At 48.6% G+C, this 58,711-nt stretch overlaps 4 protein-coding genes across 11 annotated transcripts in view; all 4 read right to left on the bottom strand.

Annotated features, from left to right (window-relative positions):
• The window catches only part of Arhgap4 (Rho GTPase activating protein 4), a 17,033-nt gene extending 14,474 nt beyond the window's left edge, over nucleotides 1–2,559 (bottom strand). Inside the window, exon 1 of the mRNA XM_027432456.2 lies at nucleotides 2,452–2,559. Coding sequence (XP_027288257.2) covers nucleotides 2,452–2,518 — 67 coding nt within the window. The 5' untranslated portion in view covers nucleotides 2,519–2,559. The remainder of the gene's footprint in view (nucleotides 1–2,451) is intronic.
• A 5,940-nt stretch (nucleotides 2,560–8,499) lies between these two features.
• Nucleotides 8,500–13,988, bottom strand: Naa10 (N-alpha-acetyltransferase 10, NatA catalytic subunit). 5 transcript variants are annotated; one of them, XM_027432447.2, is made up of 8 exons: nucleotides 13,830–13,850; nucleotides 13,320–13,418; nucleotides 12,874–12,932; nucleotides 11,950–11,995; nucleotides 11,753–11,868; nucleotides 11,495–11,539; nucleotides 9,485–9,569; nucleotides 8,500–8,900 (listed from the first exon to the last, which is right to left on the bottom strand). In XM_027432447.2, the coding sequence occupies exons 1-8, from the start codon at nucleotides 13,848–13,850 to the stop codon at nucleotides 8,694–8,696; spliced, it is 678 nt and encodes a 225-aa protein (XP_027288248.1). In that variant the 3' UTR covers nucleotides 8,500–8,693. The 5 variants fall into 5 exon arrangements, with proteins under 5 accessions (XP_027288248.1, XP_027288247.1, XP_027288250.1 ...); XM_027432446.2 differs by having other exon boundaries at nucleotides 8,500–8,809; XM_027432449.2 differs by lacking the exon at nucleotides 11,495–11,539 and having other exon boundaries at nucleotides 13,830–13,988.
• Nucleotides 13,989–14,199: 211 nt separating this feature from the next.
• Nucleotides 14,200–24,207, bottom strand: Renbp (renin binding protein). The gene is given in 13 exon segments (XM_027432445.2): nucleotides 14,200–14,323; nucleotides 14,408–14,499; nucleotides 19,578–19,709; nucleotides 20,574–20,648; nucleotides 20,651–20,725; nucleotides 20,853–20,874; nucleotides 21,063–21,112; nucleotides 21,114–21,155; nucleotides 22,127–22,351; nucleotides 22,766–22,938; nucleotides 23,091–23,166; nucleotides 23,479–23,554; nucleotides 23,713–24,207. Coding segments are annotated over 13 exon segments (1,269 nt in total). The 5' UTR covers nucleotides 23,820–24,207.
• A 3,388-nt stretch (nucleotides 24,208–27,595) lies between these two features.
• Nucleotides 27,596–52,463, bottom strand: Hcfc1 (host cell factor C1). 4 transcript variants are annotated; one of them, XM_027432480.2, is made up of 26 exons: nucleotides 50,962–52,463; nucleotides 44,867–45,015; nucleotides 44,401–44,561; nucleotides 43,436–43,644; nucleotides 42,571–42,655; nucleotides 41,957–42,063; nucleotides 40,789–40,968; nucleotides 40,350–40,709; nucleotides 39,900–40,060; nucleotides 38,513–38,710; nucleotides 37,973–38,197; nucleotides 37,709–37,813; nucleotides 37,267–37,486; nucleotides 37,020–37,162; nucleotides 36,748–36,886; nucleotides 36,298–36,518; nucleotides 34,258–35,761; nucleotides 33,958–34,121; nucleotides 32,754–33,327; nucleotides 32,132–32,458; nucleotides 31,866–31,984; nucleotides 31,639–31,776; nucleotides 31,022–31,207; nucleotides 30,024–30,324; nucleotides 29,504–29,567; nucleotides 27,596–29,331 (listed from the first exon to the last, which is right to left on the bottom strand). In XM_027432480.2, the coding sequence occupies exons 1-26, from the start codon at nucleotides 51,152–51,154 to the stop codon at nucleotides 29,292–29,294; spliced, it is 6,273 nt and encodes a 2,090-aa protein (XP_027288281.1). In that variant the 5' UTR covers nucleotides 51,155–52,463; the 3' UTR covers nucleotides 27,596–29,291. The 4 variants fall into 4 exon arrangements, with proteins under 4 accessions (XP_027288281.1, XP_027288282.1, XP_027288283.1 ...); XM_027432481.2 differs by having other exon boundaries at nucleotides 32,132–32,455; nucleotides 50,962–52,462; XM_027432482.2 differs by having other exon boundaries at nucleotides 32,754–33,198; nucleotides 50,962–52,462.
• Between the last annotated feature and the right edge of the window lie 6,248 nt (nucleotides 52,464–58,711).

Here is a 58,711-nt window from a genome sequence, read left to right as displayed (position 1 = left end):
TAGCCTTCCACATCACCCACTGGACTGTCTCTGGTGGGCTTTGGGGCATACCCTTAATGTGGTCACTGGAATTGCTAACTTTCCAACAAAGGGACAAGTTAGGCAGAAGGAAGCGTGCGTGTGTGTGTGTGTGTGTGTGTGTGTGTGTGTGTGTGTGTGTGTATGTGGAAACTCCCAACACTGAAGCTAAAGTAAAGGCCACAATACCAAGTGTCACTGTCACCAGCCCCCTAAGGAAGTAATGTGTGCCAGCCACTGGTAAGGATGAGTGCTAATGCTACTGATGTCAATCAGGGGAGTCCTCACTAAATGACAATAATAGGGTTTCAAGAATGGCAAAAGGAGGGACCTATTATGGCTACACAATGCCAAGTGCAGACCACAGTACCTCGTGGATTCTCCACCAGCAGCAACAGCACCTCTGGTTTAGAACATGTACACCAGCCGGCATCACAGAGCTATAGACTGCAAGCCAGTTGCATCTGAGGTCCACAGAGGGTTGGAAACTGCTGTCCCAAGTCAGTCTCCAGGTTGTGCCATGGCAGAGCTTTCAGATCTCTGCTTTAACAACCCTGATCTCCTACCAAACTAACTCTGGCCCTTGTCTGGCCCCAGTGTGTTCTTGGCACCTTGGCCGTCCTTTGCAGTCCTTTACCATACATGAAATCAGCTGTGTGCAATTTTTCTCTCCTCAGACCTGTGAACCACCAAGGACTGTTTCTCTTCTATAAAATAAGATTGTTTCCAGAATCCACAGCAAACATAGATTTATACATAGATCTGGCACCTGGGTGTGGTAGCAAAGGTTGGCATCCCGGCCCTGGAAGGTTGAGGCAGAGGTTGCTGCAAATTACAGACCAGATTGAGTAAAATAATGAGTTCAAGATTAGCCTGGGCTACATACTAAGCTCCAGTCCCACCTACCCACCCAAACAAACAAAAGAACAGCTGACAAAAAGGTGTAAGAAAGCCTGCATATTTGCATTGCAAAGCTGGGACCCAGGCCCCTCCAGGCTTCCTGTGAGCCAGGCATTCACTCTCACTTCTGCTGACCAGTGGAGTAGACTAGCTGGCCTCCAAACCGCGACTATGCTGACCTTTCAGAATTTAAAGTGTCAAGACAATGCTGCTCTTCCAGGACAATTGGAAGACCTGTTTTTTTTTGTTTGTTTGTTTGTTTGTTTGTTTGGTTGGTTTTTTGTTGTTGTTGTTGTTTTGAGGGAGGACCATGAGAAATAAAAAGTTACAAAAGCTGGACACTCTTGTGCCAAACTCCAGGTTCTTGGTGGGAACTAGCTGGCCTGGGTTTGCTGATTGAAGTGATTGAAGATTTTTCAAGGTCCTTGGGCTTCAGGACAATTTTTGTTTGTTTTGAGACAGGGTTTCTCTGTATTCCTGGCTGTCCTGGAACTTTCTCTGTAGACCAGACTAGCCTCGAACTCAGAGAACTGCCTGCCTGCCTCTGTCTCCCAGTGTGCTGGGTTTAAAGGCGTGCATCACCACCACCCAGCTGCTGGTTGGCATTTTGGGGAAGTAGGATGGGATCATTGTCACCCTCTGCAGTCACCTCAAGCTGGCTCTGGACACCACGATGAGTGTGTCCAGAGGCACCTATGTTCAGCACTACAGCAGCAACACATCACTAAGACATACTTTGGTATAAGTTGCTTGCACCAAGTACGTACACTGGAATTTCAACTACAGGTCGGAAAATTCTAAAGGTCATTTCATTTCTCTTCTCGGGACCTGTTGTGCTATATCACACTGCTTCTCTGAGCTTGTATCCACAATAGGCAAAATATAGAGCCATTGAGAGTGATAATGGGAATCTATATATCTGGAAGCAACAAGAAACTGAGGAGGGGGAGGTGTTAGATGCTGCCTCCTTTCCTGTTAAAGAGTTACTTACCACACCCTGAAGTAATGAAGCTGTCCGCTAAGAACTTACAAAGCTCATTTGCATATGATTTACATGGACTTGTTTGTCAGAACCCAGAGGTCTAATAGCCTAAGGCTGTAAAGTCAGCCCAGTTGAATTTTTCTATCCCACATTGAGTCTGTTAGCCAGGGCCAACAACCCAAACCTGCAAGTTACTTCAGTGCCAAAGGGAGGAGAAGGTACTAAGGCTTCATAGATTGTAGTGGTGTTAACAGTGAGGTGTTAGGCCAACAGCAAAGTCAAGGTGGCTCATTATACTCCAGCTTGAAAGCCACCTTCAGTCTGCCCATCCCTCAGGCTACCAGAGTCATTGCTGTCTGAGTAAGCAGCAGGCGACCCAAGTTGAGCAGAGAAGCAGGAGGTAGGGCATGGACAGGCAGTTGAGGGGCCAAAGAAGCTCCAAGAAGCAGAGCCTTGTGCTTCTGCTCCACCCAGTTCCGGGGGGTTATCTGAGGATCGGCAGCGGACACTCGGGGTCTCCGCAGTACACCAGGCCTGAAGCGCCCTCTCACCTTTGACTTGTGCCTCATACTCAGCCTGCAGCCCCCGCTCCCGCCGCAGCTTCCCGTGCGCCGCCATGGCCGAGGCCTGATCGCGCCTTCGAGTCCCGATGCTCCCACGAGGCTGCGATGAAGCGAGACAACGGAGCACAGGGACTGGGGCGCCAAGGCCAGCACCATCTGCCAGCTCCGCCCCGCCCCGCCCCGTCCCCAGCACGGTCTCTCGTGGGGCGGGGCGACCTGGACCCAGAGCTGCCTGCTGCCTGGGATGGAACTCAGGACAAGACATCCCTTCCCAGGCACAGAGCTCTTCAGGCAGGCTGTCTCCCTTCTTCCTCTTCTCATCTACCTAGATCACCTTGAGCCCTAAGACTCAGCACGAAGCAGCCAATGTAAGAGAGTCACAACATGCCTGGGACCACATGCTTCAGTTTCTCACTGTCTGCAGAAAGCTATCTGTGGTCCCCAATGTCAGACCATACATACCCCTATGGCCACTGACCCTCAACACTTGTGGGCAATGGCACCATAACTGCTCCAAGCCCAAGACGTCCCCTAGGCCGCCTGACTCCCCCAAGCCTCTCTGGACATCAGATGCCACCCTCCTTCCTGTAGTCACAGCCCTGAGTGAGCCCTAAGGGAGTCCAGACAGCTGATTGGAAGTTCCCCAGAAGACTGCAGGCCTGAGTTCCCCCTAGGCCTCCTGAGGGGGAGGGAGCAGGGTTCAGCTACAGTTCCCCTTCTACTCAAGCCAGAAAGGAAACAACTAGCCTCATTTCCCCATAGGTAGTTACCACTTCCTGCTGCCGGAAGAGATTCTTTTTGTCTCTTTTCCCTTACATCTTGCACCTGTACGGACCTATACTGGTGGGGGTTCTGAGACAGCCTGGGAGCAACTCCTATTGCCTTCTTTATCCAGAGATAATGGGGATTTGTTCCACCCCCACCAACTCTAAGCCAGAGGGCAAGATCTATTCATCAATTTGTGATTTTTTGTTTTGAGATAGGGTCTCATTCATAGGGCCTCACTCTGTAGCCGTGGCTGGTCTGGTACTTCTTACACAATCCAGGCTGGCCTCAAACTTGAGGCAATCTTTCTGCTTCTGTCCCAAATGCAGGGTTACAGGTGTGCACAATCACACCAAGCTTCTCTACTAAATTGGCAAGGCAGGAGGCAGGTGATAAACCACCTATCTACAGTTCTATGAAGAGAAAGCCCTGGGGGTATACAGATTGTGAGAGACAGACAAGGAGCTTAGGAGACATGCTAAAAGGTAGTAAAATACAAAAGGAGTCTAGATCTGTATGTGCATGCATGGATGCCAAAGTGCATGTGAGCACATGTGACACTGGCCTGGAGATTTGGCAGGAGAGGGAGACTATTCTGGCCCTTCAATTGTGTGCAATTGATTCTCTTGGCCAGAAAAAAAATACTTAGTCTCTTAGTTGTTGGTCTGTACTTGCTCCCAGTACCAAAGCCCTTCTCTAAGATGCTGCCAGATTCTCGCAGAATCTTGAAGAAAAGGTCTGGAAGCTAGCTTGATGTTCACAGGCCCAGGTCCTGGACTTCCAGAAGCATTCCAGTAGCAATGTTGGAATCCTCCATCAAATCAAGCAAGCCTGTATCTCTTCTCACAGCACATGAATGGGCATCGATCCTTGTGAATTTGCTTTATCAGCAGACACTTATTCCAACAGTGCCTCATACTAAGAGGAACCAGACACCCATGCTCTTATTAGTTAAAGCAACCCACCCTGCCTGCCTTCCATTCTATCTGAGCCTTGACCAATCTGCAGGAGTCTGTCATCCACCCAGCAGAGCTAGGCCAGGGCATGATTCAGGAGTCAGGCAACAAGAAATGGCTGTTGAACTGGCCTTCAAATGTTCTCAGTCCTGAATCCAGGAATCTGAATGCTACCACATTCAGTCTCTTGGCATGAAATGGAGTGAAAAGCAAACAGAAGACTTGAGTGTTTGTTCTTGCTCTTAGGATACTTGTTTGGCATCTAAGCCATGAGTGAAACTGCTTTCTGTATCTTCAGCTCCTGTTCCTGTTTTTGTTTGTTTTGTTTTTTGTTGTTGAGACAGGGTCTATATAGACCAGGCTGGCCTTGAACTCAGGAATTACCCTGCTTCTGCCTCCTGAATGCAGGCATGTTCCTTTTTGGCTTTAAAAAATCTTATTAGATTTATATTCATTTAATTTTATGTGTTCTGCTTCTATATGTGCATGCATGTTCAAATTGTGTGTGTGTGTGTGTGTGTGTGTGTGTGTGTGTGTGTGTGTGTGTGTGTGTGTGTGCTTGATACCCATGGAGAACAGAAGAAAGTCTCAGATCCTAGATACTAGAATTACAGATGAGTATGAACCTCCATGTGGGTGCTGGGAATTGAACTCAGATCTTCTGCAAAAGAAACAAGTGCTCTTAACCACTGAACCTTCTCCTTAGCCCCCTTCTTTTTGTTTTTGTTTTTTGAGACAGGGTTCATTCAGTAGCTCTGGAAAGACTGGAACTTCCTATGTAGACCAGGCTGGCCTTGAATTCATAGAGATCTCCTTGCTCCTGCCTCCCTTGCTCCAGTCTCCTGCTGAGACTGAAGGCGTGCATCATCACCTCACCAGGCTAGCTCCTGTTTTAAGAATACAAAAGCCTGTAGGACAGGGTGAGAGTGGGTGAGTAGTGGCTCAGAGGCAATCTAGGGTTGCAGGGTGACGTCCAGGCCAGCCTAAGCTACAGAGGGAGACCCTGTCTCAAATCAGATAACCTAGGTGAGGTGATGCTCATCCTGAGACAGAGATCGGGACTAATATGGAGACTGTGAAAACAAGCAGAAACAAAACCCAACAAGACAGGCAATGGAGATGGTTCCATAGTGGTTAAGAGCTCTTCCAGAAGACAGAATTCTTAGAATCCAAAGGCAGCTGACAACTATATAATTTCACTTCTAGGGTATCTAACACCCACTTCTGTACTCCGAGGGACCCCCCCCCCACACACACACACAAACACAGGGAGAGAGAGAGAGAGAGAGAGAGAGAGAGAGAGAGAGAGAGAGAGAGAGAGAGGAGAGACAGAGAGATACAAAAATAAAAATAAATATTTACAAAGAGTGATAGAGTTTTAAAGGGGTAGATCTACAGGATTATTTATTTGTGACAGTGTCTCACTGTGCAGGCCAGTCTGGCATCCAGGTGTTTATACTGAACATGAAACCATAATGGTCAATATATTTGACTTTTTGCACTTACCAGAAGCTATAGAAAAGTTAAAACACTCAGAGCTGCCAGTGTTGTCACACACATTAAATCACTGCATTCAGGAGGCAGAGGCAGGCAGATCTCTTGTGAGTTCGAGGCCAGCCTGGTCTACAAGAGCAAGTTCCAGGACAGCCCCCAAGGCTACACAGAGAAACCCTGTCTTAAAAAAAATACAAAGAAACCCAACAACAAACAAACAAACAAAAACACTCCAAGCTGACTGTGTCTGTGTCCGGGGTGATAAAAGAAATTTTTTTAAAGTTTTATCTTAAGTGTATTGATGTTTTCTCTGTGTAAGTTAAGGTGTCGAATCCCCTGGAACAGGAGTTACAGTTGTGGGCAGCCATGTGGTTGCTGGGAATTGAACTCAGGACCTCTGGAAGAATAGTCAGTGCTCTTAACTGACGAGCCATCTCTCCAGCTCCTCAAGACCTTTTTAAATACGTGGAAGAATGTGCACTTGGTCCTGGAGAATGACCACAAGGCTGATGTGATCAGACTAATTGGCTACTCTGGACAGAGGGAGATGAGAGACGTAGGGCTCCTGAGAGAAAAAATCATTAGGCAGTGAGGGTACATCCTGAAGAAGAGTCCCTGGAGTCAAGCCCAGCCACCTTATCCTATGCCTTCCAGCCTCAGCTCACAAGGCACGTAAGGCAGCGCTGAAGCAGGGGAAGTGCTAGGCCCTAGTGTGGGCCTGCGGTTTCCCCCTCCACAGCTCCCACGTCCGTCCAGGAAACCTAGCCAACTAGGGGCGGAGCAGACAGCACAGCTTCAACTGGCCGCCAATCACACCCAAGCAACCAAGGCAGAGGGGTGGGCTTCCGTAAGTGCCTTAGGAACATTCTCGTGCTCCCGCCCACCAACTCTGGGGGCGCAACCAAGCCGGTGCGCATGTCTGCCCTTTCTGTTGCGAGGCGTTTATTCTGGTGCTATAGAACCAATCAGAGCCTGGGAACTAAGAACGTCACCTTGTTTGTGAACCCAGAGTGAAGTCAACACGGTAGGCGAGAGGAAACGCTGACTTGATTCGTACAAAAGGAAGTACGTGACTGTAGCCAATCAGAACTCAGTTTCGCTTGAACTACACAAGGGGGGGGGGGGTAGAGGAACAGCCATATGCAGGCGCAAGTTTCTTCTCAGGTTCTGCTCTCTATCCGCTTTCTCGGTTTTAATGGATCACTTCTACAACCAAATAAAGAACTAAGCTCCAAGACAAACTATCCAACCTAGCGATGGGCGGCTTGAGAAGGGAAATTGTTAGTATAGTGACAGCTCAGTTGTCAGTTAGGTGAGCGGCCCAAGAAGAGCACACCTAGGACCTAGCAGTCATCAGTGATGGTCTAGAATCCAGAAAACACGTTTAGGAGAGTGTTAAAGCAAGGGTGACACTGTGACAAAGCGTTTGAGACGTGGACTCTTTGCCTTTTTAGCTTGAGGGAGGAAGGGAGGGAGGAAGGGAGGGAGGGGGAGGAGGAGGAGGGAGGGGAGGGAAATAGGGAAGGGGGACGGCGGAGGGAGAGAGAGGGAGGGAGGGAGGGAGACAGGGAGAAAAAAAAAAGCCTGGAGTGGTGGCTCACACCTGAAACCCCAGTACTTGGAAGACTAAAACAAGAGACTTACGTTTTGGGTTTTTTTTGTTGTTGTTTTGTTTTTTCGAGACAGGGTTTCTCTGTAGCTTTGGAACCTGTCATGGAACTCAGAAATCCGCCTGCCTCAGCCTCCCGAGGACTGGGATTAAAGGCCAGATTTAGCTACATAGCAAATTCGTTCGTGGCCACCCTGAAATACTTGAGACCTTGTGAAAGAAAAGAGGGGAAAAGCCAAGTGGTGAGGGCACACAGCCTTTAATTCCAGCACTCAGGAGGCAGAGGCAAGCAGATCTCTGTGAGTTCGAGGACAGCCTGGCCTACAGAGTGAGTCCCAGGAGAGTCAGGTCTGTTACACAGAGAAACCCTGTCTCAAAAAACCAAATGGGGGGGGGGGCTGAGGGTTTATATTCAACATAAAAAGATAAATTGCTGTATTAGACTTTATGCACTTACCAGAAGTCACAGAAATGTTAGAAGACATTGAGGCTATCCTAATGGTAGCCAAAGACTAGCTAACAATGTGCAGAAATGTCTCAGCATAGCAACAAATACAAAATATTAATGGGGGAACTGGCTGGATGGCTCGCACTTGTAATCCCAGCACGTTGTAGCCTGAGGCAGGAGGATTACCACAAGTTTGAGGCCAGCTGGGGTATGAGTTCCAGGCCAGTTTGGGCTAAGGACAATTTGTCTCAAGAAGTTGAGTAAACAAAAGAGATTAGCCTGGTAATGGTGAAGGGCAGAATTTGAAGAACCCCTTAAAGGATCAGGACTTTGAGGCCAACAGTTAAGGCTAGGAGTGTGGTTCCGTTCCTAGAGTGCTTGTCTAATGGGCAAGAGGCCCTGAGTTAGATCTCAAGCACTGTATAAACTGGGTGTAGTGGCAAGGAGATACAGCCTCTCTAAAAGTAAGGGCTAAGAGTGGGACCTAAGAGGTCGAAGCAGCACAGCCAAGAGCATCAAGGTGGGAAAGATGCCTCTGAAACCCGAGGCTGACTAGAAAGCCCCAAGGAATCATTTAGTTCAGCCCTGGAAAATTAGTAAGGAAGTCAATGGGGCCTGCAGGCCAGGAAGGTGACAGAATAGGGCACCTAAGCTGAACCCTACTCAGTTGCTGAAGGTAGCCAGATTCGCCAAATGATTTGTGAGCTAAGTGGGCTCTGGTTTGTGAAGATGATATCCCCACCATGAAGGAGCTGGCACATTCACAAATTCCCCAAGGCCACAGGACCACATTTATTGTAAAAGCACATGGGGGGAGGCTTGAACCAGGTGGGGCAGGCTCTAGGAGGCAGAGTCAGAGGCCTCTGAGCTGTCTTTGACATCTGTGCTCTCTGTGGTCTCGCTGACCTCGCTGAGGTCCTTGCTGTCCCCAGCACTGTCCTCAGCAGCCAGACTCTTCTCACGACAGGCCTCTCCCGAGCTCAGAAGCATGTTGCCTTTGCCCTCCGCCTTGTTCTCCGTGGCTGCCAGCACCATGTGTCTGCCCTTTTCTTTCAGCTCCAGGTGCCGCCTCAGCTGCCGACGGGAGCCCAGAGGGAAGCGGGTTGAAAGAGATAGGGCCTAAGTCTCCAGACAGGAGACAAGAGGAGCCAGACCCTGGGGCTGGCTGTGGGGAAGGATACAATGAGAGGCAGTAGGGCCAAGGCAGGAAATAGGACTGGGTAGAGATGCAGTTCAATGGTAGCTCTGCCCCAAGCCTGTTTCCTCATCTGTAAAATGTCAAGGGTCCTGCTGCCCTCAAGTGGGCTTCTGGGGAGCTCCCAAGACACAGCATGAATTGCCCTAGCCCCAGGAGGCTTGGTCAGGAACCCTTTCTTCCCAGCCCAGATTGGTCCTAGATCTGAACAGGCTGGCCATGACTGCCCCTGGCCCTAGTAATCCCAGTCCCGAGATAGAAAGAAAACTCTTCCTACTGTCTCTCCTATTCCACCTGCAGGCTTCTTCCCCCAAGAACATCTCATGGCCTCCTCTATGATCAACCAAGGCCATGCCCCTACTTGTAGGCTTAGGAAGTGAGGGAAAGGGGGACTCTGACTCCTACCACTATAGCTACAAGTGCTGACAATCAACCTTAGTCTTCCCTCCAGCCACCACTGCCCCTGGAGTCACAGCTCTTAAGTAGCCCCCTTTCCCAAGTTTGGAATCCCCTCTACTGCTGGAATTGCTGCCCTGGCCTGGCTGAACTCTTACCTCATCAGCCATCTGTGTAAGGTCCCTCTTCATGGCATACGCATCTTCGCCATCTGCATAGTATTTGGGCTCCACTTCACTGATCCTGGGGGTAGGATGGAGACACACCTGGTTCTTAGGCTACTAGGGTGGTTGTCATCTCCCTCTGCAGAGGGGAGGCAAAAGCCAGCCTGAATTGATTTTTTTAAATTTTTCATTGAATGGACTCTTTTCCAACAGCCATGATGGCTTTCTCTGTTCTCTTCAGTAAAGCCAAGCAGCAATGTAGCATCCAGGATACTTCCCATCCCTAAACTTGCCACTGCTCTCTGTCCCTAGCCTGAATAGCAAGGACTTGTGTCTTTTGAGTGAAGCCCTTAATTCTTAAGACATTAAAGACAAGAGAACTGCTGTGTGTATACACATCCTCATGTGTACATGTGTAGGCCAGAGATATATGTTGGGTATCTTCTTCAATTGCTTCCCACTTTTTTTTTTTGAGACAGGGTTTTTCTGTGTAGCCCTGGCTGTCCTGGCACTCGCTCTGGAGACCAGGCTGGTCTCAAATTCACAGACATCCTCCTGCCTCTGCCTCCTGAGTGCTGGAATTAAAGGCGTGCGGAACCAACGCCTGGCCACTTTATGTTTTTCAAAATAGGGTCTCTCACTGAATCTGGACCTTGAACATTCAATTAGGCTGACTGGTTAGTGTACCCAGGGATTCTCTTGTCTTAACCTCCTCAGCACTAAGATAATAGGTACAGGGCACTGTATGTGGCTTTTATACATGTGTGCCAGGAATCAAACTCAGGTTCTTACAATTAAGCTATCTCCTTAGGACCCCCCTTTTGAGACAGGGTCTGCTGTGTGGCTGAGACTGACTTGGAACTCCCTATGCCAGGCCCTTAACCCACAGTCCTGTGCCTTCTGAATGCGGAGATTAAGAGGCATGTACTACCACACCTAGCTGGGAATTGCTCACTTTGCATGTGAAGCAGTCCCCACCAAAGGCATACTTAACTAGGTCAAAGATCTCCATGAATCTAGGTAGTGAACTCAGAAAAGCCTGAAGGCCACTGTCCTGTCCCAATAGTCCCATCTTCACTCTACCCCATCAAAGCCTAGTGTGACTCAATGGGTCCTCCAATCAGTTCACTCCAGCCCCACTTTCAAGTGGCAGTAGGCACTGCCAGTTCCTTTCTCCAATCCTAGTCTCATGGAGATGCCTGTGTCCTGAGTAGACCTGCCATCAATTATCAGGACATCCAGAGCTATAGGTCCCTCATTACTTTTGTTCATGGCCCTTTTTCTCTGCCATCCCCTTTCATCTCCTCTCACCCAATGCTTCCTGGTGCCAGTCACTTCTCAACCCTTGCTCATGCCCTAATCATCTCTCTTTACTCTTAGACCAGCACTAAGAAGCTTTGTATGTTCTTTTTTTTTCTTTCGAGACAGGGTTTCTCTGTGTAGTTTAGGAGCGTGTCCTGGCACTCACTCTGTAGACCAAGCTGGCTTTGAACTCACAGAGATCCTCCTGCCTCTGCCTCCCGAGTGCTGGGATTAAAGGCGTGCGCCACCAACGCCCAGCTGCCTTGTGTGTTCTTTACTATAATTCCTTTCACCAGCCTCACTAGCACTTAGTAACAAACCATACTTCCTCTATCCAGCAAGATGTGCAGGACACCTCCTCTACCACACACACAGAAACCAGGTGCCTTCTCCATGTTAGCTTGTCAGTGAACAGCCACTGAGTATACAGAAGGACCCCTAGCAATGACTGAAGTTCCTCCACCCCTTTCTTAGCTCACCTTAGCTAAAAGGATGGATCACGCCACTTAAAAAATCTGGATCTGCCAGGAGGTAGTGGCACATGCCTTTAATCCCAGCACTTGGGAGGTAGGCAGATCTTTGTGAGTTCAAGGCCAGCCAGGTCTACAGAGTGAATTACAGGATAGCCAGGACAGTTACACAAAGAAACCCTGTCTCTAAAAACAAAACAACAACAACAACAAAAAATCTTGATCTACTTACTGAAAGTTGAGGGTGTTGGAATAGAGATGCAGGGCAGCCCGGTTACTGCAGGGGAATAAGGCACTACTGAGCTTCAGAAACTTGACCAGGCATGTTGGCAGGCTATATCCAGGCCCTGCCTTTCTTCCCAGTCTTCCTTTCCCACTAATGCTACTTACCATCTTCTTCTGAAGGCAGTAAACCCCAGAACCCCTATCAATGGGGTACCTCTTCCTCCCCACTCCCCAGCATTGTCCTTTCCCCAAGCTTGTCTTTCACCTCTTTCTGACATGTAGGGAGACATATTTGGCATTGAAATTCTCTATCATGGCTCGAGAGGCCTGATCCATCAGCTTCTGAGCCAGCCCAAGGCGCCGGTGGGAACGCTTCACAGCCTGAGAGAAGGATGGGTACTAGTGGGACCTTGGAGGCTACCTCCAGTCCACCTCTGCCAAACCCTCAGTAGCTCTACTCACCAGTGAGGTGATATGTCCATGGGGCACGTCATCTGGGTCCTCTTCCCTAGAGGAGAAAGCTAGAAAGGAGCCTGGTACAGGTCCAGTATGTACCGGACACCTGTACACATCAAGTGCACAGACATCGTGATGGACCCTACAGCACCCCAGATCCAGGCAGAGGAGAACTAGGAACTTCTGAATCAGAATAACCAATCATGCCCTCCTCAAAGCCCCCATGCTACACCCAGTAGATATGTGCAGTGTCAACAGAATATTAGCCTGTGATTGACAACAACAAAAGTCAGCTGCCAAGACACAAAAAGTGTAGCAGTGTATTGCTGAATGCAAAGCATTGAATGAAAGGAGGCAGCTTGAAAGAGCTATAAGTTCCTAGTTCAACTCTGCAGCCTTCTTAAAAGGTGACCAACCTTGTTGTTGGAGGTTGTGGGAAGGATGGAATACTCTAAAGGTGGATAGACACTCTTCATTTGCCCAACTCAGAGGGTGTGTGACACACAGAAGCCCAACAATGAAAACATCAATCTAAACAAAATCTGTGTTGGTTTCTCACTTCTAATAAGTGTACCATACATGGTAGTGAGAGAACAAATGTGGAGGAGGGGGTGTGTGGAAATACTCAGTACTTTCTGCTCAATCTTTCTGTCAATTTAGAAACACCCTACCAACAAGCTGTTAATTAAAAAACAATTCACAGCAAGCTGGGCATAGTTAATCCCAGCATTCAGGAGGCTCAGCATGAAGACTGATGCAAGTTTGAGCCCAATCTGGCAAAAGAGTGAGAACCCCTCTAAAACTAATCCACAGCATGTTCACCAGATGTGGATGGTGTTGGCTTCCCATTCCCTTGTCCAAAGCTTTTCCCTCAGCTCCTCAACCCCCAGTCTTAGAATTAGGCTCTTTTCTTCCTCCTTGGTGACTCACATTTTGGCCAAGACGTACCCCACAATCTTCCCATTCTCATCCTCAGCAATGTAAGAGAGCTGGTAACAGAGAGGAAAAGGATGTCAGGCAGAGCAGGCAACAGGCTAGAGCTCACTGCCAGCCTCCTGCTGTGTGTAGGATAGTGGGAAGCAGCAAAAATTGTCCAGTTGTGACAGCTGGTGGCCTGGAATGCAAGGGTCCCAGATTCCCTACTCCACAGTTGTGCCCTCTCTTGGAAAAGCACAGACACAGGTGGGAATCCCATTTCCCACCTGTGTCTAGCTTACAATCCCTTGCACTGTTTCCTTTGCCAGGCTTCCCCATCAGCCATGGCTTCGCTGTACCAAGGCACTGTATATCTCACTGCCCAGTGCTTTTGGCCCACTCAGATCCATGATTCCCTTCTGTTGTCCCTTACACCCTTACAAAACGCAAAACCTGCCCACCTGGGGCCAAGAGAGGCCATGATAGAAATAGTACTTCATCTGGTAGTTCTCGGGCAGGCAGAGGAGGTTGCAGTGCTGCATGTTCATCAGGTCCTCGGGCTGCATGACAGCGGGACACGGTTAGTCCAGGACTGCAGTGACTAAGAAGGGCCTCACGAATGCGGGGCCCCTGTTCTCTGTTAATCTCTGGGCCTCCCCTTCCCCGGGCAGGTCAGGGTTGTGACTATATGACTTTGCACAAGCCTGGTTTCCATGAGCCATGCAAAACGCGCCAACTCAAGGACCGAGCAGTACCGCCTGGAGGTCGCGAGCCCACTCGATGGAGCCCTGACATTAGGCAAACGCGGGATAGTATAATCGCGAAATGTCCAGGGCAGGTTGCAACAGCCTTAAGGTCCAGCGGCCGCAGACGTGGAGGACCACAGCACCAGGTCCCTCGTTAGCATGTGCACGCGGTCACCCGGCAAGGCGCCCATGGGTTGTGGACAGGCTAGCTCCCCATCACCTCACCCTAGCATTGCGGATATTCATCACGGCGGCGGAGCTCGCAGGTCCTCGTGGGTTATGAACGTGCACGCTCAGCGGCCACTCAGAAGAACCGCACGGACTATAGGGGCTGGGGCCAGGCTCCCAGAGGAAGGTAACGGAAGAGGCGGGCCGGCCCGCCCCACCTGCAGCGGAAGTGTGTGGTACGGGATCCGCTTCCGAACCGCACAGCCAGTGAGCGCACCGAGAGTTAATGGGAGCGGTGGATCAGTGCAAAAATGGCGCCTTCAAGGCCGTTATGAAGGCTGGGTAACGCGGGCATCGTGGGGAGTAGCTGTACCCTCCCGCCCGGCCCACAGAGGTGCGCACACAAGCAGATGGAGCAGGGTTAGATTTATTTTGAGCCTCTGTGGGTGGGGACAGTGAGCGACGACATGACGGGAGCAGGCCGGAGGCGGCAGAGCAGGGCTTCCAGAATCTACTCGCACATGGCCAGGCACTGCGGCACGTGGAAGCAGCTTGTGAGGGGAATGGATGCTGGGGTTAGGAGGTCCTAGGGAGCCAGGTGCCACAAACCTTTGCAGTCTCGTCCCGTTCCTTGCTCACCTTTAAAAGGACCTCTCTTGATGGTGAGGGTCACCTTTCCCTCTCGGTTCAGATAGCCGAACCATTCCCCGAACTCAGGATCACGAAACTAGAATAAGGAGACAATGACAGCTAGTGTCTGGCAGGACACACCAGAGTGTCACGGGCTGAGGAAGGGGCCCTCGCTGTCCCCTTTGTACTACCACCACTGGTCAGAGTTCAAATGCCATGATTTCATTACTTTTTTTTTTTTAGCTCAAGTCAGTAAAACTTTATTTTGATAGTGGTTTTCATTACTTTTAAGAGACCATGTCCTGGGAAAAGATGAAAGCTGAGGATGATAGGCAGTTGGTTTTCTCAGCTTGTAACCCAATGGGAAGATGCTGCAGGCAATGTGCTGAAACGCTGAGAGAACAGGTGCTCTATGTTTGATTGTAGTGTGTTATCTAACACTTTGAATTGAATACTTAAAAACACACGTTTACCTAATCTATATTAAAAGGCAAAAAGAACAAAGAATCCTGGATTGACTTGCCAACAAACTTTGTAACATGTCCTCTACTCCACAGGCCTTATCAAACAGAGACACGTAACTCATGCCCTTGCATGTTGTGGTTTTTATAACAGGGTGTCAGACTTTCCTCTAACCCTGTGTGATGGGGAAAGCTTTTAGTCCCAGCCCTCAGGACGTAGAGGCTGACACATTTCTGTAAGTTTCAGGACAACATCGTCTTCTGCCTATTTTCACCATGGGTTCTGAATGTATCTCTCTCACTTCTGACCCTGTCCAGTGGATCTGATGCTTCAAATAAGGGGGAACAGCAGCTGAGCTGGTTAGATAGGCTAACCCATCCCATACCTGTCTCACTGAGGCTTTTTTTTTTTTTTTAGTTCCCCCAAATGAAGCCCAGGTCCTTATCCTAGGCCCTTTCCATTTTGTTCTCACCGATAAAATAGTTAAGTAGAACCCTTTCTTAGAAGGCATTCTTAGAAGTTTACCTTCAAAATGTTCCCTTTAAATTGTGACATGTAAGTTGTGAAATTTTAATTTATCTTTAGATTTTTTTTTTCGGGTGGGGGTGGTTCAAGACAGGGTTTCTCTGTGGCTTTGGAGACTATTCTGTAACTAGTTCTTGTAGACCAGGCTGGTCTTGAACTCACAGAGATCCACCTGCCTCTGCCTCCCGAGTGCTGGGATTAAAGGTGTGCACTACCGGGCTATTTTAGATTTTTTAAAAATTATTTTATTTTACGTACATGGGTGTTTTGCCTGCAGGGATGAATGTCTTTATAAGGGTATCACATCCCCTGGAACAGGAGTTATGGACAGTTGTGAGCTGCCATGTGGGTGCTGGGAATTGAACCCGGGTCCTCTGAAAGAGCAGTCAGTGCTCTTAACCTCTGAGCCATCTGAAAGGTTCAGGCATTATGCTGGCCTGCCCCTGTTACCTGGTGGAATCCACTCAGGCAATACCCTGGTCAGCCCAAGGTTCCATGGGAAAGAAGTCTGTACGCAGGTGCAGAGGACCCCTTTAAAAGATAGGCCCCTGCCCTCTCTCTCTCTCTCTGCCCTCTCTCTCTCTCTCTCCCCCTGTTCCTGCTCTCTGTCCCCTCTCTCTGTTTCCCCGCTCTGTCTCTCTATGGCGACCGGCCATGGTGGTCAGCCATTACCCTGTTCCTCTTCTTAGTCTCCCCATTCTACCGGGCCTTATAATAAACTTATAGTCAATATGTCTGTCTCAATATTTCTCTTTTCTTCTTTTTAAACAAAAGAATAACACCATCTCTCCAGCCCCTATTTTTAGATTTTTTAAAAATAATTTTTTATTATGTATACATAATACATATATCCAACCCCAGTAATTTATTTACTTTTATCTTATGTTCATTGGTGTTTTGCTTGCATGTATGTTTATGTGAGGGTGTCAGATCTTGGAGTTACAGACAGGTGCAAGTTGCCACGTGGTTGTTGGGAATTGAACTCAGGTCCTCTGGATGAACAGCCAGTGCTCTTAACCTCTGAGCCATCTCTCCAGCCCCATGAGTTGTATGAGTTGTAATTTTTTTTCTTTTTTGGTTTTTCGAGACAGGGTTTCTCTGTGTAGCTTTGGAGCCTATCCTGGCGCTCACTTTGGAGACCAAGCTGGCCTCGAACTCACAGAGATACGCCTGCCTCTGCTCCCGAGTGCTGGGATTAAAGGTGTGTATCACCAACTCTGAGTAGCCCTGGCCGTCCTGGAACTCACAGAGATCGGCGTGCCTCTACCTCCCGAGTGCTGGGATTAAAGGCATGCGCCACCACCCAGCTCTACCTGTTGGTGAGTTGTAAATTTTAATGGTTCATGTGTAATAGTTAATGTCTGTAATCCCAGCAATCAGGAGGCCAAGGCAGGAGAATTGCCCCAAATTCAAGCCAGTCCCGATTCTGTCTTAGAGTAGTGGTGGTGTATTCAAGGGAGGGATAAGCAGCTATGTACCAAATCTTTGTAACTTTTGAGTAGTCTTCTCCTTATTGTGTATTTCCTTTTGAGTAGGAGTCTCACTCACCTTTTCTTCTTACCTCTGCCTCCCCAGTGCTGGAACTAAACTTATGCACCATAACTGGCTCAAGTCTTTTTTGTTTGTTTGTTTTAGTTTTTTGAGACAGGGTTTCTCTGTGTAGCCTTGGCCATCCTGGAACTCACAGAGATCCCACTGCCTCTGCTTCCCAAGTGTTGGGACCACTGGGCTCACGGCCCTATTTTTAATTACTTGATCTAACACAAGATGATAATGTGGGGGGTAGGGAGCAAGGAGAAAGAAAACTAACAAATTCCAAGATTTTTTTTCTGTGACTTGTTCCTTGGCTATCTGTATCTATATTGTTACATGCTTAGTGACTGTCTACCTGTTTTTGTTGTTGTTTGGGATTTTTGGTTTTGGTTTGGTTTGGTTTTTCTTTTTTTCTTTCTTTTTCTTCTTCTTTTTTGTTTTTTTTTGTTTGTTTTGTTTTTGAGACAGGGTTTCTCTGAGTAGCCCTGGCCGTCCTGGAACTCACAGAGATCCGCGTGCCTCTACCTCCCGAGTGCTGGGATTAAAGGCATGCGCCACCACCCAGCTCTACCTGTTGATTAGAACTTTTGCATTTTTTTTGTTCTTATTTGAGACAGTAGCCCAGGAAAGCTTTGAACTCACAGTTCTCCTGCCATGGCCTCCCAAGTGCTACCATTACAAGGATGCACACACCATAATGGGCTCTTGGAATTGTTTAATGTCACCTCTATTTTGTTCGCATTCATTCTTCATTTTATGTTTAAGATTGGTGACTTCTAATTCATTTCCTTAAGGAATATATTCAGTATTCAGGTAGAGATGCAACCTAATGGCTCATGTTGTTTGGAATCAGTGCTGAGTAGCTGAGAGAGCTCTATCTGCCTGTTTAGTTACACTGGAACAGAAACATGGCTTGGATTTTGTTGCCTTTAATCACAATAAAACCAGGCTGGATTTCAGTTACAGTTAGCACAAACCAGCCAGATGAAGTAGCACACACCTGTCATCTCAGCACTCCAGAGTCAAGGTGGAGGCAGGAGGAGCAGAAGTACAAGTTTTGAGGCCAGCTTGGCTTACATGAGACATCTAAAAATATAATCACACATAACTGCCATTTTATTCTAGAACCAAAGCCACAGATCATAGAATGGGGGTGTGGTTCATGCTACAGTAGCAGGGTAACCACTAGAATAGTGACTTTGGAAATATACCACTAGTCTTCAAGAACACTACCTACATTAAGTACACTACCCTCTGGAGGCCCTTGGTTTGATTTCTTTCCTGCTTCATGACTGATTCTGGTCTCCTAGCCCTGATTCTGGTCTCACTAGTCCTGATTCCTTCTTATCTTTACTTTCTGTACTAACAAACTTACCTTGCTCCTGGCTCTCCATAATAACTATTTTTGCTGCTGTTAGTTGTTTGTTTGAGACAAGATTTCCCTATGTAGCTGGTTGGTCTCATAATTTCTGTGAGGATGAGGTTGGTCTCTTCTTTGCTGTGATCCTCTAGTTCCAGCCTTTCAAGGGCTGGGATTACAGGTATGAACCACCTTGCCCAGGTCACCTATATTTCTTACAACAACTAGGCACTTGTAACAGGCCAAATTTCTCTCTGAACTCTAGCCTCAGAAATTGATCTGCTGGGCCAAGAGTCACTAAGGTGCCTTGCAAACTAGCCTGATGGTGGTGACAAACACCTTGAATCCCAGCACTCAGGAGGCAGAGGCAGGCAGATCTCTGAGTTGGACACCAACCTGATCTACAGAGTGAGTTCCAGGACAGCCCAGTTAGGGCTACTCAGAGAAATTCTGTCTTGAAAAACAAAAATAAAGTGCCTTGCAAACATGAGGACCTGAATTTGGTCCCAGAATACAATATGAAAAAAAGACAAGGATAGCATGCTTGTAATCCCACCACTGGAGAGACAGATAGACAGAGATAGGATGATCCCAAGGATCTGCCTGTTAGCCAGCATAGCTAGTGAGTGATCCTGTCTCAACAAAAAGGTATATAGTGTCTGAGGAACACCACCTGAAGTTGTCCTCTGATCTACCTATACCTTCTCTCTTACACACACACACACGCACACACACACACACACACACACACACACACTTACTTGAGGTGGGGGTGTGGTGGGTGGTAGTGTCCAACTGCTGATTTACTAGCCTGACATCCTAGCTGTTGGATTCTCTGTCAAGGCTCAGGCTGCTGGACCTAGCAGATCAAGGATGTTCCTGCTACATGGAGCCCACCTGGCTGGACCCTCCTGGCTTCCCTTGTGTCAAACAGATCCATTGCTTTGGATCATTGCTCACAAGGTCTTCTCTGACCCCTCTGTAAGAAAGTTCTGTATCATTACATCTGCTCTGTTTTGACAGCTCATTGGTCTCTACCTGGGTTTGTTTGTTTACTTGAGTCTGATCACCCAGAAAAGGTGAATTCTTTGAGGCAGCACTTCTTGGTTTACCAAACAAAAGGCACACTTTGAACTCTCAGAGCAGCTGAGAGCAACACCTGATGGATGGGCTGGGAGGGACTGAGGGAAAGCCTACTGGATCCCCCTTACACAGCCCATTTCTCCCTCTCCTGCTGTCTGTCACATCCTTCACACCCAACCTGGACTTCCAGAAAATGAGGAGACCATACTTACATGCTGGGAGGTGTACTCGGCCACCTGGTTGAAGATTTGCAGCAAGGCAGGGTCACCACTGTCACTGTAACCCATGAGGAAGGAAATCACAGCTTCACTATGTGGCCACCACAGCTTCATGTCCCACTCCAGCTGAGGGCAGAGATAGGCAGTTGAGGTCCCTGCTGGCCTTAGGACACTTACTCTTATCCTCCATTCTGGCTCAGTCTGTCTGGCTTAGGACTTGGTTCTTTTTGTTGTTGTTGTTTTTTCAAGACAGGGTTTCTCTGTGGCTTTGGAGGCTGTCCTGGAACTAGCTCTTGTAGACCAGGCTGGTCTCGAACTCACAGAGATCCACCTGCCTCTGCCTCCCGAGTGCTGGGATTAAAGACGTGCACCACCACCACCGCCCAGCAGGACTTGGTTCTTAATCATGAGACATAGGGGATAGAGTTGAATAGTGCTTAAGAGTAGGGCTAGCTTTCTGACATGTATGTACCCCAAGACAGCTCCTTAAAAGGACAAGTACTAGGACCGATTCAGAATGCTGTCTGCCTTGTCACATCATCTTTAAGCCTCTTGGACACTGCTGTTACCCATGGCTAGTATAGTACCCTCTGCAGAAGTCCAGCAGGATCAGGATAAAACTGATCAGATGAATTATTTCACTCCTGTCTAGCATCAAATTCAAGAATGAGAATCACCCAAGAACCCTTCAAGCCACTGGCACCAGACAAAGGGGATATGTGTTTTGGGATCAGCATTGGCACACACTCTTCCTTCACAGAGTATGAGCTGGAAAAAACTGGACTCTAGGTTCAAATTATTTTTTTTTTGCAACAGGGTCTATGTTGTCCTGGTTGTCTAGGTAAGTTACTATACCAGGCTGGCCTCAATCTCCTGCTGCCTCTGCACCCCAAGTGCTAGCATAGAAGGCATGTGCCACCCACCACACCTGGCTCTGAGTTACCTTTACTACATGCCAGACTTCCAGCAAGTTGTTCTGGACATTCCCACCTGAGTGGGGCAGAGACCATCAGCATCCTGGAAGTTGAAGAGGCCTCTGTACTCAACATTGCATCCAGAGGAATGGGGAAAGGCAACAAGAGAAACTTGTCAATGATGTGTGCTTGAAGTTTGGTGTCACTTTTCTTGCGAGCATACTGGAACTTCTAGTGTGTGGCCTAGTGAGGGTTGAAAGAAAGGCAGGCAGGTGTCACATTTCCCATCCCAAGCATCTGAGGGCTTTAGTTCCTGGAACCTCCCTTACTTCTCAAGGGTGAAAGATGCTTAAACTCTGAGAGGATACCCTGCCTTTCTGCCTGGACTCCATTCCCTGAAAAAATATGCCCCCCAAAAGAGACATGTAAGCTCCTGCAGCCAATGCCCAATCCCGGGCAGATGATCCCCTTCCTCTGACTGGTCCTTGGTAGAGGGAGGAAGGCAGCCCACTCCCATGTGAGGTACCAAACTGAAAGCTGAGTTCTTTTTCCTGAAGCTCAGCACATGTCTTCACCTGGGTTCTGGCATCTTCCAAGGCAACCAGGGAGTTCTTTTGCCATCCTCTGATACATTCTCTAGCACAACTTGTCCATCCCTCTGCCAGGAAAGGGACAAAAGACAGATGTTTCCAGTTCCCTATCATCCAACCAGAAAGATCTAACTTCAAAATTCCCTCCAGTGGCCGGGTGGTGGTGGCACACACCTTTAATTCCAGCACTCGGGAGGCAGAGGCAGGTGGATCTCTGAGTTTGAGACAGCCTGGTCTACAAGAGCTAGTTCCAGGACAGCCTCCAAAGCCACAGAGAAACCTTGTGTTGAAAAAACAACACAACACAAAAATTCCTCCCTCCACTCTGGGTACCAGCCATCCACCTAATCAGTAGGCTCAAAGGGGGTATTTTTGTTTGTTGTGTGTTTTGAAACAGTCTTGAGTAGTCCAAGCTGGTCTCAAATTCAGTATATGTGCAAAGTTGACCTTGAACTCTAGATTCTCCCATCCCTACCCCTGGAGGTCTGGAATTACAGAAGAACATTTTTGGATGGCTGATCGTCTCCCATGGGTCTATAGATTCCAATCCTTCCTTTAGGTCTTGGATCTCTCAAGCGGAGAGTGTAAAACACTGAATGAGTAGGCAAGATAGAGTTGAATGCCCACAGAGGCTAGGAAGGAATATAGATCAAAGTCTCAGGATGTGTCTGGGGCTCTGGCCTCTTTCTGCCTTATGACCCATCCATCTCTGTCCCAGCATGCCAGGATCCATCTTCCTGAGGGCTCTGGGATGTATTTCTTTTCCCGAGACAGGGTTTATCTGTAGCTTTGGAGATTGTCCTGGAACTCACTTTGTAGACCAGGCTGGCCTTGAACTTACAGAGATCTGCCTGCCTCTGCCTCCCGAGTGCTGGCATTAAAGGTGTGCGCCACCACTGCCCAGCAACCTGGGCTGTATTTCAAATGAATGTGCTTCCTTAGATCCACCTGTCTAGAAAGCTGAAGAACATATTTCAGGTAGAGGGCCCCTTGTATAGTGGGAGAATGGGAATCACTCTGTCCCTCTTTCTTTGCCTACCAGGACGTGCTGCAGAATCCTGTGGGCACACCAGTCCCCTAGTTCTGCATACTTGCTAGTCAGCGCCTCATCTTCCTCCCCAAGCTGCTCCTCCAGGCTGAGCAGCATCATGGACACAGCCATGGGCTCTGTGGCCAGGGTCCCTGAGAGCTGAGGCCGGCCTAGCCCAGCCAGGTCCTCCCGCACCCAGTGAGTGATCTGGTCCATCATCTCCACAGCTTCATTCTGTGGGGAGACCAGGCAGAGGCTGCATGCCTTGTCCCATCTGTCTCCCCCAGGAAGGACCCAGTCTCAGCTTGTTCTCCAAGGACACCAACTCTTTCTGTAGGTCTCCAGGGCCAGCCCTACAGCCAGGCACCAGAGGCCAAGCAGGTCCAGCCAACACTGCTTGGGGGACTCTGGGATTCAGGTCACTTTCAGACAGAAGGGCCCTGGAAGGAAGGAGAGGACCTCTTCTACTTAGACACAGGGCACTGATCCTTGCTTGCCCAGTGTCACTATGGTGGTACCGGAATTGTAAGAAAGCTTAGAAGAGAAAGTGGTCACAAAATGGTAGGACAGGAGTGAATGGGGGTTGTGGCAGGCTCCCAGGCCAGTCTTCAGAGTGCGCTCATCCCTGTGGTCATTCCTCCCACACACCTGGTCATGTGTTTCCTTTGTTACTCTCCAAAGCTCATTCATGGCTACGGCATAGAAACACTCGCTGAAAATGGTCCTCTGCACCTTCATTGGAAGGCCGTCCCGAGTCAATACAAAGGCACACTTCTTGGCAGGTGGTGCCAGTCATGCAAAATGCAGCAAAAACTCACCACCTGGTGGTTGAGGAGTACGCATGCTAGGTGAGGGCTTGGAATATACTGTCTCTTGGAACATAATCAGTCCCTTTCCTTTTCTAGACTCCTTGATATCCCCTGAATAAGTGACCCATTGAAGCTCCTGAGGAGCTGGGAGTAGAACAGGGTACCTGCTTTTGCGGCATCTAGAAGCTCAGCGAGGCGGAAGTGCTCAAAATTGAGGTACAAGCGACAATACATCCATACCTGTGAGGGAACACAGTTTAAAAGAGAACAGCTGGGGGGTGGGGCTGGAGTGATGACTCAGTGGTTAAGAGCACTGACTACTCTTCCAGAGGTCCTAAATTCAATCCCAGCACCACATGGTGGCTCACAAACATCTGTAATGAGATTTAGTGCCCTCTTCTGGTGCCCTCTTTTGGCCTGCAGGCATACATGCAGAGCATTGTATACATAGTAAGTCAATTTAAAAAGAGAGAGAGAGAGAGAAAACAGCTGGGGTCCTGGGAATCCTAAGTGTCCCTGGGTTTTGTGACAGCCTTAAGTATGAAAACTGACCTGCCTCCCCTGCAGCCAGACATAGTTAAGGTCATCATAGACCTGCCCATTGCAGCCAAGGCATGTGAAGAAGGCCCTGTGAGACACATAGTTAGAAAAAGAGGGAAGCAGACTCGTGCCCTTCTCTATAGCTTCACTACTCTCCTGAAGCCAGTAGATCTGTGAGTCCCCTCAGAGTGAAGTAGGGGGTGGGGGTGGGCAAAAGCCTGGGGGGATCATTGAGAGGCAGCAAACCCATATTCCTGGTCATGGGAGTGTTCTATCCACAAAGCGATGACACTATCAAGCTCTTGTCCCACACGTTCCTTCCAGGCCTGTCGTGTCTCTTGTTCCTTCTCCATGTCCTATGAAGTGATTCAGGTCAGGGCACGAAGGCACAGCTCTTCACAGGGACTTCCTGAACCAGCTCAAGTGGACTCCAGAGCTGCTTGATCACACTCTACCCCCATAGGGCCTTGAGCCAAGGATCCCTCTCGCCTCTGTGATGGGCTTCTGACCCTACCATCGGCTGGGACCCACCAGAACAGCACCTCTCCTGCCAACGCTACCACTGACGTGTAACACTGGGTCCATTCGCTCTCCTCCAGAAAACCAAAGTTGGTCACTCAGCTGACAGAGCAATGCTTCACCCACGTGATCCTCCTCAGAGTTGTGAAGCTGGGGGCAGGACAGAGAGCGGGGTTTGAAACCCCGCCCTCTGCCCATCTAGGCCCGGGCTGAGCACCCTTGCTGTAGATCCCCCTGGTGGGAACTGTATGAGGACAGTCTTGTCCCATGGGGTGGGAGTAGGGAGGATACTGAATTGGGGCTGGCAAGTGAGGCTGGTGATCCCAACAGATGCGTGGGGTGGGGGTGCCCCTGGAAATGCCTGACCCTATGACCCCATATAGTGGGCAAGTCTCTGCCAATTTGGTCCTTTAGCTGTTTCAGCTGTCAGTATCCAGTAATTTACAACCATGGGCCCTGGTTGCCAGTTCCTGGATACTTCACCCCAAAGGATGCTTCTGGGAAAACAGGTGGTAGCCATGCAGAACAGAGTGGACATCCTCTACATCTTTGGACCTGCCTTTGAGCTGCCCAGTATTGGCTGACTCTGAGACAGGCTGGTTCATGCTTTCCCCCATTCTTGTTACCCCCTGAGCACCCTCATCGTTCAGCTAATTGAGTGGAGGGAGAGTTGCAGCCAGAATGCCTGAGGCACTTTGGGGAACTTGAACATGTTCTGAATCTTTTTTATTTCCATTTTATTTTATGTGTCTTGGTGTTTTTTTTTTTTTTTTTGCCTCTGTGTATTTTTGTGCACTACATGCATGCAGTATCCTCACAGACCACACGAGGGCACTGGGATCCTTTGGGGATGGAGTTACAAATGGCTGTGAATGTCCATGTGGGTACTGAGAATCAAACCTGGGCCCTCTGGAAGAAAAGACGGTACACTTAACTGCTGAGTCATTACTTCAGTTTCTTGAACATGTTCTTTTTTTGGGGGGGGGGTTCGAGACAGGGTTTCTCTGTGGCTTTAGAGGCTGTCCAGGTTGGTTTCGAACTCAGAGATGCACCTGCCTCTATGTCCCAAGTGCTGGGATTAAAGGTGTGTGCCACTAACACCCGGCTGAACATGTTCTTAAGGATGGATTGCAACCCAGGAGTGTAAAGTAACTAGACTTTCTACCTCATCAATGCTTTCCGGCCATGGTGATGTTCTTGTGTCACCCCACCTCCCAGCTGTGTGCTGGCCTTTGATTCCATGACTACTACCTTGCTGGCTATGGCTGCTGGCTAGCTTGGCAGGTTGGAGTGGCTCTTTCAGCCTGAAACACTTCACCTTCATGGTGCTTGGAGTAAGCCTGGTCCCTGGTTGGTTAGGTAGGTGTCTACTGCAGCTGCTCATACCTAGGGGACCCTGTATCTGTATTGAGGAAGACTTGTGCAACTTATTTAAACTGTATTCATCCATGACCATCTTCCCCTTCCTCCCTTGCACACATGCCATCACCCTCAAGATCAGCCAAGGATAAGCCTTGGTGTGATACTATAGGTGGTTCCCTGGCCCTGGATTTCATAAGAGCAGGGTGAGGCAAGCCTGTGATGCCTCTTTCTGCCTTCAAGCTCACTTTGCTAGTTTGTTTGTAACATGGTCTCATGTATCCCAGGCTAGCCTTGAACTCTATTAGCCAAGGATGGTCTTGAACTCCTGATCCTTTTGCTATACCTTTTGCTATACCTCTCAAGAACTGGTATTACAGGTGTGTTCCATCACATTCAGCTTCAAGCTCAGAATTTTTGTTGTTTTTCAAGACAGGGTTTCACTGTGTAGTCCTGGCTGTCCTGGAACTCACTCTGTAGACCAGGCTGGCTTCAAACTCAGACTCACCTGCTTCTGCCTCCCCAGTGCTGGGATTGAAGATATGTACCATGACCACCCAGCTCAAGCTCAGTATTTTGAAATCTGCACCAAAGGACTTCTGGTATAAATCCTTTAAAAAAGGATTTATTTTTAATTATGTGTACGTATGTCTACGAGTGAGGTGATCACAGAGGTCTGCTCAATGAAGATGTTGGAAACTGAACTCTGATCCTTTGCAAGAGCAGTATACTCTTAACCACCGAGCCATCTTTCTGACCCTGCATATTAAGTTCCAGAGTGGTATGAGAAGGTCAGTACAGGGAAAGAGAAAGGGTAGACCCATAGGTAATGGCTATAGGAATAGTGTGGGGAAAACCTTTGCACTTCTGTCAGGCTGTGTCCACATGCTTGCACAGGCCTCTCCATTGGACAATTCACCTCTACTGACCCATGCCCTCCTATCCTTGGACATTGCTCCCACAGCTCCTATCTGAAGGACAGTTTATTGTTCCTCTTCTCGGGCCTGAAACAGGTTAGTGGAACTTCCACTTTACTGAGGGGATACCCTCAACAAATCAGAAGCCTTGGAAGTTGTGGATGTGTGAGGCTGTGCTTTTAGCTGGCCTGAGCTAGGCTCCATCTGGGGCAGGGAAGGGTCTGGGTGGGAGGACATAATGGATATCATATGCTAGCAGATGCTGCTGTGGAGATCAATAGTGCTGTGAGCAACAAAGGCTTCTCAGAGATCTTCTACATTGGGCCTGCACTCAAGGCATCAGCATGTACCGAGTGCACACATCTAGTTGCACAGCAGCACTGGGCCCATAGGAGGCAACTTTTGGCACCAAAATGGCCGAGAGGGAGAATAGCAGCACAGAGGGCTGGAGAGATAGCCCAGTGATTAAGAGTGTGTATTGCTCTTACAGAAGACCAAAGTTCAATTCCCAGCACCCAAGTTGGTCAGCTCACAGATGCCTTTAACTCCAGCTCTATAGAGGTCTGTGGAAACCTGTATGTATTTATCCACCCACCCAACATAATTAAAAATAGATGCCGAGGACACATCTCCCCCACATCCCTTCTTTCTCTAGCTCAGCACAAGGGACCTGGAGAAGCATGGAGGTGGTATGCTTGGTACTCTCAGTCTGCTGTCACCTAGACCTGCCATCATTGAGCTCTGGCTATAGGCCAGGGTTGCCTTATCTCCAGGCTTTCTTAGCCTTCTGCCCAGATAACAGTATTCAACCAAATCACAGCTGTACCACCAACTGGCTGCTGGACAGCCAGGGTCAATAATTCTGCCTCTCCCTCTTTGGAGGCTTGGCTTGTGTACAAAGCTAGAGGAGCTGGTCCTGCAACATCCATCTCATGTCAGACACACCTGTCCTGCTATAGCTGACACTCAGGGCCTCCTGAGCTTATGTGGGAAGAATATAGAGGCTGTGGCTTACTTACATGTCTGCCAATGGCCAGGCAGGCCTTTACCTTGGTCTGTCTCTTAGTGGGAGAATACATGACCTGGCTTCCAAATGCAGAATCAGCAACAAGTGCTCAAAGAGCACTTGGGCCTATAAGGTAGCATGGCTCCAGAGGCTCCAGGTCCCAGTGGTACACCTTGCTCTGGAGCCTTCTGAGGGCAGTTGAGAATCTCTCACCTATGGTTCCTGGTAACAAAAGGCCTCCAGTGGCTCAAGTGAACCTTGGGCAGGTCCCAGCTCCCCCTTTCCAAAGGTTGCAAGATACTGATGACACAGGGGTAGACATCACATGGTTATTTCAAAAAAAGTCTTTTAATTGTTCAAAATAGCACAAAACAACATCGCACTATGGTAATATTGAGTCACAGGGATTACTCTACAATAGATGAATGGGGTAGTACTGTTCTCAGAAGAGAAATCAACGGGTGCTTGGGAGAAGGGATAGGGAAAACAAAGGGGCCAGGGCTCCAACTTGACTAAACAAGACATTTTCCACAGAGAAATATGATATAATACACTAGAGGCCCCAGGGGGTATGGGCCTAAGTGGCTGAACACATTGGCTGTCCATTTCTAAATCCTTCAGTAACTTGCTTGCAAGCATTACTCACCACCTAAAACTTGGGTCCTGGAGAGAAAAAATCCAGAGCTTGGGGGCAATGCTATGAAATTAATTACTGAGTTGTTTCATGTACCTACCCACAGCCTCTGTGGGTTATTTGGCATACCCCACCACCTTCCTGGTCTGCTTTCAAGGTGGCCAGATCCCACCTGTTCCCTGCCACTGCTGTATTGTTCAGGGTCAGTTTCTGTAAGTGATGCTGATGAAGGTGGACTCCACCTTCAAGCCCAAGCCTCTACATGTCAAGTGCTAACCCACAAGGAATAAGGTCAATTGTCACACACTGTTCCAAAAGCAGGCAGGGTCTAGCAACAGGAAAATTGAACTAGGCAGTGTCTACCAGGTCCTATCCAGGACACTCTGTTTCTCTCCTGCCCAAGCTGCTCTCTCAGCTTTTTCCCAGAAAGATCCCTGCCAATTATTAGCCAAAGGGGGGGGGGGAATAGAAGAAAGAAAATACGATACACATTCTGTACACAGCTAACAAAAAGGGATAAACCCCCACACACTAAGGCTAAAATTACAATAAAAATGTTAACTTCATTAATTTCAACTTAAAAATACAACAAATGCAGCAGTTGGTGATGTGGCCCCCAGGTTCAAGCAAGGTGGGCCAAAGCCAGGATCACTAGGGGCCACTCTGTGCCCATTGGGAGGATTTCACAGCCACTGCTTAGACCACCCACCACCCAAGGCTCCATCTTTCCCCTCATCTTTTTTGTAAAGAGGAAGGGAGAGGTGTTAAGTGGCAGCACAAAGGCCTCTGAGATATGTTACGCTTCTGGTGGGTTCACTGGGCAAGACAGATCTGACTAAGCTTGAAGAAGGGATAGGAGGTGCCTTGAAAGCAAAAGGGTAGTAACAAAACAAAATAGAACCAGACAGACATCCAGGATGGGGCACTTGCTGGGGAAAGCCTGAGGGAAATTGGAGGATACTCCTCCCCCCCCTCCAGCCCTTGGCTGCCTCTCAGGCCAAGGACGATGAACTACAAACAAGTGCAGGCTTAAGTGTGGGTACTACCTCCTTTGTCTTCAGCTTTAATTTCTCTACCCAAAGTCTCTGAACTGTCTAGTCATACTCCGCTCAGGGAGGGCACCAGGTGGGGAAAAGGAAGGAGCACAACTTGAGCTCATTTGCTTACTTGCCGCTCTTTCCAATCTGCTTTCTGCTTCCTCCCAACAGCAATGATAAAATGTGCTTTCTTTATTGTAAAAACATAGGGAAAGAGGGAGACTGAATGGTAGCCAGCGGCTGGTGAGGGTGAAGTGCAAAGGCTGGGTGGACAGGGTGGGAGGGTGGGCCAGGCCATATAGGGCGTTCCTGAAGCAGAGGGATCTGGAGGATCCAGATGCTGGCCAGATTCCTCACTGACCATCAGCCTTAGACTTCTTTGGAGCAGATTTCCTTATGTAACAAAGAAAGGAGAAACAGTTATAGAGGGTCCCAAGAACATCATAAAAATACTGACTCAGGACCCTATGTGAATATAGTCCCAAGCAGCTTTGATGAGAGGTGAAGCTTATTTCTACTCTAAGTAGCCCCTAAAGAAGATTCCTGAAAGATACCGGCTGCTTACATTTCTGGAGACGACATGGGCCGCTTGCTGGCTGGCTTGGTGCCCGAGCTGTCTTTACTGGTTTCTGAAAGGAATGGGATAGATAGTGAGCAGCCCAGCAAAAGGCAGGGAATACTTGGGTGTACTCTACTTGTCATGGTCCTGATTGCCCATGTCATTCTTCAGGTTCCTGATCTTTCTCTGCAGGACAGGAGTCAGAAATCCTTTTGGCCCAGTTCCTGCCCCCAATGCCCCTCCTGAGACAGATGCTTCTTAGAAGCGGGCCTCAGCCTATGATACCCATTTTAAGGGCCTTGGGTCATGCTGTTCTTGGGCCTAACAGCTTTTGCTTTCAAGCCCTCTAATCTTTCTCACTTTTTAGATACCCCAGGGTATATTCTGCATCCCCCAGAGCTCAAGAGGCTCTTCTATAACACCTTACACCCGTCTATCCCAATTTGTAGCCTCCCTAATCTAGCTAGTTATCTTGGCTCTCTGTGCCTTTCCTAAAAATTGCCTCAAGAGGCTTATGAATACTTACCTTGCAACCACCTCACTTGTGTAGCGGGGCCATAGCCCTTTTCATTTCGGGCAGCAATGCGGAAGATGATGGCAGGCTTGGTGGTGTAGTCAATGTGGGCATTGGAGAGGCTGGAGGACTGCACGAGGCAGGAAGGGCTAGGCCCACAGTACACTCGCATGAAGGCTAGCTGGGCTGGGGTAGAGCTCTTGGGTTCACCACCAGCCTGTGAGCTCTGGATGGCCAGGTACACAGAGTACTCGATGATCTTGCCGGAGGTCACAGACGGTGGCTCCCAGGTGAGGTGAGCACCATCTGGGCTCTAGAACCCAGGAAACAAAATCAAGCTTTGTCTTCTTCAGCCACTGTGGCTTTAGCCCACCCTGTTTGTGCCCACAGAAAGAGGGCCAGAAGTTTCTAGAATTGCTAATACCCCCATAAACAACCTCCCACAACACAATAGATATTCCAGGGGTCGGTGAGATGGCTCAGTGGTAAAGGTGCCTGCTGCCAAGCCTGATGACTGAGTTCGATCTCCGCGACCCACATGACCTCCTCTGACCTTCACATGAGCACCGTGGCACACCTATGCTCCCACACACACAAAATAAAAAAATGTAATACATACAAATTTAACCAAAACAACCCAGATATTCTACATCAAATTTCAAAAGACTTTAAAAAGAGCCTTAATACCCTCAACCCATCACCTAATCCATAACTTGTCACTTAGCTTCTTGGTGCTTTAGTTTCTGCATTTGAGAATAGAATTAATGGGACCCAGACCTCCCTGGGATTTTCAGGATTAGACTAAAGATTTATCAGTGAAGAGCCTGGCATATGACCTCTGTCTTCTAAGAGTGAGTGTGGCTACTTTGCCCTTATCTGGTACACTCTTGGTACAGCCACCCTCTGGCTCTGTTCATATGTACCTCTTTAGGGTAGAAACAGCAGACCAATAGGGGGGTAGAGACAGCAGACCAATAGGGAACAGAAAGGCAGTCCATAGAAAGACTCACCTTGCTGATTTTAATGGCACAAGGAGCCCCTGGGAAACCAGGTAGACATGTCTTAAAGGCTGAGATCTCACTAAAGGGCCCCCGGCCACAAGCATTGATTCCAGCAACACGAAATTTATAGGCAGTGCCTGGCTGTAGCTCCTGCTTCTTCAGTTGGTTATAGTCTGGGACTGTGCCTGAGTCATCCTAGGGTAAGAGGTGAAAAACCAGGAAAGAAAATGGCACAAGGCCTACAGTCAAAAAAGAATGCTTAAAAACTAGGGGGCAATTCAGGGCTAGAGTGCTTATCTAGAATGGCCAACATCCTAGGGGATCATGGGACCAAGACCTCCATTGAGTGATGGCTGCCCCCTTTTAGCAAGGCCCTAGGGATGTGGTGAGGTTAACTTTGTGCTGTTAGGAAAGAACCAAGTTTTTACTTTCTTACTCTCTGGGGGAGAAGGTCTCTACCTGGCTGTCCTCCCATTTCCTAATTGTTCAAGTAGCACAAAGGTAGAAATCTCCCGTGAGCCTCCTTGCAAAGTAGTAAAGCTAAGTTTGTTTATATGATAGTTGTCTCACAGGCAGGGTAGGATCCACCCCACCATCTAAGGGTGCCAATTACTGGGTATACTTACGTCTGACTGAACAGCATCATCTGGTGGCAGAAAATAGTGTGTTACCATTACACTGGTACCCTTAATGACCCCCACATCAAACCACTGGTTCTCCTTTTTCACAGGTGCTTTGCTGGGTGGGGGTGGCAAGTCCGGTTTCTGAAGAACAGGAATGAGATGACATCAAGTTCTTGAGGCCCAAAGGCAGGGTTGCTCCTATCCCTTGGGGCCCACTGCACTGAACTCACCACACCCAGGGACTCGATGCCATTGGCCACTTCAGTTAGGGTAGCTGCAGCCTGCATCTTTGCTGGGCTGGCTACAACAACAGGCTGGGGAGCCACGAATGTGTTAGTTGGAGTCAGGCCTGGGAAGAAACAAAAGTATCAGTGGGGAGGTTCTGTGTTGAGCCAGAACCTCCTGCAACCTCCACACCACCCTTGCCACAGTGTCTATCTCCCACCAGTTCAACTCTACCAACAATTTACCCCTGCCAAAAAGCAGCCCAGCTTACTCTCAGTGGCTGTTGAGGGCAGCAAGGCTACAGTGCTAGGAACAGCACTAGCTAGCTCGTTGAGGCAGTTGCTCTCGATGGATGGGTCATTGAGGCTGTCGGCTGGGGCCAGAGCCTCAGTAGGGAGGTGGTGCTGCTGCTGGGCTTGAGCTTGGACCTCCTGGAGCTGCTGCTGCTGCTGCACCAGAGCTGCAAGCTCCTGCTGTGTCAGTACAATGGGTATGGTGGTGGCCTGACCCTCTTGGCCCTCAGCTGAAAGGTGACCCAGTTCTGCTTGTGTCACTGCTGCTGCTGCTTCAGATGTATCCATGGGCTCCCCAGTGCCTGCTCCAGGACCAAGAAAACTACCATTCAAAATGAATACCAGTGTGCCTGGCCCAATGGACAGCAATGGTGTTCCTGAGACTTTCATTTTCCTTAGCTTTTATCTTGCTTTCACTGTATTACACCCTTACCACTGGGTCCCATGTCTTCTTTCTAGGCCTCCTTTGATATACACTATGTACTCTCACAGGAAGCAGGTCTTCATCTCAAGTTGTCCCCACACAGTGCCTTAGCCCTCCTATTAGGCTGTCAATTATCCCAAAGGGCCTATCCCTCAAAGATCTCGGCTGATACCTACCCATGACAGCCTGCTGTGCAGCCTGGAGCACAGCCTGGATGGCCAAGGCTTGAGCTTCTTCAGTGGCCGCAGCTTGGGCAGCTGCTTCAGCAGCAGCAGTCACAGCCAGCTCCTCTGGGGTGAGCCCTGTTACCATAAGGGTGGTGGTACCCGCCTGGGCCTCAGCCATCAGCTCTTGGGGAAGTGATAACTGATCTACTTCAGACTGTGTGGGTGGGGGTGGCTGGACCACTACAGTGGCCACGACAGCAGAGCTGGCAGGCTCCTGGCCTGAAGATGGGTCCCCAGTGCTGCTCAGATCCACGGCGGCCTGGAGCTCAGGGGTCTGGGAGGCTGACAGGACCTCGGAGGACTCCCCCATCAGGGGGGTGGAGGCAGACTGCAGGAGTTGCCGTGGTGGCAGCTGCTGGCGAGGCCCTGGTGAGACCTGGAGTTCCTCTGGGGGCTGCAGGATGTCAACAGCAGAGAAGGGCATGTCAGAAGTTTCTGTGTTGGCTATGGTCACTGTTATCGTGGCTGGGATGGGGACTTCGGAAGTCAGAGCCCCTGGGGTCTCAGTCAGTGATGAGATGTTCTAGAAAGGGAGAGAAGCCCCCGTCAGAGGGAGAGGGGAGGAGACGGAGGCTAGTACTAAGCAGCAGGGACAAAAAACAAGATGGCCTTTGTTTTTTCCTGTAGGCCTATGGTATCATCCATGACAGGCTGGCCACATTTTTTTTTTTTTTCGAGACAGGGTTTCTCTGTGTAGCTTTTGGAGCCTACCCTGGCACTTGCTCTGTAGACCAGGCTGGCCTTGAACTCACAGAGATCCACCTGCCTCTACCTCCCGAGTACTGGGATTAAAGGCGTGTGCCACCAACACCCGGCTCAGGCTGGCCACCTTTAACCCCATGCTAAATGTAGATGAGGAAGGAGGGTCAAGGAGCAAGGTGTCAAGTTTCAACTCATGCTCAGAGGCTTCACTGTAGAGACAAATGATGGAAAACAGCTAAGATGGAAACCAGCAGCAGAGATAAAGTACTCAGGCATCTCCAAGGAACTGTCTGCCTCCTAAGCACCAAGACTGCCCTTTTATGGTCTGGAAGAACCAAGGAGCAATACCATGTCTGGTACAAGGGTGACATCTGGTGTCCATCTCTGGAACAGCACAAACAAAAGGCATAGTGGTCAAAAGGCCACATAGGGGACCTTCTGGGAAGCTTACCGGAACAGAGGGACCTGGCACTGGTGTAGACTGTGTCACAGTGGTCACTGCTCGTGGCAATGTGGATGACACAGTTGTTGTGATGCCACTGGCGCCAGTGATGTTTGCGCTGTCACCTTGGGTGCTCACCACCTCTCCCTGATCACTGGCAGCTGGTGGAGGGTCTGTGGGTGTCAAAGGGGGGGACTAGTTGATTTCTACTTGCTTTTACCACCACAGGTTTCCTAGAAACTGCCCCCTCCACTATAGTTAATACAGCCAGAATATCTGTACCCTACTATACTGGACACTTTTACTTACCTTGGTTTGAGCTCATGTTAGAGGTGACAGTGGTGGCTGTGTGCGTGGTACCTGTCTCGTGGGTCTCACAAGGAGGGTTGGAGCATACCCTCTGTGTTGGGAAAGAAGCCAGCAATGTGGTACCAGCCTGGGAGGTGACAGTGGACACTGCTACCACCTCTAAGCCAGACTCCAAGGTTCCATGAGAGGGAGTGGCATCAGGAAGCAGGGCACCCACACTGACTGACATAGTGGTACCAGTGGAAGTGGTCTGGTGTGTCTCACAGGGACGGCCACCGGCAGGCTGCTGTCCACCCTCAGGCTGGCCTGCACCTCCATTTGATGTGGCAGTAGTAGCTGTGTGTGTAGTTCCCGTCTCATGAGTCTCACAAGGCGGGTTGGAGCATACCCGCTGGGCACTGCCTGCATTGGAGGTAGTGGCAGTGTTGGTGGTGCCCGTTTCATGGGTCTCACATGGTGGGTTGGAGCAGACTTGGGTCACGGTAGCCGAAGGGCACAGCAGTGCCTCTAGAGCTGTCATAGTCACGGTGCTGCTGGGAGAGCTTGCCTGGAGGCTCTCGTAAGTAGATGTAGGGATCAACCGAGCTGTACCAAGCTCCCCGGCACCCATAATGGAGAGGGCTGTGGTTGGGGTATTGGTTGTATAAGTATGGTATGTCTCCAGCTGGTGCCCTGTGGGCATGTCCTTGCTGCTGGGGACACTCAGCCCTACTCTAACACTTGGAAGAGCTAGCTGTACAAAGGCAGGGCTATGGTTCCCAGCCTCCAGTGCTACACTTGGCCTGAGCAGTGGGCCAGCTGGGCACGGAGCTCCTGTAGCCTGCACAGTCATGGTGGTGTTGGTCATATTGGTCTGCTGTGTTTGGCACTGAGGCTTCACAGTACCCTGGGTTCTCTCCAGTGTCCCAGGAGCCACAGTGATCCGCACTACAGTGGGATTGCTAGAGGTACGACGAGTGTCTCGCTGCTGCCCAGTGCCCATGCTGGACATTGCTGTAGTGGCAGTGCTGGTAGTGCCTGTCTCGTGAGTCTCACAGGGGGGGTTTGAGCAGCCATGCTGCCCAGCCATGTTGGAAGTAGCTGTTGTGGCAGTGTTGGTAGTGCCTGTCTCATGGGTCTCACAAGGGGGGTTTGAACAGACACGAACCACATTACCATTCTGTTGTCCCACAGCTGAGGTCACAAGAGAAGCAGCTGCCTCTTGTCTGTCACAAACAAACTGCACCTGGGTAGGCTGAGGATGTGCCCCAAGATTAGCCACAACAGTGGTAGTAGCTGTATTGGTGGTGCCTGTTTCATGGGTTTCACAGGGTGGGTTGGAGCACACCAGTGTCACAGTGCCAGGTTGTACATCACCCTGGCCCGAGTCAGCGATGGTGACTGTTGCCGTGGGCTGCTCTGTAGTAGGTGAGGCCAAAATGGATACAGGAAGGTCATGTACAGGCTGGGCCTCAACCCCACTGGGTGCTGTGATCAAAGTCACCTGGGTAGGCTGGGAGACAGGCTGGGGGGACACAGTAGAACAGAGGAATTAGTGCCTGAATTATGTGATTTCTCATTTGCCTCCCCTACTATCTTATGCTTAACATGCTGGCTGGGACCACCAATTCTGCTAACTAGCTTAGGCAAATCTAAGATTCACTTGCCCCATGATCTCAAAACAGTGACTTACTGAGAGACTAAGATGGACAGGGTATGAGGCAGAGCTGGGGCAGGAAAGGGAGTTGGCCTATTTGCTGGCACAAATGCCAGCAATAGATTCCTTACACACTTCTTGTCCAGTTTGAGAGAAAAAAACATGTCAAAAGGACAAATACACTATATGCACATACAATACATTACGAGATCCTATTGTCTGCAAACTGGACATAGCTCAAATAAGATATGCCACTGGGAAAGACTGAGACAGAGATCACACCACGTGTAGAAAAACTGTCACAGATGCAAAGGGTCGCAGAACAGCATAGAGGAGAAAGGCCGAAATGCCCCCTACATGTGACAGTGCTGCTATATGGTGGTACGTCTTTGGAACCTACTTACCTGCATTGTGATTGTGGGTGTAGTGAGCCCACCAGCAGCTGTCAGTGTGGTCTGTGCAGCTGATACTGTGATGGCAGTAGGATTGATCACCTGGCTTGAGAGAGTGGCAATGGTGCCCAAGGTGGTGATAGGTGTGGCCAGAGAGGCACTGGTGCTATGGGCCCCAGCTCCTGCAAGGCTAGTAGAGACAGTGCCTGTCACTGTGCCTAGGGTTGTGACACCTAATGGGAGGAAGAAGCAGAGGTATTACTACCACTTTCTATCTAGCAGCATGTCTCTGGAAAGGGCTAGGGAATGGGAGCTCTACCATGTAACCACCAAGGACAGAAGACTCTGCAGAGAGCACCTGTCATCACCCCCCCCCCCCCAGCCAGACTAGAGGTTATGTCAATAGGAAGACTGGAGGTAGAGCCCAGTCATTGCCAAGGACCTGGCCTATGGACCACACACCTGTAGTGCCTTTCACAACCAATGTGGTGACAGCTGGCTTGACAGCGGAGACAGTGACAGGGGTGACCAGGCGAACGCCGCCCATGGGCACAGTGCGGAGGATAGTGCCTGGCTGTCCAGGGGCTCCCTTTAGCACCACCTGGAACATTAGAGCAAAGTGCCACCAATGTCACTTTCAGGCTGACGGGACTATGCTGCCCCTATCAGGCCTGTTAGATGGACACATGTGGTCTGCATTAGACTGAGGTGAAAAGGGGGCATGTGTGCCTCACCTGGGTCACTCCTTGCTGCCCATGGCCAGTAGCAATCTTGGGGACAGCAGTGATAATTTTGGCAGGCGCTCCTGTTCCAGAAGTCATCACCTTGGTGGTGATAATTGTGATGGGGGACTTAATGCCAGGACTGCTGGTAACACCTGAATAGGGGGAGGGTCCAGAGAAAATAAGCTATGTAAGAGCTTCCCATCTTCTTCTTGATTTACACTCACCAGAAAGGGCCTTTTGAAAGCTGTATGTTTACCTGTGGCGCCTGCCTGGGTGATAATGGCTGACATGGGAATGGTCTTGATGATGGTAGTCGTGCCAGGTTTGGTGGTGCTGGGAGAGACACTACTGATGCCCAGGATGGTAGGCTTGGTCCCAGCCCCACTAGCCTGTGTGGTGGTGATGATGGTTGTGGGCTTGCCATCTGCTGATGTCACCAGCTTCAGGATAGTCCCTGCTGGCAGAGGCCCTTTGGTCTGAAAGGGAAAAGCTGTGAATGAAGACGAACTACTGCCAGAAAGAAATAGGTGTAGCTACTCTAACTCAGAGAATATTCTGAATACTATGGGTGCTATGATAACAGCAGATCTTTGAGCCACTTGTGCTCATGGGACCTTCTGTCCTTATCTCCCAGTACCCATTCATCCCTGTAGGCCTACAGTTTAGGGATGACTTCTGGGGGTACAGTGAAAGCTCACCTGGATGATCTGAGTCACAGGGCCTGTAGAGGCTTGGCCTGTGACTGCTGAAGTCTGAACTGGTTTGGTCTGGACCACTGACATCACTTTTCCCAGATTGGAAATCTAAAAAGGAAAGAATGGAACAGGCAGTGATCTGGAACCAAACAAGGGCATGGTCTGGGCTAGGACTGCTCTGGAGTTAGCCCAAGACAGTAAGTCACCAGTGACATTCATCATAGCCTGGCAGCTGTCACACACAGCCAGGTGGTGCCTGTCACTCACCAGAGCACTGCCTCCTGGGACAGAGATGGGGCTCTTCACTAGGGTGATGGTCTTGGTGACTCCGCCGACCACTGTGGTCACTACCTGGGCTTGCTGGGCCACTGTCACGGTGCCTGATTTGTGTACCGTGATGATAGGGCGGGTAGATGTGTTGGCAGCAGAGGACACAGATGTCCCCACTTGGGCAGCTGCAGTCTTTAGCATGCGAGTGGCTGGGTTGCTCACCTGGAAAAACAGAGATGAATGAGGAAAATAGTGGCAACATAATGTGTAGCTTTGATGACCACCTGTCCACCTAGCTTGGTTGGCTGAGCAGCAAAAGAGCAGCCTGAACTCCCCCACAAGTCTAACCTAAGGCTGCACACAATTAAAATAACTGCATGTTCCAAAGCCCATGCCAGTACCAATTATAAACCAATGGCCTGAGGGTTGGTCCAAAGCCTGGAACGAATGGCCACTGCTTGTTCAATCATAGTGACTAGAAGTCACCAGCCCCAGGGCTACAGGCTCAGAACCAGGGCCAGAAGATACAATGCTCACCATGACAGGAGAGGAGGCCACCTTCACAGTGGCTGGAAGAGTGGTTGTGCCAGGTGTCACAGCCACTGTCTTGACAATGGTGGTGCCTGCTGGGACACTCAGCACTGTGGGTGCCGAGGAAGGAGGGATTTTTTGTGTGGCAGCGGCAGCAGCAGCCAATGCAGCCATTCCACTCATCTGTGGGTTGCTGCCAATCACCTGTGGTAGGCACAAAGCATGTGAGCTGCAAGGGTTCTATCTGCCACCTGCCACCCAACTCCATGATCCTTTTAGAACCTGCCAGGGGGACTCAGTATCATCCCTTCCATTTTTCCTAATGCTGGCTCCTCCTCTTTCTTAGTGCAAGCAACAAGTAGGAAGGTGTTTGCCAAGCGCCTTTTTTTTTTTTTTTTTTTTTTAAAGAAATGGTCTCATGTAGCTCAGGCTGGTGTCAAACTCATGAAAGTGACCTTCAATTTCTGTTCTTGCTTCCATCTCTCAAATGTTGGGATTACTGACACGTAACACTACACACTTGGCTTATATAGTCTTAAGAACTGAATCTAGAGTTTCGTGCAAGCACTCCACCAACTGAGTTATACCCTACAGTGCAAGAGAAGATTTTTAATCAAACAGCATAGTCAAGCTAGCCCTGAGGCATATGCTTGCAGTCCTAGCTATTCAGGATTCTGAAACAGATCATAGCTTAGTTAGGCCCTGGTCAAAAGTAAAAGCTGGGACTGTAGTCAGTCTGCAAAATACTTCCCTAACAGGGTTCTGTCCCCAGTACTGCAGAGACAAAGAAAGAAAAAGACCAGAGCCAGAACTGGAGATGTATCTCAGTAGAAGAACACATGCTTAGCAGTAATGGGTTTCACATACAACACCCATCAATACCACCATTGCTACTGCTGGGTATGATGGTTCATACTTATAACTCCAACACTCAGAAGGCTGAGGCAGGACAATCTCTCTAAGTAGTAGATAACCTAGACTACAGAATTAGACTGTCAAAACCCAAAACAAACAAACACAACCCTTCGGTTAGATATAGCTCATTTTTATAGGTCTGGGTCAAACCCAGCTAAGCAGATTTTCCCCTTGGCTTTCCAAATCAGGAAGTCTACACTGAAAATTCCCCAAGGAATATACAGAACATTATTCCCCCTTGAGGCATTATTTTCAATGCAGCAACACCTTACAAACATCAAAGGCATGTTATGTACAGTGTGGGAGCTGCTGGGCTTCACGCAAGCTAGGCAAGCATTCCATCAACTAAGTTAAATCCCCAGTCCCAGAGCAGTTAAATATTTTTTTAAAGATCACATGAGAACTCTGTTTATGCTACTGGGTTACCACAAAACCCACTCAGCAAGACACAAAACTCTACTCAGTAACAGATGCTCACCGTCCCCTGGGCACTCTGTGTGGGTACAACCATTCGCACACTAGCAGGCAGGGAAGTCACAGTGACAGGGGCTTTTCCAGCCTGGCTGGCAGGTCTCATAGTGACCAGTGGGGTTCCTGTTGTAGCCTGAGGACCAGTCACTTTGAGAACGGTAGGAACACCTGATAAGAAAAGAAGTTTGATCATCAGGAGGTCCTCTTCCACACATTATCCCAACACTGCCAAATTTAAGACAAACTCGAGCTACTCCTTGTTCTGTCTGTTCTTTATGTGTGGTTCTTCTATGTCCTCAACAGTCCCTGCCAGCAAGACAGAGCACTCTTATCTCCTAATCCTCAACAAGCCCAAAGCTAAAATCCACCAATGAACAAAGCTGCAGCTACTACTCTAACAATGAATGACTCCAGTGACTAGGCCCTACTCCAAATGCCTTTAGCCCTTGTGGCTTACCTTGAGCCCTGGCTGCAGTGGGCACAGAAATGGAGCTGCCTGGTACTGTCGGCAAGACCTGGATGGTGGTAGTGCTTGGGGGTGCAGCGGCAGCCTGGGGCACAAGTGTGATGCCTACTTGGGTCAGTGGCTGTACAGCAGGTGCAGCTGCTGCAGGCGCAGGGCTCTTGGGAGGGTTGGCAGGCACAGATGGGACAGGATTGGGAGTGGGGGAAGTGGCCGTAGCAGCCGTGGCAGGAATGTCATATTTCTGGAGCTGCAGAAGGTAACTGTCGGCTGTTGCTACTGCACCCCAGCTAACCTCCAGTGAGTTAGTGTTAGCTCGTACTAGTTGTACTCTGGCTGGGGGTGGTGGCTTTTCTGTAATACAACAATACAACTGTTAAGATAGGGAGTGGAGAGGCTTCAGTAGTGGGAATGGCAGTGGCCCAGCACTTACCTGTCTCCAGATACCACAGGTCCTTGCAGCAGACCTGGTTGTTCCAGGCCTTTCGGTAGCCATCACGGCCACTCCAAATGTACAAACGAGTATTGATGGCAACAGCACAGTGACCAGCTCGAGCTCGAGGAATGTTGTCTTCCAGTGTATCCATCAGGATGGTTTCCCAGGCCATGGTATCTAGAGGTTATACAAGACCAAACAAAAACAAAAACAGACAAACAAACAAACAAAACCCATAAAACAAACAAACAAACAAACCAATCCTGCTCTCCCAACTCCCAAGTTGTCCTCTATTCTTTCATTGTTGGGGATGGCAAAGTTATTGGAGTATCACATTAAAAGCTATCAAAAATAAGGCAAAAAATACCATAAAAATTATGGTGGGAAAATTAATTTGGGAGGCAGAGGCAAATGGATCTCTTGAGTTCAAGGTTAGCCTGGTCTACAAAATGAGTCCCAGAATAGCTAGGGCTACACAGAGAAACCCTGTCGAGGGGAGAAAGAAGGAAAGAAATTAAGAATAAACTGGGCAAGTATTTGGGCAATATAACAAAAGGCCTAACTCCTTGTACATAAAATACAATAAAGAGATAAGAAAAGATTGATACAATATATGGAAAAAATCAAGTAAAGACCTTAAGAAAATGCATGCATCTTCAGTCAAAATAAGAGCAACTCTAAAATTTTTGTTATTGAGATGGTTGTTTCACAATGAAGACCTGACTGGTCTTGAATTCAAGAGATCCACCTGCCTCTGCCTCCCGAGTGCTAAGATTAAAGCCATATGCCATATTAAAAATGTAATACTCACTGTGCAGGGGTATGAAATGATCTCCAAGATATAGTAAGGAAAAAGGGCTACTTGGACCTGTGTATGGTAGGCTAAAGTCCTAGAGCTACTGCCTGTATAGAAGAGACCCTGCAACGGGGTACAAGAAACATCTCTTTATTGTACGTGCTTTTGCACTTGTGGATGCCAGGCACATATGAAGAACCTACTCAAACTAAAAGGAGTGCTGCCTGAGAGTCCTCTACCCATTGGATACTTCTAGTGAATTCTAGAAAGATCCATGAGCCCAGGTTTGCTCCTGTACACTGTAAACATCTCCCAGGGCCACCCCACCCCACCTCAGCCCTGGCCACTCTAAGCCTGAGGAGGCCATACCCAGGTTGAGACAAGCCAGTGTGTTGGTACACTTCCACTCCTTCTCGTGTGTGGCCACTTTGACATCATCCATGACAAGAGGCACCCAGCCACCAAATACATACATTCTGGGAGGGTGAAGGAAAAGCAACAGAAGATTAAAAAGGAAGTAACAAGCTAGAGGCTACCTCTTTTACCCAGAATATACTCAATTCTCTAGAAGCCCCTGGAAGTCCCTGAAAATTCACGAAGCTGTTTAATATGGCACTTCCTACCTGATGGTATAACTTTACAAAGAACTGTCATTTGAATGGCAGGAGAGTACTGTTTGGCTCATCCAAGGTGCATCTGAATCTCCATGAACCCAACACCTTGCCATTCACAAAGAATGCTGTTTGTGTGAGGAGCTACAGCAATCTTACTGGCCAAGTAAGGATCTCAGGTTAAGTTACATGCAGTCCTTTCCACCCTAAATCTGCCTTCACTAAACTATAAGGTCGGTATGGGGCAGTTGAACGACAGACCTGTCAGAAAGAAGTCTCCTTGGAATTGAGGGACAGTTGACAAAACTGACTTGAGAACCCTTCAGGAGTCAGGGGCAGCTCAGGACAGGGAAGAAAAGAACAGACACTCACTTGTTTCCTATGGTGGTTGCAGAATGGAGGCTTCGAGGAAGGGGTGCCACCCCACTAAGGCTGGGCTTATTCCATGTCAGTGTCTCTGCAGAGACGGAGAGAAAGAGATTACCTATGCTGGATCAAACACCATAGTCCCAGGACTTGGACCAAATGGGCTCTAAACCAACATGAGAACTGCATTCCTGTGGCTCCAAATCCCTCAGCAGGCCCTCCAATTTATTGCCCTAACACCTATGTTTCAGCATTTCTAAAGCTGTTTGTATGATATGTCCAAAGTTTCTTCCCAAATGTACCGGGCACCTGCTATAAGGCAGTACTGCTCTCAGGGATGACATAAAGGTGTCAAGCTCTCCCCAGCTTCTCCTTTATACTTCTATTCCCTGTAGAACACATTTACACTCATGCCATCTTAGCACTGGACAGACCACACTTTAGGAAGCAGTGTTATGCAAGTTTTACTTATGTTCAAATGCTTGTGTGCTCTGATCCACAGGGCAATATAACCAAGATCTACCCCCACCCAATCCATCACCTACTTTACAGCAAAAGTAAAAGGTATAATTGGTCTACGGTAACCAATTTTACTGTGCTAGCCATATCAGAATATACCAATCCACATACTGTCCATTGAAGAGTTAATAGGGACTCTACCCAAATTGAAAGAATTCCATTCTAATAAGATTGTACTTTCTTTCTATGCTCCTGACAAGCCCAACTGAACCTTAATCTGTTTCTTATCTACTGACAAGGCTAAGGGGGAACACTAGCTCCCCATGAGCCCCACTTCACCAGTCACTCAAAGGCCAGCTACCCAGAAAACTGGCTTTGCTCTGAAGCTACTGGAACAGCAGCAGCTTCTTACCGATGTCCAGGGTCCAAAGGTCCCCTAGCCTGCAGCCACTCATCCCTCCATAGATCACCAGCTTGGATTTCTTGTTATCTTTCTCAGTGTAGACCACAGCAGTATGTGACTCCCGAGGTGGAGGCAGGACTCCATAAGTGATGGGGATGTCCCAAGCTACCACTCCAGAGCCTGGCCGCAGTTCGAGGATATATAAGTCATTCAAGTACCTGAGGAAGATCATTTATAGCAAGTCTTGAGCACATACACCAGAGGCTTTACCGGGTATCTCAGTGAGCAGTAGATTTGTTAGAACACAAAAAAAGCAAAGGCTAAGACCAGGCCTTGTGGTGCACACCTTTAATCACAGCACTGGGGAGGCAGAGGCAGGTGGATTTCTGTTAAGTTAGAGGCCAGCCTGGTCTACAGAGCAAGTTCCAGTATAGACAGAGCTACACAGAGAAACCCTGTCTTGAAAAACAAACAAAAAAGGAACAAAGATCATGGAAACCTTGCACCTGAAGAGGGGACTGACTGCCAGAATCTTACAAGGTGAGTAGAGTTGGAGCAATGAAGAGGTGTATGTGTGAAGTGGCAGGTCCCTTCAGGATGTATACAATGCCAGACATTATACTTGGACCTCTCTAGAGCAAGGGGATGCCAAGCTTGGAATTACCTCCAGACAATAAGGCCTTAGAAAATACCCACCAGGAAATGTGTAAGCAACAAAAGTTGCAAAGGAAGCAACCAGGTCTAATTTTGGTCTAAGGGATCCCAGTGTGAGATAAAGCAGGCTTCTACCTTTTGCTCAGCTTTCTCCTACAAGACCTACTGAGGGGTTCAGATTTCAAAACTGGGAACTTCTTGAAATGGCATTGAATGCATTCTCTCATTGACACCCAGCAAAGGAAAAGAAACATGTCTCTGTACCTGGGGCAAGTAGACCCACCCTAGTGGTGTTCTCCAGAAAAAGGACCAAGTCTCACCTCGGAATGTTGTTCTTGGGGTCCTCACTATCATTGGCTAGACCCCCAAATAGGTAGCATTTGTTGCCCACAAGGGAGAAGCTGTGTCCAAGCCGAGGACATGGAGGAGGCCCATTTTTGGGCGTCTTTGCTTTCAGTCTCTTCCATTCCCAGCGACTGGCCTGCAAAATCAAGACTTAAGAGAACGACTCCCGAGATGAGAAGGACTAGGGCAATTTGTGGCACAAGGAGAAGATGGTCTGGAGTGAGGGAGCATATTACTAGAACATGCAAGTCCTAAGGAATTTGGTCCAGTTCTCTCCTTTGACACTGTTCAAGGTGAGAGCAGCCTTGGTAAACTCTTAACTGACCCCTTCTACTGCCTCTCCTGTCCTAACTCTCAAACACTGTAAGAAACACTATGGAGAATCCCATGGGGGCTGAGGCAGTGTAAGAACCCAAGCCCAAAGGGGCTCTATGTTGTTACCTGGAGTTCATAGAGGTCGTTGCTGTATTTTCCATACTCCACCATCCCACCAAATACCAGTAGGCGAGTACCATCGCACACAAAGCCATAGGCTGCACACCCTGGAGGGATATCCCCTCTCACAGCTGGGATGAACCACTGGTTGGTCGCTGAAGAACAAAAGGAAACAAGTGAAAACATCCAGGAGCTTCTAGAACTGGAGCCCCCCACCCCATTTTCCCATTTTTCTTATTCCTTAAGTCTTGAACTTTCCAACTCCTAGTCTTCAAATGTAGCCAAGAGAGCAGAGACTAAACTGCCATACTGTCCCTTAAGAACACCGTCACTCCAAATCTCAAGTCACTCTAGCCAAGCCATCTGCAGAGCCCTGATTTTCAAACTACTGCACAACTGCATGCTCCTCATCAAGGCCATCTCAGAAGGCAGTAAGTCACCAACCAAGATGATTCATCAGCCTCCAAGAATCTAGTAGTCCCTGACTTCCTTCACCTACTGTTCACATGATCACAAACTTCTATACTCCAAATACCCTCTAGGGTTTATGTTCCTTCTCTTCAGAACCCATTATTCTCTCCCTGTACCAGTTAAGACAATCAGAGCCCATAGGTGCATCTGTAGGTGGTTCTAGAAACATCAACTATTATGGGCTGATGCCTTCCCTCCAATGCAGGCAGTTAACAGGGAATAGGGGTCATAGCTTGCTGGCTCAGAAGAGAATGAGGCAAGAATCAGCATCTGCTGACCTCCCAGGCCTTGCTATCTCTGCTTTGACTTCCCTACTGGCTTGTCACCTAGGTGATGATCCACAAGCTCTATGGCAGTGCCCCCTTCCCCAAGTCCAGAATATTCTCAAGCCTGAGGTGGCAACTGCAGCAGAGTGTGACAGAAACTTCTCAGGAGCCCCTCACACTTCTAGCTGGGAGTGAGATGGGGAAGTCACCGAGAAAAGGCAAATCACACCTCAGGCACCTCCTGGTTCCCCTAGGATATAAGACGGTGGCCAAACCTTCAGCTGGGACAGAGCCCTTTCCTAGCTTGCCTGACAGTTTGCTCTTTCATATCTGCAGTGGCAAGGACTCCTGTAATGTTATAGGAAAGCATGCTCTTCTGCCATGTCACATATTTAAAGATATTTTCCAAAGTCGCTAAGTCACAGAAGCAGACCTCCCCATGTACACTACACATCAGTCAGGTAAGATCTGAGAGGTCTGTATGAAGGATTTCCAAGTCAAGATCAGTCTCCCTCCTAGGAGTTGATGGGAGGTCAGGTTATGTTTTAGAAGAGGTGACACAGGAAGCATTTGAGGACCAGTCTAAGCTGTTCATCTGCTTCTCAGCCATACTGTCCACACAGAAAAAAAGGGAAAATGCTTGTTTTGCTTTTTTCCCCTGTATTCAGATTCATTTGGGAAAAGCCTCCCCTCCCCATTTATAAATTCCTGTGTTCTCAATTCCTACGGTCCATAAGCAACAACTGCACCCTGCAGTGACTTAGGGAGGAGGGTCTCCCCAGGTGCACAGCTATTGGACTCCTCAGTGGTTTAGCTGAGTCACTGAAACAACACACTGCCTAGCCCCCATCCTGTGCCATTTTCCTGCTGGAGCGATGAAGCTTGTTCTGCATTCATGTATCCACACACCCAAATACTGGCTCGACATTTTTCCTCATTCCTAGTGCAAAGATGAACCAAGAAATGTAGGAGCTTTGAATATTGAGGCAAATCACAAGTTGGGAGAGATGGTCTTAATCTGTGGAAGGAGTTTTTCATCCAAGGTAAAGCTAACAGGAACCTCTGAGAAAGCCCCAGTCCAGCTCTCAGTTAATAAAAGAAAAGAGCCCAGAGCATGCCTGTAATCTCAAAACTTCAAAGATGGAAGTAGGAGGATCAGTTCAGGGATAGCCTGAGTTATAAAAGACCTTGTCTCAAACAAAAACACAAACAAAAGAAAAGACTCCAGAACCCAGGAAAAGAAACTCAACCTGAAGTCAGAGTAAAACCCAACAGGAATATGAACCTGATTCAGAGTCTGTCTCATGTACGGGCAGCCCCTCACTTAGCTGAGAACCCTTGTGTTAAAGACATATAGGTAGTGGTGAGTCATGAGGCAAGGCTTGGGTGAAAGCTAAATGGCAAATGGGATTAACCTACAGCTTTCCCACCATGCTGATTCACTGACCAACTGGCCAGGCAGATGTTAGCTAGGATGTTCCTGGCCTTCCAGATCACCAGCTTCTCCTAAGAGACCTAAGAGGTTTTAGTCTGGTTCTAGAATGTTCCTTCTGGCAAAGCAGAAGCCTTTCCCAACTCCCACAAGTCCGTCAGGGAGTTCCTGGTAGGAAGATTAATTAACACCACCTCTTCTTATCTCTTCTATGAATCCCTGTTTTACTGTGAAAGTATATGACTTCCCCCCTCTGTCTTACAAGTCTAACAGCTGCTCTCCCTTGCCCTCAAATACCCAGGGGGGTATCAGGTAACCCAATTGCTAGGTCCCTCATTCTTGACATGCCTGGCATGTTCCTGGTCCTCAAGTCTGCCCCTCACCAAAAGAGGGGAATTGAAGAAAGGAGGTCATCTGTTTTCAGGCTCCTGAGTAAGATACTTTTTACCTTCCTTTTCTTCAGCCCAACTCCGTTTGTATCTTCTGCCTCCCAATCACCACCTAGACTGATACCCATGCAACAGAGAACACACTGGAGTTCAAGGAATTATCTCCCTTTCAGTGTGATTGGTCACACAAATGCAATCATTTCTGATGTGGCAGACCCCATGCTGGAAGGCACAGAGGAGTCCCAGCCTCCTATTTTCCATCCAGTAGGTAGGTTGTACATCCCTCCAGTGATGGGAAGAAAACCAGGAAGAGCCTGGGACCATGCCCAACCTTTGGGAGCAAAGGAAGGGTGATGAATGACCTAACTAAAGAAGGTTTCTCTGAGTAAAAAACATTTAAGCCAGAGCTTTAAAAAGTAAACAGGCTATTTCCTAATCAGCAAAACTAACAGGCCAATCAGGAAGTGAGCCTGCTAAGAAGGAGGGCCTAAAATAGATGGGGGAACAGAAATGATACCTATTTTAGTGAAATTTAGGTACAGGGACGTTATAAGGCGGTGGTTTTCTTATGAACTGAATTAAGAAACAAGTGGTATAGCTGTTGCAGGAGACAGCTGGATCTCTGTGAGTTTGAGGCCAGCCTGGTCTACAGGACAAGTTATAGGACAGGTAGGGCGGTTACACAGAGAAACGCTGTCTTGAAAAACAAAACAAAACAAAGCACATACGCATGAATACAAACAAGTGGTACAGCAGTCCCCATAAAGGCTCACACTCTGGCCCACCTCTACCACTAGTCAGTTCAATGTTCCTGGACTTGTCACTTCCCCTCTTGGACTCCAATTTCCTTACATGTAGGAAGTCCCTTTAGATATTTTCCAACACCAACCCTCAAGAGTCTATGGTAGAACTGGCTTAGTGGTATAGTATTTGCTCAAGGTTCTGTTCTACATCCAATGGGGGAGTTGGTGACATCCAATATCCACCGAGGCAAAGTAGCCTGGGAGAGGGAACAATCATACACACCCAGCTTCAGCACAACACACTCCACCCCAGACTCTGGATCTTTGGGCTTGAGGCCTCTTGAGTAATCTGAATCGCCTCATGAAAATAAAATTCCTCCATGGACAATTGCAACCTTAAGACCTACCAAAAGACAGTAAAGGGTCTCTCAGCCCGTGGTGATTGCCACTAAAAGGGGCAAAGCCATGTACACATGCACTCGCTAGCATACACAAACCCAATTAGTTCACTGGGTAACCCCTGGGTAATTATATTCTACCCCCTGCAAACTGAAGAGTTGACCAAGACAGCCAAGTGCACATATACCACAGATCTTTTTCCTCTTTTCAAAGAGGAATGTTATCAGACCAGCCCACTGTATAAAGGGGTAAGGACCAATCCCACAAAAGCAAAGGAAGACAGGCAGAGATATGAACAGATTATGAACTCAGGCCTCTTTGGAAACAAAACCAAGGTAAGCAGCTGTTGGGAAGGATGGACAGTCAGGGCAGCACCAGGACTGTTAGAACTTGGAGCCTGACAAATATATGACACTCCCTGAGCCTATCAAAACAAGGGGTACGCCTTTTAAGGTGAAAGCGGGGTTGGCTAGTTGCTCTCTCAAGTCACCTAAAAATGATTCGAAATTGTTATTCTTGGAGGATTCTTTGCTGTAAGCTGACTTTTAGAAAGCTGGTAACCTCCTAACACTCAACCTCTTTGCAAAATGGTAACAAATTAACACCAAAGTCGTCAATTGGTTTCAAAAACTAATGAATATGTAGAGGTCCTAGGAAGTCAAGACAGAGGCTTCCAATGGACTTTGGAGCTGACTGTAATTAGGACCCTGCCCTAGTTTCTGAAATTGTATTTCTCTGCCAGAAAGTCTGCTCCAGGCCTAAACAGAAGAAAGGCATTCCAGAGAAGGGAGAAGGTGCTGCTGCTCCTGTGGAGGCCATCTCTAAAAACAGCTCTACCACTCCACAAGTTGCACCCCTGCCCTTGGCCTTACCTTACTGGGCTAATTCTTGCCACCACAGCTGTCTGGGCTGGCACAAGCATCACCAACACCACCCCCCTTTCTACAGGGGCTCCGAGAAAAACCCTGCTCCCTGGAGGCAACAGGTGCTGAGAGACAAGGAACTCGAGGGTCATGAACAACCCACCCATCAACTTGGAAGGGGGAAGGCCTTCACACTCAGCCTGGTGGGGGAGGTGCTAGGGAGCTGCCAGAAAAGTCTGGCTCCAACCCTCACTGCATGAACTACCCCAGACCATGACCTCCTGCCTGCTTCCTACCTCATCAGACCAAGGAGGCAGGGGGGGGGCAAAAGAATGGCTTTGTTCCACACTTGGTCCCGCCCTCACAAGAAGAGAAGGTGCCTGGGATGGCAAGGGCCCAGAAAGGACGAAGGTATATGTAAGAAGCTAAGGAGATGACAAGGAAGCCCTGCAGACTGCACCTCCTGCAGTAGAGGGAAGCTTCTAGTCTACCACAGGCAAGGGGGCTGGCTCTGTCTGGTCACACTAGTATTCTAGGCTCTCACTGGACACAACTGGCACATATTTCCAGCCTTAGCAAGTCCCAGCACTCTTCCTTAGGGCAAGGCAAAAGTCCTGAGGGCCTTTGGGCAGTCAACCGGCAACTCAGGACAATCCCCTGTACTAGATGTGCAGAAAGTGCGGCCACAGGGGAAGGATGCGACAAAGCTTTCTGCCCTAGAGGCAGAGCAAAGGAACCAGGCAAGGAACAACATGTGGCTCCCATAAGGGAGGGGGCAGAGGCCAGTCTGCAGATCAGCCATACCTGCAGACAGATCAGGCTCCTCCCATTTTCCAAGCGTTTGGGGAAGGAGGCACTAGAAGGGAGTGTTAACCCCTTCAATGTGACAGGAAAGGAGGCACTGAGCTCTCCGGCCTATGGTGGGGGTGGGGGACCTCAGCTGTTAAGGACCCACATTAGGAAAAGAAACAATTCGAAGAAAAAAAACACAAAAAATCCACAACTCGTACAAGTAATTTCCCAACTGTATGTGAGAGTCCCATTAGGCTGTTAAAAGTCTGCCCCTTAAGAGTGCTTCCCTCTTTCCTGGGTACACAGAACAAATCTGTGATGTAGAAATTGTCTTTTCTCCCGAACCAGCATGGGCGCTGGAGAAGAGAGAGCGCAGGAGGGGGGAGGATTCCGCCTGCGCCAACAGAACACATCCGCTGCCGCGCCAGCCCCAGCCCTAGCCCGCTGGGTAACGGTGTACGTCTGAAGTCACCATTGCCGGCGACATCCCCTCCCCCTCACCAGTCAGACTAGAGGGTTTCTCTAAGTACCAAAAGCAACCTTTAAACACAGGAGAGTCCGGGGGTGTAGAACGGAGGTTGAAAAACTAGGGAAAAGCAGAGATGGCAAGCAGAGCAAAGAGAGGAGGAAAACACATCAGGGGAGCGTGAGAGTGAGATGAAAGGAGGACAGAAGATTGTGAAGAGTCAAGGAGAGTGAGAGGAGATGAAGGAAAGGCTTTGAGAACCCAGCGGGCTTACACTCACCAGTGTTGTACACGTGTAGTTCGTCCACTATTCCTTCGTTACCGCCGCCAAACACCACTATGAGCTCCTTGATAGCCACGGCACGGTGACCGTGGCGGGGTCGGGGCACGGGACCCGACCAACCCACCACTCGTTTCCAGCGGGGCTGCAGAAGCACCGCTGGCAAGTTGGCGGGGGACACAGCCGAAGCCATAGTTCCGGTTAAGGATGCAGTGGGAATAAGTTACTGAGCGTGAGGGAAACCCTTAATTCTTCACACACCCCCTTTCGTCTAAGGCAGCTCTCACGGAGAAGCGGCTCCTTACACAGCGGTGGACGACTCCATGGAGGCCGCCATCTTAACTATCCTCCTTCCCTTTGGCTCTTCCCTCCTTCTCACTCGGCTCGTCTCCTTTAAAGCTTCTCGAAACTGTAGAGCACCTACTCCCGAGAAGCTGGAGGCCACTGAGCGCCGCCGCTCTAACTATTTGCCCGGGTGCTCCCGCTTAGAAGCTCGGGCAGGAGGCTCTGGGAGCCGCCATCTTGAGACGCCTCTCTCTCCTCCCTTCCTCAGTCGTAGCCCTCCCCCGCCGGAAATGGCGGAGCCCCGGCCCGGTTCCCACACCCCCCAGTCCCCAGCACTGGCTGGCTTCCGGGGCGGGTGGAAAAGAGCCACAAATGCCTCGGTTGTGTCAACCCCGCCGGCAGTCAGACCACAATTGTGGAAGCCGCCATCTTGAGCTTGTTCTGCTTCCCCGCCCAGCACTTAGCACAGTCGTCGATCGAAGAACAATCCCAACGCTCCTAAATAAAGGCGCGTCAGAGGCTGGCGGAACCGGCTCGAACTCTTGGGGGTCACGCGCCGTACGGCTCGTGAGGTTTCGCACCTCTCCCTTGAGTCCGCCTCTGCTGTTCAGGCTGCGCCTGCCACCCTGGGTGCCGCCATCTTGAGACTGCTTCCCCTTCCCGCCCCCCTATTCTCTTCTTCCTGGACAGCTCTTCCACAGCAAACCAAACGCAAGGCAGCGTCCAATCGTCGCTTCCCTTCCTATGACTCCTTCCCTCAGGACCCGCTCGAAAGATGAGGAGTTAGGCCCCGAAGTGACAACTGTACGGCAGGAGCGGTAACGGCAGGACGCTCATGCCTCCTCCCTGGGAGCCGCCATCTTGTGTGAAGAAGTAACAACTAAACATGGCGGCGGTCGGGCGAGGGGGCGGAGTCAGAAAACGTCACCGCTCCCCCGCTCTCGCATGTCTCCGCCTCTGGGCCCAAGCCTCTTAAAGGACCCAAGGCTCATAAAGAATTAAATCTTCTTAAAAGTGCAATGTGCTGTCTGATTGTAGGCGAGTTGGCGCTGTTGCGCAGTAGGCTAGAGATAGAGCTGAGCCCGGGTTAGGTGCAGTAGCGCCCCGCCTTGCGCCCCCCCTCAGCGCTCCTCCACGCCTACTCCCTGGGAGCCGCCATCTTGCCACTTCCCCACGCCCGGCCGTCTGCAGGCGTCAATAGCGACTTTCAGCACAAAACAAAGATGGCCGCGGCATATGGGAATGCCCGGATGAAAATGTAACTCCCTCTAGACTCGCTCGGCCCCGCCCCCTGGGAACTGTCTCCCGGGTCGCTGAAGGGACACAAACCCGAGAAATAGCCTTAAACTAGCCGTGGAGATAGGGCACAAGGTTGTTAAAGGTGGCAGAGAGGAAACACTGTGATTCCACCCCTGGCTGGGAAGCAGCTGTTTTCCTGCTGTGAACACTCAGCAGACAGCCACAGCACGGTCACAGTGGGAAGCTGGAGGCGGGGCGAGAGCGGAAGATGACGCCATGAGCACACAGGGCGGAGCTACCGCCCGCTCCCAGGCCTGCCAGCACCACCTCGCAGCGTCGCCGTCTTCTCCCGCGCCTCCCGCAAGAGCCCAGGTGAGCGCCGCGATTCGGAGGGCGCGGGCCACCCTCCCGCTGCAGCCTGCCGAAGCTAAAGGCACCGGACTCAAGCCTCCGCGGGAGCAGCCTGTGCCACTCGCGTCACCTCGCGTCATCCGACCCGCCTGCTTCCCAGGGCTCCTCGCCCCGCCCTTGCGCAGGCGTATAGCAGCTTTACAGGTCCGCCCTTTTTCGAGATTTGAATTTTCCCTAGCAAAGCGAAAGAAGCAAAATACCCGGATGGCGAACTAGCCTTTTCGCGCCAATATTGTAAATTCAACGACAACCTTGAAAAACGAACGTTACCGTCTTCGTGTCTAAGTTCTAAGTCTCCCAGGAGGCCAGTTAGCCATTGCAATGTCATCATTATCGTAGGCAGCTTGTAGCACAGGGGTCCTAAGCTAATGTCCCAGAGCCTAGACCAAGAGCAGATTATATCTCCATGTTAGCCTCTATTTCATCCTTATTTTAACTCTGGTGGAAATTTGCTATTTCCTGTAATTACAAATATAGGGCCAGGCGTTGGTGGCGCATGCCTTTAATCCCAGCACTCCGGAGGCAAAGGCAAGTAGATCTCTGTGAGTTCGAGGCCAGCCTGGTCTCCAGAGCGAGTGCCAGGACAGGCTCCAAAGCTACACAGAGAAACCCTGTCTCGAACCCCCCCCCACCAAAAAAAATATAGGAAGCAGAACATGGAGTATCATACACACTTGTGACTTTGTCATCAAAGGACGTGTACAGATCCTTGCAGGTCCTGTAACTGCTTTATACAGATCTAAAAATTAAATTACAAGTTCTACCGGCAGTCTGAATAATTTTAACTTCGATGTTACAGCATTGAACCTGCCAGCAGATCTTGTAATTTGTTAGCAATAAGGTATGCATGTTGCCATATTACACTATGAACAATGTGTGTAATAATCCTGTTTTCATGTATTAAATTTTATTTAGTAACTCTCTGTTTTACTTTATCCATTTGGCAAAGGCCAGAGAGGAGCCCTGCTTATATTTCTGTAACACCAATAGCTCTGTGACTTTGACCAGTTTCTTTTATAGCCACAACTCCCTGTAAAATAAGGGTGCTGACCTGCTGGTCTCCCAGGGCCTTGGCTGAGTTTAGCCTGTTTTGCTCTTAAATTCAGAAACTAGTGGTTCTTCTGGGGTCTGTAGCTTATGGGTGGGTAAGGTTATTCAAATCTATAAAAGTCTCATGCTATGCCTTCATATCTGCAGAAAGATCGCAGCAGAGAATCCTGGGGCACAACAGAATGTTCTTATTAATGCTGCAGGCCAAAATACCACCTCTGTTCCACTGCCTGGAGGTGACAGTGGCTGCTGCTTAAATCTATACAGTCGCAGGGGAAAAAAAAGCAAATGTAAGGAACACACACTTTTTAAAGGAAGCTCCTTAGCTGGGAAACTGTTACACTTAGCTGGACATAGTGGTGGAAATTTGAAACTAATGCCTGCTACAAAGTTAGTTCTGTAGAGAAGGAGAGGGAGGGAGAGACAAGATATCTTATCATATTTTGCAGGATGCTTCCAAAACCTAAGAGCCAATGCTGTGAGCCTTCTCTGTCAGTTGTCAGGGGAAGCTCTGAAGAGCTGTTTGACTGGAGAAAGGGTCATAGCAGTTCAAGGGTTAAGAGTTAAGTTACAATGTAACCAGCCTGCCAGCCTGGTTTTCCTGGGAAACATGGGCAATTGGTTTCGTTGTATGTGACTTTCATATTGGACCCAAGTAGACTTTGATCATATTGCAGAAAAAGTTGCTTTATCTATATATCCTTTCTGGATGTCCTCCTTTATTCAGTTGACAGGATCTGACTGCTGTCTCCAGTTCACCATTATGCTTGCTGGAAGATAGAAGAGTCAGGCTAATATCTGTGTCATGGGTACAGAGAAGGATGCAGAGACACCACCTAGGGCTTCAGCTTGTGTCCCAGCTGAAGCATCTTCAGGCATATATGTGGATGGCACTTTGAATCTAGCCCAGAGGTTGGCTAGAAGGAATATGATGAGATCCAAGTGTTCTTAAGGAAGATTCAGGATCTCAGAATACAGACCATGTTCATCTTGGCTTAGAGGTGAGAATCCCAGAGCAGAGGTGGCCCCCAGACATGGAGACAAATTCAAGATGAAAGCTTCAGTTCTCTGGTGGTGGTAATGAGTTTGAGAGAGCAGTGGGACCCACATATACTAGATCTGGTAGTCCTTCTTAGCAACAGACACTCAAGGCAAACAAGCCTCATATTAAACCTAGCAGCCATGTCCCCAGAATCTAGGGGAATCCAGGACATATCTGAGAAGACAAAGAGGAAATGGGTCTGGTGAGAGGGTAAGGGAGGAGAGTAGATGCCAACTGTGCCCTACATTAAATTTCATTAAGGAAGTTGGACATTTGGCCTTGAAACTAAACAATACTTGCTCATGCCTGTAATTCCATGATTTGGGAGGTTGAGGCAAGACATGGGAATGGTAAGCAATACAGGCTGGACTACAGTAGGAGATTCTGTCTTAGAAACAACAAAATATATATTTTACTATGTAGTCTACTGTATAATAGTTCATTCTTGGGCGGAATGTGAAGCTGTAGAGCTCTTGCTTACCTAGCAGGCATGCAGAAAACACTGGGTTCCATCCATCCTCAGTAGTACCAAAAAAAAAAAAAAAAAGGGCAGAAACAGAACCAGTTCTATATAAATAACTCTGTAGCTTCCATGTTTTATTGTTTATTTTAATTTTTATACCATGGGGGATATTATCAAGCACCTCATATATTTTAGGCAAGCATCCTACTACTGAGCTATATCCTCAGCGTTTTTAACTTTTTGAGTCAGGGTTTTATTCAAGCAAGCTTCCCTTAAACTTTCAATCCTCCTGCCTCAGACTCCCTGTCAGCTGGGTTTACCGATCACAGCCATGAAGCCACATTTTTTTTTTAACTACTAGGCTTTCTCAGACTGCCAGCCTGCAAATCGTGACTCGAAGACTTATTAGTTATGAATGCTTGGTCTTAGCTTAGCTTGTTTCTAGCTAGCTTTTTAAATTACCCCGTTGGTCTTGATCTACATTTTGCCTCGGGGCCTTTTACCTTTCTTTCATTCTGTAAGTTCTACTTTCCTGCTTCCTCTGTGTCTGGATGGCTGGTGGCTGCCTGGCTGGCTGACCTCTGGCATCTCTCCCTCCCCCCCATATTCCTCCTCTTACTTATTCTCTGTCCGCCAGCCCCTCCTATCCCTCTTTTGCCTAGCCATTGGCCATTCTGTTTTTTTTTAAATCCGGCCAGGGAAGGTAAAACAGCAATGTATCTTTACATAATTAAACTAATGCACACACCAACATATCCTTACATAGTTAAATAAACAAATGTAACACATTTCTACATAGTTAAACAAATGCAACATGTTTACATAGTTAAAGTAATGTTCTACAACATTTTTAAGACAAGATTTTGTTTGTTTGTTTTTAAATTGTATTTATTTTTAATTTATGTGTATGGCTGTTTAGCCTGCATGTGTGCCTATGCATGGCACACATGGAGTGTCAGGCTAGAAGAGGGCATCAGATCCCCGGGAACTGATGTTCTAGCTGGTTAGGAACTGCCTTGGGGTGCTGAGACTCAAACTGTGATCCATGGAAGAGCAGTCAGTGCTCTTAATTGCTGAACCATCTCTCCAGCTCAGGTTGAGAGTTTGTTAAATAGATAATGGATAGTCTCACACTGCAGAGTTGAGGAACAGGGTAGAGGTGGTGACACTTGTGATTGTTAGGAAAAGCACAGTAGTAAACTGAGTAAACAGTATATGTGAATTCTAGCACTCAAAAACCTGGGTGTGGTGGCTCATGCCTGTAATCTCAGGAGTCCAGAAGATGAGGCAGACAGATTATTAACTGTTTGAGGCCAACCCGAATTATAAATTGAGTTCTAGAGCAGCCTGTTTCTAGAGAGATACCCTGTTTCAAGGGGAAAAAAGAATACTATGCATTAGAGACATGGGTGCAGGCTTCAAGAAGAGCTGCCAATTTCCACATTTTATGAGTAAGCAAATTGGATCTGGTCCACGGACACACTTGTAAGGAAAAGTCAGGACTGGAAGGCATATAGCTTGGCATTACAGTACAGAGAGCTTGAGGCTTATCCTTGTGTTCTCCTCGCCCTCTTCTCTACCACCTCTTAGCTGTGATTGACTGTGTGTCATTTTCAGATCTTTAAGCTGAGCCTATTCTCCCTTCCCCCTTCAGTGTTAACTAATACATTACTCACTGGGAGTGGTGGGACTTGCCTCTAAACCTGACACTTGACCTGTAGAGGCAGGAGTAAGTTTATTAAACCAGCATGGACTATAATGTGAGAATGCTGCCCTCCCCCCCCCAAAATAAACAAAGCAAGATCCTGTGGATTTGATTGAGGTTCACTGTATACATGTATGAAAGTGTCAAAGAATAATAAAATATTTTTAAAAAGGACCTAGCAGGGTGTGATGGTGCACCTCTTTAATCTCAGCTCTCTGAAGCAAAGGCAGGTGGATTTCTGTGACTTTGAGACCAACCTGACCTACATAGCTAGTTGCAGGCCAATCAGGGATACACAGTGAAATCTTGTCTAAATCTTGTCTCATGACTCATGAGATGATTTATGATTAGGAAGTGAAAGCTCTTGTGGAATATTATTTTAAGATTGTTACATTTGTTTATGCTGTGGAACATTTGTTTAATGACACAAAAATGTGTTGTGGTCCTTTTCCCCTTCGCATCCTCCAGCAGCAGGATGTGAGCCACCGGCAAGAAAGGGTGCCAGCGAAAGGCATCCTCTATAAGATAAGTCTTACAAAATATATAGATTTATGGTAATTAAGACTGAGCTAACAGATGAGAATCCTAGTCATTGGCCAAGCAGCATTTGTACATAATATGTCTCTGTATTATTTTGACCATCCATGCAGCAGGCAGAACTCAGGTGGCTGGCAGAGACCCCACACGTGGCGGTAGGGCTTGGGCAGCTTTGGCGGAAAGATTTATCGTAACAGAATGGTGTCAGTGAGGGGGATGACTCCATGCCCCAAGGTGCCCAGAGAAAGAGGGAAACCTGCCGCCTCAGCCTGCCCTGTCAGGCCGCTGAGAGGCATTGGAGCAGCTTCCATATGATTGCGCTGTCCCAGCTCTCTTGGGATTTGGACTCGGCACTCCCGACATGATAAAGACAGATCCAGATAAGGAAAAAACTCTAAAGGTTTACACTACGTTTAAAAATATATGTAGGCTTGTGGGAGAAAAAATAACAGGAGGAAATAGAGTAGCCGGTTGTGGTGGTGCACGCCGGTAGGATTTGCTGAAGGAAGCAGAGGCAGGCAGATTTCCACAGAGAAACCCTGTCTCGGGGAAAAAAAGAAACAAAAGGAAGTAAAAATAAAGTAATAAAAAGCCACATAAAGATGGAAAATACACAAAGAATCTGGATACTGTATGCCATATTGTTGTCTTTAAATTGTTTGATTGCCGAGGAAAGACTTACTGCTGCTAAAATACATTTGATTATAAATGCTGCTAAATTAATCCAACTTATACATTTTAAAAATGCTCTGACTTCATAATTTAAGTCTAAGGACAGGCTACTTGGAAAAAGAATTTCTGTTTGTGTTTCCACACAAAATGAAAAGCTGTTGATTCCTTCCAGACTAATATGGTTTGATCAAGCAAGACCCCCCCTGAAGCTGAGATGATACAGCCTTACAGACTATAAAAACAAGGACTTGGTCAGATTTCTATGTTTTATCATGATCCTAATGGTATGAACATTGCCCCCAATCAGCAGGAAGCAGTTTAGAAAGAACGACGCCCATATTCCCAA

This window comes from Cricetulus griseus, chromosome X (assembly GCF_003668045.3).
Source record: "Cricetulus griseus strain 17A/GY chromosome X, alternate assembly CriGri-PICRH-1.0, whole genome shotgun sequence".
In the NCBI taxonomy this organism is placed as follows: Eukaryota; Metazoa; Chordata; class Mammalia; order Rodentia; family Cricetidae; genus Cricetulus; species Cricetulus griseus.
This window is presented reverse-complemented; position numbering and strand designations above follow the sequence as displayed.

Excerpts from the sequence above, each read along its gene's own strand:
- Naa10 (XM_027432446.2), bottom strand. The coding sequence starts at position 13,850 with ATGAATATCCGCAATGCTAGG. Across the intron at positions 11,996-12,873 it reads GGGTACGTCTTGGCCAAAAT|GGAAGAGGACCCAGATGACG; the intron begins GTGAGTCACCAA and ends TTTCTCCTCTAG. Across the intron at positions 8,810-9,484 it reads TTACACAGATGGCTGATGAG|CTGAGGCGGCACCTGGAGCT; the intron begins GTAAGAGTTCAG and ends TCCCGTCGGCAG.
- Hcfc1 (XM_027432480.2), bottom strand. The coding sequence starts at position 51,154 with ATGGCTTCGGCTGTGTCCCCCGCCAACTTGCCAGCGGTGCTTCTGCAG. Across the intron at positions 40,969-41,956 it reads ACTGGCTTGTCTCAACCTGG|ATACCATGGCCTGGGAAACC; the intron begins GTATGGCCTCCT and ends TATAACCTCTAG. Across the intron at positions 31,208-31,638 it reads ATGATGCTGTTCAGTCAGAC|GATGACTCAGGCACAGTCCC; the intron begins GTAAGTATACCC and ends CTCTTACCCTAG.